The 72,089-nt window shown below is 38.5% G+C and overlaps 3 long non-coding RNA genes across 6 annotated transcripts; 1 reads left to right on the top strand and 2 right to left on the bottom strand.

The window, feature by feature from the left end:
- Positions 1–23,075: 23,075 nt before the first annotated feature.
- LOC147511815 (uncharacterized) lies at positions 23,076–25,304 on the bottom strand. The gene is made up of 2 exons (XR_015219509.1): positions 23,701–25,304; positions 23,076–23,544 (listed from the first exon to the last, which is right to left on the bottom strand). It is a non-coding gene; the product is annotated as an uncharacterized LOC147511815 (long non-coding RNA).
- Positions 25,305–29,036: 3,732 nt separating this feature from the next.
- Positions 29,037–31,410, bottom strand: LOC147511814 (uncharacterized). 2 transcript variants are annotated; one of them, XR_015219508.1, is made up of 3 exons: positions 31,157–31,410; positions 29,545–30,484; positions 29,037–29,388 (listed from the first exon to the last, which is right to left on the bottom strand). It is a non-coding gene; the product is annotated as an uncharacterized LOC147511814 (long non-coding RNA). The 2 variants fall into 2 exon arrangements; XR_015219507.1 differs by lacking the exon at positions 31,157–31,410 and having other exon boundaries at positions 29,545–31,147.
- Positions 31,411–49,591: 18,181 nt separating this feature from the next.
- LOC147511813 (uncharacterized) lies at positions 49,592–54,473 on the top strand. Of its 3 annotated transcripts, XR_015219505.1 has the most exons (4): positions 49,592–49,730; positions 49,812–49,910; positions 50,738–51,116; positions 54,139–54,473. It is a non-coding gene; the product is annotated as an uncharacterized LOC147511813 (long non-coding RNA). The 3 variants fall into 3 exon arrangements; XR_015219506.1 differs by lacking the exon at positions 49,592–49,730 and having other exon boundaries at positions 49,747–49,910; positions 53,711–54,473; XR_015219504.1 differs by lacking the exon at positions 49,592–49,730 and having other exon boundaries at positions 49,750–49,910.
- Positions 54,474–72,089: the final 17,616 nt, after the last annotated feature.

Here is a 72,089-nt window from a genome sequence, read left to right as displayed (position 1 = left end):
TGATTCAGTTTTGATTTAGTTTTAGTACTGTATTCTTTTTAGCGGTAACGGTTTATATTCGTGTTTATGGATTGAATAAAACTCTATCTCCGGAAATTTGTCCCGACCCTTGATAACAAGCGGGTAGTTAATCGATTTTAGGCCTACTGTTAATAGATGGGTAAGTCGACGGATTATTGGTAGTCGTGATTTGGTGGAAGAATATACACTGTTCTTGGCGGCTAAAGCCCAAACAAAGAAATCGTATTGATTATCTGTCTTGTTAGTTAAATTATTGTGGTTGTGACTTGGATGGGGGTGGTTAGTCTATTGGAGGGGCAGTTGAAGCTTGAAGGGGCATCAATGGAGGCGCGACTCCAAACCTCCTCCCCTGTAAAGATTTCAATCTTGCGATAATCGGTGGTTTGGTTGTTAATTTGTAATTTTCGTTGTTTGAACTTTTGTGGTGTGGGAAGGTTGTTGGGTTGATGTTTGGGTGATGTCGGGTTGTTGATTGCTTTTAATCTGCGTCAATGGTGGTGCCGTTGAAGCTTGGCGCTCATCAATGGCGGCGACTAGTAACCTTGATTTTCATTTAAAACTTTGTTGTTGGTTAGTTGGTTTTGATTGTGTTTTTGAATGGAGTTTGGTTGTTGAGGTTTGAGTGCATGAGGGCTGTCGAGTGGAGCTTGAAGCAAGCCATTAATGGAGGTTGAAATGTCTAGATCTAGTTTGGAGGAGTATAAGAATTGAATGATTTGGGGTTTTGGTTTTATTAAAGTTAGTGGGTTTTGTCGGGGATCAAAACCCATTTGGGTTGAACGGGGCGACGAAGTGGTGGTCGGAATTGGAGCCGGTGGTGGTGGAGTGGAGTGAAAGATGACACTGTTCCATCTCTTGGGCTTGGGCCTAATCGGTTGGGCCAAACACCTTATTTTATGTTGGGCCCGGTTTTGTTTTAAGTGGTTGGGCCATTTTTCTATGTGTTTTGTTTTGGGCCGGTTTCAGTTTAATTTTTGGACCGAACCACTTTTAACCTTTTTAGGGCCGGTTCTAATATTGTTTGGGGCCAGTCCATAGGACTTAATAGAGATCCAAATTGGGTCTTTCAACATTTAAACTTTTGGGGCCGGGTTTTAAGGTTTGGGCTTGGCCAGTTGGGTCCGAACCATTACCTTAGCCATGAGCCCATGAACCATGCACCTTTGACCTTTAGCCATGAACCATGGCTATAACCCTGAACCTGTTGAATTTGGAAACGACAGTTTGACTTTGACAATAATAGTTTGACTTCGACCATGATGTGTTGACTTTGACTTTGACCATTGACCATTGAATTTGACCATTGACCGTTAACTTTGACTTTGACTTTGACCGTTGACCTTTGACTGTTGACTGTGGAATGTTGACTTTTTCCAGTTTTTCTCATATTTAAGAATATGGACAAATATAGTAATAAAATATTGTCGAAAATTATATAACGTTGTTTGTCATTATCTAATTAAGATTTGACGTGAGTAGTATGTAAAACATATATATATATTGGGCTTTGATTGTGGACTGTGGACTATGTAATTGTGCTACATTTTATGTTATAAATTGTATGGACAAATCAAATGCTAAAATACTGTGGAAGATTGTATAAATTTGGTTGTCATTATCTAATTAAGATTTGACGTTGATATTGTGACCTTATATAATATGTTGGGATATATATATTAAATGCAAAGGTTTTGGAGACATAAATGTATAAACGCTCCATTATAATATATGTGAGATGTTACTATGAGGTAGTATTGTATGTGTGGATATTTTCCCACGGGATTGTGGCTTAGTGCAATAATATATTGGCACGTGACAGAATGAAAGTGGTTATGAGATATAATTAAGATATTTCTAAATATTGTGGCATAATGCAATAAGGTATTTGACCTGCACATGATATAGTGGAATTTTTATGAGTCATAAATGTATGACATTTGAATAAACTACGTAATGAAAATCCTAGAACCTAGCTACCACAACTCATGTGATTTTCCCTGTGTGGGCGTGTGCAATTTGATTGGCCCTTCTGGCGTTTCAGTGAATCTGAATGGCCCTTCTGGCATATGTGATATGATTGGCCCTTGTGTAGGGTGTATATATATGAGATGTTGATTGACCCATGTGTTGAGCAATCGTAGCCGAATAGTGCCTTGATTATTCCGTTCGCAAAATAGAACGAGACGCGCGATATTTTATGCCGAATAGTGGCAGTACTTACATAATGGCTTCCGTGTGAGGGTTACCTGGTGTGCGACATCCCGCTCAGGGTAGTTATGCATGGAGTGGTTCATTATGTAAGGGGAGGCATGTGGATGTACATATTTGGCGTTGGGAAGCGATTGTGGTAGCCAGGGAAACTAGGTAAGACATAGATACGACGTGAATTTAGGGACACGCAAAGAAAGCCTTAAATAATATAATTATGGTAATATGTTGGTTATTGGTTTAGTTAGAACCTAAGGCGCCTCGATGGAGGAACTACATGCCTTATTTATTATGCGTATAGTTTGTTGTGTGGTTAGTGGGAAGTTAAAAGCCTCGATGGAGGAACTACCGCCTTTAATTAATATACTTAAGGATGTTGTATTAGTCGCTGAAAGTTAAGGCGCCTCGGTAGAGGAACTAACTGCCGTATGGATGGTGTATATATATGTATAATTATATGTTATATTTTAGAGCTACTCACACCAACATTTTTATAATGCTGACCCGATTTGCATGTTTGCTTATCGGGTGTGTTCATTAAATGAACATAGTTGATAAGTCTTGACAGGTTTAATGTTGAAGAAGATTGGTTGCTGCTTGTGGTTTGCGTTTGCGTCGCATTTCAAGATAGGCTTTGTTTTCCTTTGAGGTGATATAGATTTTCAGTTGTTATAAGGTTATTTGCATTTTCATTTTGTAAATTTTTGTAATGAAGATGACTTTTGTTTAAGTTTAAAATTTTTATTGGTTTTTATTTATCCGCATATTTGAACTGTTTATGGGTTTTTGGAAGTTGAGAGTGCGTCACACCTCGGAGATCGAAGAGTCGGGAACAAATAATGTTGTTCTGAATTCTGTCGAAATTCGGGGTGTGACAAGGGTGCTCTTAGATATTAAGTTGTTAGGTCGTTCGTTTAGCTGCTTGTGGCTAAAATTGTGAGAGATAAGAGAGAAATGTCTGACTCAGACGATACGCGATCTAATGAAGTTCGCGAAGTTTCTCTTGGTTGGGATGACACGGAGGAAAAGAAGGAAAAGTCGGTGTGTGGGGTGAGTGAGGGTGGTGATGAAGATGATGAAGTTGAGGAGGCTAAAAGTGGGGAAGATGAGGCCCAATCTGCATCTGTGGTTGCTGAAGCTAGCACTTTAGGTCGCGGTGAGAGGTCGTCTTCTAGCGAGCTACCTCCTAGGGCTATAGACAGACATGCTTTGAGGACGTTCCCCTATTTGAGGGAAACATATGGGATAACCGTAAGCGGTCTGGAGATCCATGAGCCCGACTAGGACGCTCGGGTCTATAGTGATAGGTACACCCCACCGAACTATGGGGTTATAATCTGTGAGGGGCAGCTGAGGGCGTACATGATGATACCGTTTTCTAAGCTGGTTTGTGAGTTCTTGAACCATTGTGGCAAAGTGCCTGTTCAGTTTGTGGGTAACACATGGCGGTTGTTCAAGGTGTTTGACCTGTTGAACGCCAGCGGTGAATACCGGATAGAGGCCGCTAATATTATTAAGCATTTCTCAGTTAAGCAATCTTGGGCGCTTAACTTTAGCTTGCAAACTCGAGCTAAGTTGTTGAACATTCTGGATGGTGTGAGTAACGGGTCTTGGGATAAAAGACCGTTGTTGCTTGTTGGAAACTACTGTGCGAGGGGGTTCAGTGTGGAAAATAAAATATGCGACTTTACTGGTGGGTACTAGTACACTATCTGAGAATTCTGATCTTGCGTTGGTTGATTTTGTATTGATATTACTATTTCGTTGTTTGTGCAGATATCGATCTAGAAAAGGAGACGAGCTGAGAGGTGATTAAGAAGTTCGCTAGGTTGATGCGAGCTGAGAAACAGGCGAAGCTTTCGGAAGTTGCGCATTTTTTTAAGGAACAGGGAGGACCCGCGATTAGAGAGAAGAGGGAAGTGCAAAAGAAAAGGGCACGGGGTAAGGCGAGTGGGAAAGCATCGAGGAAACCTGTGATAGAAAAGCATAAGAGTGATTTGGTGACGAGGGAAGATAAGAACCGAGGCCGTGCTGAGGTGAAGCGACCCACTGGAGCATCTGGGTCTGGAGTTGGGAAGGGTCAAGAGGACGCTCCGTTCGACTTAGATGACGTCCTCTTTGAAATCCCTGAGCGAAGTCACTTGCCAACGAGGAAGGGTAGCGATCCGGAGTCTCGACCTGCTAAGGTCGCGAGGGTAGTTGAGATCGCACTGGGGGGTGGTGTTGGAGCTAGTGGTAAAAGGGGGGGGGTGGTGTTGGAGTTTGAGTGGTCCGATGATGCCGACTTTAAGCGTCTTTGGGTGAGGAGACCACGGAGGTCGCCCGCCAAGGTCGCTGGAAATACTTCCAGAAAGATGAAGGGGAAGGCTATTATGAAAGAGACTGGTAAAAGTCACTCCAGTGGTGGGAAAGACGAGCTGGAGCGCAATCGGATGTATGTGGATGACGTGTCTGGCAAAAAACGCTATGTGAAGAGGTCGGACTATACCTACAAATCCGCACCTATCGCTGCTTGTTTGTTGGAGGGAATGACACTGGACGGTGATAGGAAAGACTTGGATTCGAAGGAGCTGGAGTCGAATCTGAGGGGGATGGATAAGGCGTTGTGCCTGGTGAGTAGCTCTGTGATATGAATTATCTGCTTTATTGTGATTTATGTTTTTACTTAATGTTAATGTGGTGTACTGTGCAAGTTGTTGCAGTTGATTGTTGGGTACCAGAAATTGAAGATGGTTGCCCAGTTCGCCGAGCTAGAAAATACTAAGGTCGAGTCATTGAGGGACGAGCTCATGACCCTTCGAGAAGTGGAGCAGTCTGAGAAGAAAGAGCTGGATGTTTTGAGGGCGGAACTGACGACGCTGACGCTGGAGAAGACGTCAGCTGTCAATGAGTCGGTCGGGCTGAGGCATGAAGTGGACGACCTGAAAACCAAGGTAGCTACAGTGAATGCTTATGCTGAAAGGTGCAAAACTACCGCGCTGTAGGCGAAGGACGCCTATCTTGCGATCCGTGCTGAGATAGAAGAGCTGGAGAAAAAATATTATGATCTGCAAGAGGAACAGAATATATGTGGGGCTCCGGGTGATTGTGGGGGCGAGCCACTCGAAGATGCTAGTATTGTTCCCGAAGTTATGGTTCCTTCGTCTACTGGTGCGGTGGTTAAACAGCCTCCGGTTTCGAGCGACCTGGACAGGACCGTGATTGATGCAGCGGTAGCGACTTCTGGTGACCCGAGTTCTACTCAAGGTTTGGATGTTATGTTCACTGAAAGCTTTGACCATGTTGTTTAAAGATGGTCCTTTGAATTTGTGTTTGTATGTGGCTTTTGGGCTTGAAACAATAGAGCTGGTTTCCCGGGGTATCCTGGGCAGCCCGTCTTTCTTTATGTTTAAGACAATGATGAACTACTTGGCCTCTGTGAATGTATTGGCGGCTAACTGAGCTGGATTTCTTGAGTAGACTCAGCAGCTCGGTTAGTCGGTGAACTGCGACTTTATTGCAGTCGTCAGTTCGCTCATTTGCTTGTATGAGAAGTGTGCTGCTTACTTTATTCAATTAGCTTTGTATTATATGTCTGATTGCATTTTGTAAGCGTGTGATTGTTGTTGCAAGCTGTTGTGAGATTGATATAGTCTAATCGACCTGTGAAATATGTTAACCAGTCTTGCTTGTTATTCGATTTAAGCATTGTAGGTTGCACATATCTTGAGGACGCTCGGACCGTTCTATATTTCGAAGTTACTTGGGCTACAGTACATGCATGGCACGTGTAAGAATATGAGTGGTCGGGAGATATGAAATGATGGTTGCCAGGTGGCCTGCCGTTTGGCGTCTCGATGCTATTATGACTTGCCTTGGGAAAAGACATTTCTAGGGTATAGATAGAACTATTTCGAGAATCTGAGGAGTATTTGCACGTCTCTTTCTTCACTTTGCTCTGCCTTCTTAGATAGTGTTGGTCTTCATTCCTCTACTGATCATCTCAGGTACGTGTTTGTGTTGCTTGGCTCTTTGTTTGTCCTAGTAAACTTTGTTTGTGTAGCGGCATCGCTGATGATTGGCTGTGTTTGTAGATTTTAAAATGGCTAGGCATCGTGAAAAGACTGCTGGTGGTAGTAAGGGGGCGAGGGAAACTTCTCCCCTAGTGATGGAGGAGATGGAATTCCGACCCCATCCTCTAGGGAACCATGGTAAGCGTAAGGCTGATGATTCTGATGCCAAGAAAGGCAAGCGTGCGAAGGTGGAGGGAAGTAGGCGACCTGGAGGTGTTGTGTTCAGGTCTCCGAGTCGTGTGGGTGGGGGCGGGGTGATGACCTAGGTCGAGCTCGCGGTGATGCAGCTGACAGATCGTCTTCTGGTTCTGGCGATGTGGGAAGCGACTTCTACTACGTTAGGCGTACGGGAAAGAAGTGCATGGTGAAGCGTTCTGATTGCAGCTTCCACTCGGCCTCTATAGCGAGCTGCCTCCTGGAAGGGATAGTGCTCGATGGTGATAAAACCGAGCTGGAAAGTGAAAGTTTAGAGACGACCCTGAAGACCACTGACGCGGCTTGTTGTTTGGTGAGTTTTCTATTTGTGTCTTTTATTGTGACATGAATGAGGACTTTTAACTATAATGTTCTTCGTGCAGTTTTTGGCGGGGTACGATAGGTTAAAGCGAACTGTTCAACGTCCTGGTAGTAGCAATGGTAGCGTGGCTGAGCTGGCTAGGATGCGTGCTGCTTGGGAAGTCGATAAGAAGAAGTTGACATCCCTAAGGAACAAGCATCATGAGACACTGAAGGAGAAGACCGTACTGGTGAACTCAATGATGGACCTGCAGAAGCAGCTGGCGTCCGTGACTGAATATGTCAAGCAGTGTCAAGAGGTGGCTCGCAAAGCGCAAAAGGAGTATGATCGAACTTTTGAAGATCATGCTGTGCTGGCGGAATTGTACGTGGAGCTACTGGAGAAGCAGGACCAGGAAGCTAAAGAAACCGCCGCCCTTGTTGTTGCCCGTGATGCGAGTCATCTCCCCTCCACCAGTGTCGCTCCAAGGGATAAGCATGTTGTTGTTGATACAGGACGATGATTTTCTGGACTTCTCTCTGTAAGCGTTGAAAGGGTTTTTTGTTGTTTGAATGTGTTATTATTTTGCCTCTCTGTAAGAGAGTTAAATAGTAGAGCTGGTTTCTCAGGCTTGCCTGAGCAGTTCGCCTGCCTTTGGTACGATACTTTAATGAGCTTGTTTCCACGAAAGTGGCAGCTCGATGTTTTGTAACACTTGTAAGAACTACCGATATGGATTTCCTAGGTAAACCCAGCAGATCGGTGAATGCGTGAACTGGTTTCCGGGCTTTGGGCTGGTAGTTCTATTGACGAATATGTATGGAATGCATTTTTCTTCTTATGCTTGATTGCTTGTAGCTAGTGTTTTGTTTATGATGCTTGTGGTGTATAGTGACTATGGAGCTTGAGATTTAGTTTAAGAAAACGTTTTGCTCACTAAGTATTGCTTAAGAGAGCGATCTCACTGAGCTGATCCTAGAAGTATAGGTCCTCGACTTAGTGAGATTTGGAGAGGCTATGAGCCTGTAAGCTCATGAGAGCATTTTGCTCGTGGAGAACATATTTAGCCTCTGAAGGTGTACTGCTCACTGAGAGCGTTCTCACGGAGTTGATCCTAGAAGTATAGGTCCTCAACTTAGTGAGATTTGGAGAGGTTATGAGCCTGTGAGCTCATGAGAGCGTTCTGCTCGAGGAGAACGTATTTAGCCTCTGAAGGCGTACTGCTCACTGAGAGCGTTCTCACGGAGTTGATCCTAGAAGTATAGGTCCTCCACTTAGTGAGATTTGGAGAGGCTATGAGCCTATAAGCTCATGAGAGCGTTCGCCATGAGAGAACATATTTAGCCTCCTCGGCGCGCATCGCTTTCATCGAGGCGTTCTCACGGAGTTGATCCTAGAAGTATAGGTCCTCCACTTAGTGAGATTTGGAGAGGCTATGAGCCTGTAAGCTCATGAGAGCGTTTTGCTCGCGGAGAACATATTTAGCCTCTGAAGGCGTACTGCTCACTGAGAGCATTCTCACGGAGTTGATCCTAGAAGTATAGTCCTCAACTTAGTGAGATCTGGAGAGGCTATGAGCTTGTAAGCTCATGAGAGCTGCTTACGCTTTCGCTGAGAGCCGTATTTAGCCTCTCGGGCGATCGCTCATTGAGAGCGTTCTCACGGAGTTGATCCTAGAAGTATAGGTCCTCAACTTAGTGAGATCTAGAGAGGCTATGAGCCTGTAAGCTCATGAGAGCATTCTGCTCGTGGAGAGCCCTCTGAAGGCGTACTGCTCACTGAGAGCGTTCTCACGGAGTTGATCTTAGAAGTATAGGTCCTCAACTTAGTAAGATCTGGAAAGGCTATGAGCCTGTAAGCTCATGAGAGCGTTCTGCTCGCGGAGAGCATATTTAGCAAATGAAGGTGTACTGCTTACTGAGAGTGTTGGATGTTATGGGAGTGCTGGTAGTGTGCTTGTACTAGTGGTGCACTTGATGCAAGTACGGTGTTGTTGTAGATGCAATTGAATAGTGTGGTTAATCAAGACAAACATATTTAGACTACCTTAATTGATAAGAAATAAAAACATGAATTGTACAAGGCTGCTTCTTTATTGATAAAATCTTTTCAACATATAAGTGTTCCAGGGACATGGTAATGGTTTCCCTTCTTGCGTCTTGATCTAGTATGCCCCGTTGCCTACAACTCGGTCGACGATGTATGGTCCTTCCCATGTCGGTGCTAGTTTGGAGTCATCCCGAGTCTTTTTCAGAACTAGATTGCCAGGCTGAAAAGATCGAGGATGTACTCGTTTGTTGAAGGACTTCTTTAGAATCTACTGATACGACGCCACTCTAATGGCTGCCAGGTCGCGGCGTTCTTCCAGCAGATCGACCTCACGAGCTAGGACGGAGTCATTTCATCCTGATTCAACGAGTTCTGACCTAGTCGTAGTGATTGTCAGCTCGGTGGGAATGACGGCTTTTGTGCCATAGCATAGGGAGAATGGTGATTCACCAGTGCTGAAGCGAGTTGTGGTGCGATGAGCCCACAGAATGTTCTCTAGCTGGTTTGGCCATTGACTTTTGTTCTTTTCAATCTTTTTCTTCAAGTTTTCTAAGATTGCTTTGTTGCTGGCCTCTGCCTGACCATGGCTCTGAGTGTATTGGGGAGTGGAGAATGCATGAACTATCTTCCACTTGGCTAGAAAATCTTTGACTGTTTTGCCCTTGAACTGGGAACCATTGTCCATCACCAGAGTGTGTGTCAAACCAAATCTGGTGATAATGTGAGTCCAAATGAAGTTTCTGACATGTGACTCTTTGACATGTGCTAACGGAATTGCTTCCACCCACTTAGTGAAATAATCGGTTACAACTAAGATGAAGCGGAAACCGGTGCTTTTCTGTGGGATGAATGGTCCCATGATGTCCATGCCCCACATGTGAAACGGCCAAGGGATCGCAATCCTAATCAACTCGCGAGCTGGTTGGATGATATTATGGCCGAAGGTTTAGCATTTGATGCACATGAGGACATATGTTTTAGCGTCGACATGCATGCGAGGCCAGAAGTATCCTTGGGAGATTGCTTTGTGGGCTAAAGAGCGCCCTCCAGCATGGTTGCCACACTCTCCTTCATGAATTTCTGCAAAAATTAACTGACCTTATTCTGGGCTTATGCACCTCAAAAGAGGTCCGCTAGCGGATTTGCGGAATAACTTGTTGTTAACCAGGCAATAACGGCGAGCTAGATATGGGACTTGTCTGGCTTTGGCACGCTCTTCTGGGAGTGTACCGTGCTGGATGTACTCTATGATGGGATGCATCCACGTCTGACTCATCTGAGCTTCAGAGAGTGGGCATAGGTCGCTGATTTCTAAAATAGAGTCCACTTGGTAAGCAGGTCGGTCAACTACCTTAATCAGTAGTTGTCTCGGGGCGCAGTTCTGTGTTTGAGTAGCTAAGTAAGCTAAATTGTCTGCGTGGCGGTTCTCATCACGCAAAAAGTGGTGTATGGTGGCTTTCTTGAAAGACGGGAGTAACTGATTAACAACTTGAAGGTATTTAGAAAGGTTACCTTCATGGGTAGTGTACTCTTTAGCAATCTAGCGAACGACCAGTTGCAAGTCATTAAAGACCTGCAAATCTTGTACCCCGAGCTGTAGCACCATTATGAGCCCCATGATTAATGCCTTGTACTCCGCCTCATTGTTAGATGTCGCGAAGTCGATGCGAACTGATTTCTCCAACATTGCTCCATCTGGCGAGACTAAGTCAACTCCGATTCCACTCTTTCCGGGGTTGCTAGAGCTATCCACAAAGAGAGACTAGACGGTCTTGTCATTTTGCTTTGAGGGTAGGATGTTAGTTTCAGGCTCCCAATGTAGGTCGTCGACAGGGAAGTCAGGGAGAAAATTGGCGATGACTTGCCCTTTCTGCGAGGTGCGTGGGACGAACTCGATGTGGTGTTCCCCGAGTTCTTCAGCCCATATTGCCATGCGAGTTGTCTTGTTCTCTTTATGAATGATCTTCTTCAACGGGAGGTCGGTGAGTACTTTGATTGGGTGCACTTGAAAATAAGGTCTAAACTTCCGTGCAGAGTATAATAAGGTGAGTACTGCTCTTTCGATGTAAAAGTAGTTCTTTTTGGCTGGAGGTAGCATCTTACTTGTGAAGTAAATAGGCTTCTCGGAGTTTTTATCCTCTTTGAAGAGAACCGAACTGATAGCGAAGTCTGATATGGCGAGGTAAAGCCCCAACGTTTCTCCATCTGTTGGTTTAGCTAGGACAGGAGGTGTGGTGAGATACTCTTTGAGGGTGGAAAACTCTTGGTGACATTGATCGTTCCATGAGAATTGCTCGCCTTTTTTAAGAAGTTGTAGGAACGGTCGACACTTGTCTGATGCTCTGGATATGAATCGGTTGAGTGTAGTGACCATGCTTGACAGCTTCGGTATCTGCTTCTTTGTCTGCGGGTCGGGCATATCCAAGAACGCCCTGATTTGGTCTGGGTTAGCTTCGATTCCGCGCTGTGAGACTTGATAGCCCAGAAATTTCCCGGAAGACGCTCCAAAAAGGCATTTTTCTGGATTCAGCTTTATTTGAGTGCGACGTAACCTGGAGAACTCTTGTTCAAGGTGAGTGAGATGGTCACCTACTTTCTTACTCTTGATGACCATGTCATCAATATAGACTTCCATGGTATCCCCTAACATGTCCTGGAACATGTCAGTTACCAGTCGTTGATACGTCGCTCCGGCGTTCTTGAGGCCGAACGGAAGACGTTGTAGCAATAATGCCCTACTTTGTAATGAAGGACGTTTTCTCTTGATCTTCCTCAGCAACTGGTATTTGGTTGTACCCACTGTATGCATCCAAGAAGGAGAGGAGCTCGTGGCCACAGGTCTGGTCCACAAGTCGGTCGATTCTAGGTAATGGAAAGCTATCTTTGGGTGTTTCTTGGTTGACATTGGTGAAGCCAATACAAAGGCGAACCGTGCTATTCTTCTTTGGAACTGCCACTATGTTAGCGATCCAATCGGGGTAGTCGACCTTTCGGATGAAACCGACTTGCTTGAGCTTGTCGACCTCGTCATTGATTGCTTTTTGAAAATGTAGTGATAGTCTCCTAGGTCACTGTCGAATTGGTCGAGCATTAGAATTGACATTTAATCTATGGCATGCAACGCTAGGATCTATACCCGCACATCAATATACGACCAAGTGAAAACATCTTTATTTATGGATAAAAAGTTTACAAGCTGGGCTTTGAGTATGGGATCGAGGATAGCCCCTACATAGACGAACTTAGGATTATTGTATGTTCCTAAGTTCACCTTCTGCCTTTCTTCGGCTTGGATTGTGGCATGTGGTGGGTGAACGTCCTGTGGGGGACTGCTCACTGTAGTTGCTTTGTCGGTCTGAGGAGTAATGGGAGTCGCTGTAGGAACCGGAGCGTCTTCTGTGGTTACGATAACAGGGTCGGAGATGACTTATGTGGTCATAACAACAGAGGCTGGAGTAGTTGCCTGAAGCTGTATTGGTTGTATGTATTCTAGAGGGGCGACCTCTGGGGTCTGAACAGATGGATAGACCTTCTTGGTGGAGCCCCCAACGTTCTAAGTTGGTACGTTGCCTCTGACCTCAGCGACCAAGTCTTTGGCCATCGTGTAGCTGGTGGGCTCGTTTCTTATGCTGACAGGGGGCTCGGCGTTTTTATCCACTGAGAGGATTTGATTACAATGATAGGCCTCGAGTTGGTTGCTTCGAAGCTTCATCATGCCCCTAGGGCCTAGAAAATGAAGGACTTGATGTAGTGTTGACGGTACAACCTGCATTTGATGAATCCAACACCGTCCTAGGATGGCGTTGTAAGACGACTTGATATCTAAGACGCTGAAATGCGTGTTGAAGCTGACTTTGTCCTCTCGTGATCCCACTGAAACTAGGAGTATAATATCCCCAATTGGGTCGGCTCTGGAGCCATTGAACCCGTATAGAGGAGCAATCGGATCTATAAAGACTGACTTGGGGAAGTTCATCTCCTGTACTGTGTGGTAGAACAAAATGTCACATGAGCTACCAGGGTTTATCAGAACACGCTTGACTGTCCAGTCGGTGCGGGAGACAAACTTTGCTAAGGTCGGCTGCTATGAAAGTGATGTCTCCGATGCTGCTTGTGATGAGAAATGGTAAACTTTGTGGGGAGGGTGCTGCTTGTGATGAGAAATGGTAAACTTCTTAAAGGGCACCTATGTGCCTTCTTTTCTCTTTGGATGAACTAACCGAGTCGTCAGGGAAAGTGATCATATGAATAGTTCTTTCATTGTCACGATCGATGAATCTAAAGGCCGCCATGGCGGAACGGTCTCCGGACGCCCCGCTCACGAGATCGAAAGTATGATTGTTGTTGGCGCGATCAAGGCGGGAGTTCGGTTGTGCAGCCTACGAGCCATCAATTTATGGCGCAGATCGCCATCAGCTATGTTGGTGTACTGCTTGATGTGTCCAGCTTCGATGAGGTCTTGAAGGTAATGCTTTAGCCCCCAGCATGCATCGGTCTCATGACATTTTGCTCGGTGAAAGGCGCAGTAAGGCTTGTCAGGTCGATCTGCTGGTTGCCATACATCAGGTCGGTAATATGCAGCTCGCTTGATCTTTTCCAGTATGTAACTGGGAGATCGTGTGAGGATAGCGAACTCTCGATCATTTTCATCCAGTTTCCTGACTTCCGTTCTTACTGTTATAGTTGTTGCCGGGTCGTTTTGAAGCTGAGGGGTCATTAGAAATTGCTGCAACTTCTTCTTCTTTTGGTAGGCCCTGGTGCCTCAGTCCTTCTTGTAGTTTAATGTACTTGTCCACACGAGCGTATAGCTCGGATAGCGTCTCGGGGCGTTCCTTCATCAACGATCCGGGCGAAAGGCCGTATTTACATGACGCGACGAGCGCGTTGGAGAATGCCAAGGTGGCAAATGATTCTTTCAGGCCGGCTTCCATGTATAGTAGTTCTTCTTTGAATCGGCCTAGAAACTCCCGAATGGTTTCGTCTTTGCCCAATGAGAGTTGGAATAGCGAATCGAGATCAGCTTTCTTACGTCGGTTGTGGACGTACTGACTAGCGAACAAGTCGGTGAGTTGCTCGAAGGTCTTTATTGAGTCAGATTCAAGTGAAAAGAACCAATCGAGTGTGCCATCTTTGAGACTAACGAGAAATAGTCGACAGTGAAGATGGTCAAACTCAGGTGCACTATAGAGTGCCAAGCTTTGAATGTAGCGGGATACGTGCTGCCTAAGACATGCGCTGCCATCATACATCGAAAAACGTGGTTGTATGAAATCTGGAGGAGAAGCTCGCTCAGTACTTCAGCAATAAATGGAGATGTACGGTAGGTCTTCAGCATTTTTTGGATGATCTGGGTGGCGTCTTTCTTGACAGTGCTTTGATCGATCCGTTGTGACAATTCGTTAATCTGTTGATTAACCTCATTGATGCCGTCTTCTGCTAGGAGAGGAGGTGGAGTCTGAGTGTCGACTTGCGTCGCGGTAAAGCGTTCTCCGCGGGCTTTGAAAGGGTGATTTGTTCATTCATCGTTCCTAGCTGACCAACTAAACTCTGGATTTGAGCTTCGAGGCTTGCCATGCTTCGTGGGCTTGAGAATTTTGGCTTATGGTTTTTGGATTTGTTAGGTGGTTTCTCAAGAAATCGAGACCACAGACGGTGCCAATGTAGAGGTGCGTTTTGGTATTTCCTTTATATACAAAGGGAGAGATGGAGAACGGATTAGAGTATGGTTAAGACCAAGTTCGTCAAGGAGCGAACTACCTACGTATCTTCTCTTGATTCTGGGGGGAGAGAAGAATCAGGTCTGGCATAGTTCATATGGAGAGTATTTATAGGTAATCCAAGTGAATCCTCACCCCACATGTGTAAAGAACAACACAAATGTAGGGCCAAGATTGTGGAGGCATTTGAGAACTGTGTTTATATGTCTACTGTAATAATGGGGATTAGTAGCCTGGCTTAGTAGCTTGCGGTAGTGGTTAGTAGCTGGCGGCAGTGATTTGCATACGTGTAGATTCCTTCATGATTGCTTCTAGAAGATAAGGTGAGTCGCGCTATAGATCGGTCTGTATGATGATACGACCTGTTCTGGAGCGATCTCGTAGCGTGTTGATGCAAGTTGGTGACACAGGTGGGCGAGGTGTATCAGAGATCGGTGCGGTATTTCCACCATGCTGAACACGTGCCTGATATTCCTTAAGGAGAATATCACTCCCTCACAGATACTATACCCTTTTGCTACCAATCTAGCTTTCAGCTTGTCAAGAGTTCCATCTTTCTTGTATTTAACCATGAACACCCACTTTGCTCCAACAAAATGAATAGAAGGATTATAAGGAACCAACTCCCAAGTATTGTTCTGCTGTAGAGCAGTAAATTCTTTTGCCAATGCTTGCCTCCATTTGGGATCTTTTATTGTTTGTGTGTAACAAGTAGGAGTAGTAATAGAAGTGATAGAGGTGTTAGAACATAATTCTGAATAGGGTACTTTGTAGAGGGTTTGAAAATGTTGTTCTTGGCTCTTCTTTGTATTATGTGCATGCATGTAACTGATCTTGGGATTGAGTATTATTAGAAGATGAGGTTGAGTTGGGAGAAATTAAACTTCATTAGAGTTAGATCTTTGAGGTGAATGACGATCACTACACCATAATAGCATATTTGCAACACGCACCTTTTTTGATTTGCAACGCTTATTTAGCGTTAGTAAGTTTCCAACGTTAAATAAGCGTTGACAATATTGTAAAGCGTTGCTTTATTTGGGTGAATTTCCGGAATTAATTGCTAACACTTAAAAAGCGTTGGAGAAGTGTTACAAACTTAAAAATTTCGCTAAAACGAAAAAATCGAAATATAAAACACGACTTTTTTTCTCCTCTCTCTCTCTCTCACCGCCGCATTATTTTCGCACTCCTCAAAACCTAATTTTCAGATTCAAGAAACAAATCAAAGAAAGAAAAAGAAGAAGAAGAAGAAGAAGAAGAAAACAAGGAGTTTGGAAGTCCGTTTTGACACAATCCATTTCTTGCAGTTTGAGGTAATGTGTTTGTAAAATATGGCAACAAGGCTTCTTCTTCTTCTTCCTTTCTGTAGGATTTGTTGTTGGGCATTTGTTTTTTTAACTTAATTTGTCTGTTAGACTTCACTAATCAAATCAAGATGTCTTCTTTTAGTACTTGTCTTGGAATTTATTATGTCATATTGTCATTCTGTTTGATTTGATTGGTCGTTGATTTGTTGATCATTCTGTTTGATTGGTCGTTGATTTATTATGTCTTGGAATTTATTAAGAAGAAGAAGACGAAGAAGAAGCTCGGATTGATTTGTTGAAGAACACGCCATCGAATATAGCGAGATTAGAAGATGTGATTGATCAGTGTAAAGCTCGTCAAAAGTATTTAGCTCAAAATAAAAGTTCTTGTGATGGTGAAGATGTTCGTTGGTACTTTTGTAAACTTCCTCTAGCTCAAAATGGTCAGTTCTCAACACTTCACTTGAATTTGAATTTGAATTTGCATTTGTATTTATGTGTATTACTGATGTTTTGCTAATATGTGTTTATTGATGTAGAGTTAGTCGCCGATTACCTAGAAACGGATGTAGCAGGAAGGGGTGAGTACTTTCGGTTCGGTATGAGGGATTCTCTTGCATTGGAGGCCTCATTCTTGCAGGTAATCATCATAAATCAGTTTGTTGTGAATTGTGAATGATATTCTGTGTTTGTGTTTACTTATTTGTTAAAACTAGTTCATTCATATTGAGGTCGTTGCGGGGGAGAAGCCCTTAGTATTCTTAGTGGATAGAATGAAGCATTAATAATTAGTTGGAATCTTGTTCTATTTTAAGAAGGTTAATAATAGTTGACTAGATTTGCTCCATCCACTAAACCCACTGTTTTCAGTTCAAATTTCAAATTTCTTCCCCCCGTAGGTAAGAATACATTTCAGTAGGTACTTGGTAGTTGCGACATTTTAGTACTTGAACACATTTTCTACCCAACACTATCAAGTTGATAAATTCTACCCCCACACACCCCATACGACTAGAGTTCATGGTGTAGAAACAAGTCAAGAAGACATGTAAACTTTATATACATGCACAAGTAAAACAATAGGAAAGTGAAACTGAATTCATAAGCCCAGTTCCTCCAAGATGTTCAGGTGTGTCAGAAAATTTTCAGGTGTGGAATGAAAGACTTGTTAACAAGAGCTTCAGGTTGTCTTGAATGTACTCTGCAGTTGCAAAAGGAATGAGATTGTAAACGATCAATGTCACCACTGCACTTGATTACTTTAAAAGGTCTGTATTCTTAGATCCAAGGAATTTTTCTATCTTTTTGCAGGTTTGTTGCTATGAAATGATATTTTCTCTCTAGTGAAGTATACTGAGAAAACTGTTGATGGGCTAGAAGCTTGGAGTGAGTACATGACACAAAATGGTTTTCCATTTAGCATTGGTACTATATATAGCATTAGTTCTTTAGTCATGCAAATGTTAATGCAATTCTTATTAAATCATTTTGTCATTGATAGATGTGGCTCGGATGAAGAATTTTAACTTGAAAAGCATGTGGAGAAGTCAAAATTGAACAATCGGAACATTGTGAATGGTCATAACAATAAATGATGCTTTGATAGGGTGGTACGCCTGCAAAATATCTCGCTTGTGGTATGATTTATGTGTTTGATGTTCGTGAGTATCGATTTATTAACAAAAATGTTCTTACATTCGAGTAATGACAGAGGAACGCTTAACTTCTGCCTTCTTTGGACCAACCACATATGCATGCATTTGTTGATCAATACCCATATGCATGCATTTGTTGTTTGCGGTCTTTTTCTCTCTTCATGAACCTTACCAAATTGGGAAGAAAATAGACATTTTGAAGAGAATATCTTGAGACTATGTCCAAGATATTAGAGAAAACAAGACACATTTGTCTTTATTACTAAATTAATTCATTCATTAAAAACACTACAAGTATAAATAGTCTTTAACAGTTTAGAGATAAGGCTAGGTTTCAAACATGGGGAGAGCAGCAATTTTTGCTTTTCTGTTTGTTTTTGTTGTGGTTTGTGGTGTTGATCTTTGCTTTTGTCAAGTATAATACATCACCGGGACTGCATACAAGGGAAATTGAATGTGCATTTAGTTCCTCATTCACATGATGATGTTGGTTGGTTAAAAACTGTTGATCAGTATTATGTTGGATCTAATAACAATATTTAGGTTCTAATTACTTAACTCTTTTGTCACGGTTGGTAAAATAGGTACATTGTGAAGATTTGTTACATGAATTTTTTTAAATTTGGTTTTGTGTTTTTTGTGTAGGGTGCTTGTGTTAGGAATACATTGGATTCTTTGGTGGATTCGTTGGTTCGTGATCCTAATAGGAGGTTTATTTTTGTAGAATAGGTGAATTTAAGTAATGCTTTTCTTTGATTTGATTCTTGTTTATGTTACTGGTTCTTGATGCTGATAACTAGAACTTGAATTCGGTTTTTAGGCAATGGAGTATTGAAGTTAATTAACAAAAAGATGTGCCTGACACGAAATGTAGTATAGTTTGTTTCGTGTAAATTGCAAATCCATGAATGCTTCCGGGAGTTCAGTTAGCTCAAACAAAAACTTGACATACTTCTCTTTCTTATCCTTCTCGTCAATAGCAATCTCATAGAGTTGGCCACTATCAGTGCCAAGAATAAATAGAAAATAGAATTGAATATATATATATCAGCGAGGTTTATGTCTAAGAATTGGGAAACTGATTAAAAGTTGTTGTATGCATGAAATAAATTTACAAATGTTGTTGTGGGGCGTGAAAGATAAGATAACATGATTGATGGATATCTCACCTTGATTTCTTGTACTATAAGCAATGGCCATGTTTACCATGGATGTGTCCTCTGAGTGTGATTGATGGTTGGGTGTCAGAGGTGGCCAAGTTTTGTCCACAACTTAGACTACTTAGGTATATTGGCCACAAACAAATCCGGGCGTGGTTTTATGCAAAGATGTTATTTGAACATGTTAAGATACACTCCTCGACATCTCATGTAAGCATTTGATGGGAAAAATACTGATTGTCCGACTATGACTATGTTCATTGAAACTCTTAAATGTCAAATATTGATGATACTATTGTTTACCTAGACTTCTTATATACAATTTTTTTGTCTCAAGAATTCACAATCTTATCACTCATTATCTAAACTAGTGCAATTATGGGTTCGGTTTGGATGTGTTGCGTGAACAACAAACCGGCTTTGCCTTTTGATATCCTATTGACAACTTATGACATAGTTTTCTCGACGAAGCAAACGGTCTTTGCCTTATTCTCGGGAGGATCCATAACGATCTTTGAATCGTTCTCGACCATGTCTTCCTTTTTCATTTGTCCTAGCTTGTAGATTTTCTTGGCATGGGAATGAAAATTCGTGAGAACTCTTCTCGTGGTTGATTGATCACCTTGAAATGATGTAATCATTGCTTCCTCTGCAAAATTCTGTTGTCATGATTAGAAAAATTCTATTGTTTATTAGAAAAAGATTTGCTCATTGCGTCTTTGTTCTTGCAATCCTCTTCCAACCCCGACTTACCTACTTGATTAAGGGAAGGAATGGTATCACCGACATCTGAAGTTTCAGCCCGGTCTCATCTCGTTCTTCCGTAATATCCGACCGGGTTCCCATGTTCACGGGACTCGAGTATAGCAATTATTCCTCCTCAACTTATCTTCCCATTCCCTTTGAGCATTTACCTCGGATATGTCACTTATCCCATTGCTCTCCAAAATTGCCAACACCTCGCCAGTGAGCCTTCTCGGCTTTCTTTCTTTGTTGAGATACCTATGTTAGTCGTTCCACTACCCTTTTAGCTAATTCATCACTCGCCTTGCGGTTCTCGAGATGGATCTTTCTAACAAGAATCCGGGCACAAAGGAACTCTATAGTCATTGAAGTTGACTCCTCCATGACAATTTTCTGGTTATGATCAAGCTCCTATCAAACTTTTAGTCTTACCTTCTTATTGATCTTTGGTGAAATTACAAGACCTATCATAAGTTGTTTTGAATTTCACAAAACCTAGTTCTTTCGTATCAAACTTTTAGTCTTACCTTCTTATCGATCTCGACACCAAAGCATTTTCTTTCGTGATCGAGATACCTTTATGCAAACATTTAACGAAGTCGCCAGACATTGAGGACGGGGATGGCAATGATGTTTGCCATACAACCGGAAGAACAAATGAAGCTTTTGGATAGTAGGGTTGAAAATGCAGAGTGAAGTAGAACGATAATAACTTGTGAAGAAGATGAAGATGTGTGCTCTCCAAATGTAAGCTAAGCTATGATCACCTTGTTTAATTCCTTGACTTTAAAATTTAGATGATTTTCAAGACATTCTATCTTATGCATGTCTTTTTGGTTATTGACTTATAGGAGCTCAAAGCTTTATGAGTTTGAAGGAAAAGGAGATAAATGGAAGGAACTATGTCCCGTATCGTAAAGCTATTGAACCACAAAATAACCGGAAAAGTTCGATTGATTATGCAACCGTGGAATTCATAGTGAATACCTTACATTGGCTATTTCCATCGTTTGATTATAGGTACTAGCTTCTTCGTTTGCTTCAAATATGCAGTCTTAAAATGGATTTTGAGCATATGGATGACTAATAAAGACATCTATACATCATTTTTATGTTTATTTTCTATTTTTCCGGCCTCTAAATATTAGGATTTAACCGCTCTTAACTTAATATTGTAGGTGGTTGATTGAATCTAAATGCGAGAGTTTACCAAAGGCAAGTATGCCTAACGATATAAAATTTTCTATGTTATTCATCTACTTGACCATCTCAGGTTATTTGGGTTCTTGCTTTTCTGGTCTCTTTGTAATCTATGATTAGAGTGTCACAAATTAGGTGTTTTTTTATAATTATATCTATAGTTTACAAGCGGGTTTCATTTGTTGATTTATGGTGAGTGAATTGTTATATTTCCAACTAGAGAAGGAACCAAATCTCACTAAAAACTTGAAAAGTCTTTTTACTTGCGTTGTAACTTGTAAGGATCACCAAGATTAGTCATTTTCAATTGCCCGATGACCGAAGTTTGGTTAGGTGCCAGAGGTACCTTATTATATGTGTTAATCTTTTTTTTTATATATATTTTTTATATATTATATTATATTAAGGGTGTTTAATTTTGTGTATTTCACCATTTTTTCAGATGAGAGAGAGAATATTTCTGGCTTGAGGGTGATAAGTTCAAATCAAGTATCGACCAAGTCGAAAGCCTACATAGTCAAGGTACTTTTCCCCTCTTGTTTTATTATTATGTCTACATTTGGGCATGATAGCTTATCTAGTTTGATTTCAAGGTGGCTAGCTTGCAATATAAAACAAAATGTATCATTGAATTAGTTCTGATTTTGATGTACCTAGCATACTTGATTTTATTGTTACAATGCTCCCGGCACCCGCTTGTCTTGAAATTACAACGTAAGTAGGACTTTATTAAGCTTAGTAAAACACTATGATGTTTTAGCGTATGTATGACCACACTCGATATTGCTTATGAATATAATATGGAGAAAACACCGCTTTTTCTTCCACTTATATGTTCTCTCTTTGCTTTTTGGGTTCGGTTCGTAATCCTGGGAACAAGTTGCGATGCGAAGCTTTGTTAGATATTGCCAACACCATTGTAGCTTCATCAAATCACAAAACGATGATGGAATTACTCCATCCGATTTCATTACTTCATTGCTTAGTAAGTTTGCACATCAAAATGGTGAACTGAAAGAATCGAGAATCCAAGGGACTCAATGGCTTGGGGTAATTTTGGTTTTGGTTGCCTCATCACATTATAAGAAGGGCGGTGGATGCTCAACCATGTCGATTAACTTTACTTTTTTTTATTATCATTTTGAAATAGAAATAATTTTCAAGTTTTTCCCTCCTTAATTCAATAAATCTTCATTTAAATATGTGTTTCTAATGTAATTTAGGTTTGGGCCTATGGATATGGAAATAAAGCAAATGAATATGAGAAATTATATTTTTTTATTAGCAACCCATCGCCAACGGTTTATAACCGTTACAAACGAATTTTAAATTATTTTTTTTAAAATTAACTAACAACTTTGGCAACAGTTAAAACCGTTGGTAAAAATTTTAACAAATTACCAACGCTTAAAAGCGTTGCAAAAGGTTTTAAATATGTATATCGCAATGGTTATAATAAGCGTTGGAAAGTTAAGCTTTGCAACGCTTTTTGCGCTGAAAATTTCGCTTTGCAACGCTTTTAAGCATTGAAATTTCTCCAACACTTTTAAGCATTGGAAATTTCTGTTTGCAATGCTTTTAAGCGTTGCAAATATTTCCAAACTTTACCGACGCCATTTTGCAACAAAAGCTCTTTTTATTAAGCTTTTTGCCCGTTGCAAATAGCCCTGTTATGGTGTAGTGGATGTATAGGAGACTGATGTTGAATAGGAGACTGATGTTGAATGGGTAAAAAGAGTAGAAGGAGATTGAGTTTGAGGAATTTGAGAAACAGAAGAGGATGGAGTAATAGGAATAGTATATATAAAAAAAAAAAAAAAAAGGAACAGAACAAGATGGAGTGGATGATGAATGTAAGGTAGAAGTTATCGTAGTAGTGATTTGACAAGGAAATTCATGTTCATTGAACACTACATGCCTCGATACATAAACTATTCATGTTTTCAAATCAAGACATCTGTAGCCCTTGGGGTGTTGGTTGTATCCAATAAAAACACAATGAATGTTTCTATTTTGAAGTTTATTGGATGTATAGGGTTTTAGCCAAGGAAAGCATGAACATCCATATCACTTAAGAAAGGCATAGTCAGGAACTTGAGTAAAAAACTTTTGAAAAGGTGAGACATTAGATAAGACTTTTGAGGGGAGTCTATTTATAAGAAACACAGCAGTAAAGAAGAATTCAACCCAGTCTACAAAAGGTACATTACTCATAACAAATAAGGTTCTACTTAGATCAAGGATATGGCGATGTTTCCTTTCTACAATAGAGTTTTGCTCAGGTGTATGTGGGCATGAGTATTGATGAAAAATTCCTTTGGATGATTTCAGAAAGTTTCCTAAAGCATGGCTTGAGAATTCACCCCCGGCCTGCATCAGTTCTGATGATTTTGATTTTGAAATTTAGCAAGTTTTCTACCATACCAAAGTGATAAATGAGACAAAGACACTGAAAAACTCAGATTTGGTAGATAAAGGATAAATCCATGTGTATTTTGTGTAGTCATCAACAAGACTCACATAATATCTATAACCATATATAAAGTAACATGGTGCAGGACCCATAGATCAATATGAACAATTTGTAAAAAGGAGCAATGGTATAAGAAATAACACTTTTGAAAGGAAGTTTTGTGCTTTTCCCAACCTTACAAGCCTTACAGAAAAACTTACAGGCATCATATATCTTTATTCAAAACAGGTAAATAACATTTATTTATTACAAAATGCAAAGTCTGAATAGAAGGATGTCCCAATCTCTGGTGCCAAAGAGACGTTGAAATTCTTTTAGCAACAAACACAGCAGATGAAGGAAGAGTGGTAATGTAGTGTACAAAGCAGTAGGAGATGATGCAGATGCATATTTGAGATGAAAATGATAAAGTCCATTCTCAGGATGTCCTTGGAAAAGAATCTTCCCGGAGAAGTTGTCCTTTACAAAGAAGGAATTGGATGTAAATGTTAAAGAACAATTATTATCTGTAGTAAATTTATGGACTGATAATAAATTGTGTGAAATTTGAGGTACGTACATAAAGAATATTTTTCAGTTGAAAAATAGTAAATGGAGAGAGTAGGGTAGAATTACCAGTATGGGTAATTGGAAGTCCCTGACCATTACCAACAGAAATCTTTTCTCCTCCATCATAATCAAAGTAGTTGTTGAGATTAGAAAGATGTGGAGTGACATGATTAGTAGCTCCAGTACCAGCTATCCAAGGTGAGAAGGATGAAAAATCACTTCAACTATTATCATAGTTGGAAGGCACTGTGGTTTCCATTGGTAGCATATGAACTATTAAGCATTAAAGCCATTCGAAATATTAGTTTTGTTTGCAACCATTGCCTGACGCTTTGCTGGAGCGAGGATGTCTTCCCATGAAAGCATGATTCATTCTTTGATAACAATCAATTGCCAAGTGTCCAGGCCTGTCACAAATTTGGCAAATTGGTCTTCAACTGGAAGAACCTCCAGTATTGTAATTGTTCCCAGATCCTGAAGCATTGTAATTGGAGTTGAAGCAGTTGCTCCATTATAACTTCCATTATAGTTAGCTAGATCCTTTGTAAAACATTCTTCCTCGACCTCTTCCACGACTTGAACCTCTTCCTCTATTAGCTTGAAAATTGCTTGTAGCAGCAAAAGCTTGAGCAAGAGTAGATGAATCTCCTTCAGAGAAGTTTGAGACTTCCTCACTCATGGTAAGTTCTTCACTGAGAATCAAGCTATGTAACTCATCTTAAGTTACTGGAGGTTCTCGAATTCTGACTGAGGTAGCAAATGATTTGTATTCATTTGGAAGGCCTTTTAGAGTGTAATATATAATATCACCATCAGGAACAATGTTTCCAGACATCGACAGCTAAAAGATCACAAGTTTCCTCGATGATTTGTAAGTACTTAACCATAGCATGAGAGCCTTTCTTAATATTCTGTAGAGTGTTCTTGAGCTGAAGCATATGTGACCTCGTCACTGTTACAGAAAACCGACCTTTTCTCTAAAACTGACCATAGTTCGAAAGATGATGCTACACCAACAACACAAGGAAGCAGCAATTCAGAAATAGTGGCATTTAGCCATATCAATACTTGCTAATCCCTATTTTTCCAATCCAAAAACTTATCATTTAACACTCTTGTGGTAGTATTTTCTTCAGTAGTTTCAATATACTTATCAGGACAAGCATTTGAACCATCAATGAAACCAAACATATCAAAACTAGATAAAACTTGAATGAATAAAGATTTCCACAAGATGTAGTTGTCTTTTGTTAATTTGATTGAGATGAAGTTAGTTGTTTATATTGTGAAAGGTAATGGTTTGAGATGATGAATTTGACCAAGTCATGATGATGGTGTTTGTAATCGAAACGAAGTAATTGAAAAATGATCTTGAATCAAGAAAATATCACATACTTGATGAAGAACACTGTTTGTGATGAATCAAGAAAGATATTTTATGAATTGACCTAAAATCTGAATGAAAACATTCTATGAATTGAAAATTTGATGAATACTTAGCTCAAGTTGAAGTTTTGATCACAGTAATGATGAAGAAACCTTGAAAGATGCGTTAATGGTGAAGAAACCTTGAAGATGTGTTAATGGCGGTTTTGGATCAATTTTTCGTGAGACCAAAAGATGCTCTGATACCATAATAGACAAATGAGGATTGAGCAAAATAGAAATGTTTTCATTACCTTTCTCTATGTACACTACAAGCTCGTGTATTGCCACTTCCTTTTCTACCTTTTAGCTCATACGTTTATAGCATGGAAACAAGTTCTTATCTTATAATATTTTAGATTTGAAGTTACAAGTATTAATCTAGCAGAAGTACTCCACTAGTAATGTGAAATCTCAATACACTAACCGAGACTCAATCACTCAAATACATAATACTGTGAGATATCAGCATGATACTTAACAATGTCAGGCAGAATTTGTAGGCCAACATTTAGGGTCAATGGGAGTCTGCGGAAATTTACCTACAACGTTGGCATATAAATATTAACCTTGCATAAGGTAAAATCACGGGATAGCTCCACCTAGCCTCCACCCATGCCATGCCAGTTCTTTTTTAATATGGTATATTGGTGTTCCAAATTCTATCTGGTTATAGTGTGGGCTAGATATCTGGCTCAAAAGAGGCCCATTCCAGTTATGGTTTTCTTACTAATATCTGTAGAGTTTGGACTCCGCAATATGTTTTGATTGTGTTTTATTCACAAGACGGAGGACGCCCGAGTTTTGTATCTGATCGTCGTTTTGTTCAAGTAAGTTGTCATATATTTGGATTAACAATTATTATGGCATTACCGTTTTCGTGTTTACTGATCTGATTGTTTCGCCATCTTTACATGTTTTGATTCTTATAAGTCTACAGTACATTACTTCCTATACAATATCTGCTTTGTTTACTTGTTTATACAAGAAGGGTCTGTTTGGAAATTGGAACATGGAGTTGAGTTGAACGCCAATGGTGTTAACTACTTCATCTAATTAATTCCATGTACAATTTAATGGGAATCTTAAGTAAGTATTGTGACCTTACTACGTTTCATAGGCTGGGAAGAGGTGGCTTACAGAAGTCTGGGAATCATTGGAGGTAGCTTGTTTGTATTCTGTAAGAAGTTGCTGCAGCCGGTCCCAAGATTGACAATAAATACAAGTAGAACTATGAGAGATACTACTTAACTGCCTAGCAATCATTTTTAAAGCCTGTTAGGCGATTACCGTAAGTGTTTGTAAAGCCTGGGGACATACCTTTACCTGATGCAACTTTCAATTATTGTGGAAGGTGAGAAATAGGTTGTTAATATTCGTCGTGGAAATCTGTTGTCAGAATAAAAGGGGTAATCCTAGGTTTTGCAAACTGTTATGTATGTTCCAACATTAATTTTTTTTTCTTTTATCAGTAAAGTTGTTTATTTATGTACGAAGCAGTAGTTAATCACATATTATTATTTTTTTAGTTCTTTATGTTTCCTAATATAGCTAGCGTCCTTGAAAGCATTGAGATTTATGCACTACAGTCCATAGTACAAAATATCAGGATATGGGTATTTATCGATCTCTGATTTATGGATATGTATCGTAGATATCTCTCTCTCTTTGGGAATATTTGATATTGTTTCACATGCAAATATCGTGGATATATCTAAAATATCGACAATAGGTACCTTATTATATGTGTTAATCTTTTTTTTTATATATATTTTTTATATATTATATTATATTAAGGGTGTTTAATTTTGTGTATTTCACCATTTTTTCAGATGAGAGAGAGAATATTTCTGCTGAGGGTGATAAGTTCAAATCTGTTATCGACCAAGTCGAAAGCCTACATAGTCAAGGTACTTTTCCCCCTCTTGTTTTTATTATTATGTCTACATTTGGGCATGATAGCTTATCTAGTTTGATTTCAGTGGCTAGCTTGCAATATAAAACAAAAATGTATCATTGAATTAGTTACAGATTTTGATGTACCTAGCATACTTGATTTTATTGTTACAATGCTCCTGGCACCCGCTTGTCTTGAAGTACAACGTAAGTAGGACTTTATTAAGCTTAGTAAAACACTATGATGTTTTAGCGTATGTATGACCACACTCGATATTGCTTATGAATATAATATGGAGAAAACACCGCGCTTTTTCTTCCACTTATATGTTCTCTCTTTGCTTTTTTGGTTCGGTTCGGAATCCCAGGAACAAGTTGCGATGCCGAAGCTTTGTTAGATATTGCCAACACCATTGTAGCTTCGTCAAAATCACAAAACAAAGTGATGGAATTACTCCATCCGATTTCATTACTTCATTGCTTAGTAAGTTTGCACATCAAAATGGTGAACTGAAGTAATCGAGAATCCAAGGGACTCAATGGCTTGGGGTAATTTTGGTTTTGTTTTGCCGCTCGTCACATTATAAGAAGGGCCGGTGGATGCTCAACCATGTCAGTGCTTTACTTTTTTTGATTATCATTTTGAAATAGAAATAATTTTCAAGTTTTTCCCTCCTTAATTCAATAAATCTTCATTTAAATATGTGTTTCTAATGTAATTTAGGTTTGGGCCTATGGATATGGAAATAAAGCAGCGGAATATGAGAAATTATATTTTTTTTATTAGCAACCCATCAGCAACGGTTTATAACCGTTACAAACGAATTTTAAATTATTTTTTTAAAAATTAACTAACAACTTTGCAACAGTTAAAAACCGTTGGTAAAAATTTTAACAAATTACCAACGCTTAAAAAGCGTTGCAAAGGTTTTAAATATGTATACGCAATAGTTATAATAAGCGTTGGAAAGTTAAACGCTTTTAGCGTTGAAAATTTACGTTTACAACGCTTTTTAAGCATGGAAATTTCTCGCTTTGTAACGCTTTTAAGCATTGGAAAAATGTTTGCAACACTTTTAAAGCGTTGCAAATATTTCCAACACTTTACCGACGCCATATTTGCAACGCTTAAAGCGTTGCGAAAATTATTAGCAACTCTTTTTTGCCGTTGCAAATAGCCTGTTATGGTGTAGTGGATGTATAGGAGACTGATGTTGAATAGGAGACTGATGTTGAATGGGTAAAAAGAGTAGAAGGAGATTGAGTTTGAGGAATTTGAGAAACAGAAGAGGATGGAGTAATAGGAATAGTATATATATAAAAAAAAAAAAAAACAGAACAAGATGGAGTGGATGATGAATGTAAGGTAGAAGTTATCGTAGTAGTGATTTGACAAGGAAATTCATGTTCATTGAACACTACATGCCTCGATACATAAACTATTCATGTTTTCAAATCAAGACATCTGTAGCCCTTGTGGTGTTGGTTGTATCCAATAAAAACACAATGAATGTTTCTATTTTGAAGTTTATTGGATGTATAGGGTTTTAGCCAAGGAAATCATGAACATCCATATCACTTAAGAAAGGCATAGTCAGGAACTTGAGTAAAAAACTTTTGAAAAGGTGAGACATTAGATAAGACTTTTGAGGGGAGTCTATTTATAAGAAACACAGCAGTAAAGAAGAATTCAACCCATTCTACAAAAGGTACATTACTCATAACAAATAAGGTTCTACTTAGATCAAGGATATGGCGATGTTTCCTTTCTACAATAGAGTTTTGCTCAGGTGTATGTGGGCATGAGTATTGATGAAAAATTCCTTTGGATGATTTCAGAAAGTTTCCTAAAGCATGGCTTGAAAATTCACCCCCGGCCTGCATCAGTTCTGATGATTTTGATTTTGAAATTTAGCAAGTTTTCTACCATACCAAAGTGATAAATGAGACAAAGACACTGAAAAACTCAGATTTGGTAGATAAAGGATAAATCCATGTGTATTTTGTGTAGTCATCAACAAGACTCACATAATATCTATAACCATATATATGGTGCAGGACCCATAGATCAATATGAACAATTTGTAAAAAGGAGCAATGGTATAAGAAATAACACTTTTGAAAGGAAGTTTTGTGCTTTTCCCAAGCTTACAAGCCTTACAGAAAAACTTACAGGCATCATATATCTTTATTCAAAACAGGTAAATAACATTTATTTATTACAAAATGCAAAGTCTGAATAGAAGTATGTCCCAATCTCTGGTGCCAAAGAGACGTTGAAATTCTTTTAGCAACAAACACAGCAGATGAAGGAAGAGATGGTAATGTAGTGTACAAAGCAGTAGGAGATGATGCAGATGCATATTTGAGATGAAAATGATAAAGTCCATTCTCAGGATGTCCTTGGAAAAGAATCTTCCCGGAGAAGTTGTCCTTTACAAAGAAGGAATTGGATGTAAATGTTAAAGAACAATTATTATCTGTAGTAAATTTATGGACTGATAATAAATTGTGTGAAATTTGAGGTACGTACATAAAGAATATTTTTCAGTTGAAAAATAGTAAATGGAGAGAGTAGGGTAGAATTACCAGTATGGGTAATTGGAAGTCCCTGACCATTACCAACAGAAATCTTTTCTCCTCCAACATAATCAAAGTAGTTGTTGAGATTAGAAAGATGTGGAGTGACATGATTAGTAGCTCCAGTACCAGCTATCCAAGGCGAGAAGGATGAAAAATCACTTCAACTATTATCATAGTTGAAGGCACTGTGGTTTCCATTGGTAGCATATGAACTATTAAGCATTAAAGCCATTCGAAATATTAGTTTTGTTTGCAACCATTGCCTGACGCTTTGCTGGAGCGAGGATGTCTTCCCATGAAAGCATGATTCATTCTTTGATAACAATCAATTGCCAAGTGTCCAGGCCTGTTACAAATTTGGCAAATTGGTCTTCAACTGGAAGAACCTCCAGTATTGTAATTGTTCCCAGATCCTGAAGCATTGTAATTGGAGTTGAAGCAGTTGCTCCATTATAACTTCCATTATAGTTAGCTAGATCCTTTGTAAAACATTCTTCCTCGACCTCTTCCACGACTTGAACCTCTTCCTCTATTAGCTTGAAAATTGCTTGTAGCAGCAAAAGCTTGAGCAAGAGTAGATGAATCTCCTTCAGAGAAGTTTGAGACTTCCTCACTCATGGTAAGTTCTTCACTGAGAATCAAGCTATGTAACTCATCTTAAGTTACTGGAGGTTCTCGAATTCTGACTGAGGTAGCAAATGATTTGTATTCATTTGGAAGGCCTTTTAGAGTGTAATATATAATATCACCATCAGGAACAATGTTTCCAGAGATCGACAGCTAAAAGATCACAAGTTTCCTCGATGATTTGTAAGTACTTAACCATAGCATGAGAGCCTTTCTTAATATTCTGTAGAGTGTTCTTGAGCTGAAGCATATGTGACCTCGTCACTGTTACAGAAAACCGACCTTTTCTCTAAAACTGACCATAGTTCGAAAGATGATGCTACACCAACAACACAAGGAAGCAGCAATTCAGAAATAGTGGCATTTAGCCATATCAATACTTGCTAATCCCTATTTTTCCAATCCAAAAACTTATCATTTAACACTCTTGTGGTAGTATTTTCTTCAGTAGTTTCAATATACTTATCAGGACAAGCATTTGAACCATCAATGAAACCAAACATATCAAAACTAGATAAAACTTGAATGAATAAAGATTTCCACAAGATGTAGTTGTCTTTTGTTAATTTGATTGAGATGAAGTTAGTTGTTTATATTGTGAAAGGTAATGGTTTGAGATGATGAATTTGACCAAGTCATGATGATGGTGTTTGTAATCGAAACGAAGTAATTGAAAAATGATCTTGAATCAAGAAAATATCACATACTTGATGAAGAACACTGTTTGTGATGAATCAAGAAAGATATTTTATGAATTGACCTAAAATCTGAATGAAAACATTCTATGAATTGAAAATTTGATGAATACTTAGCTCAAGTTGAAGTTTTGATCACAGTAATGATGAAGAAACCTTGAAAGATGCGTTAATGGTGAAGAAACCTTGAAGATGTGTTAATGGCGGTTTTGGATCAATTTTTCGTGAGACCAAAAGATGCTCTGATACCATAATAGACAAATGAGGATTGAGCAAAATAGAAATGTTTTCATTACCTTTCTCTATGTACACTACAAGTTCGTGTATTGCCACTTCCTTCTCTACCTTTTAGCTCATACGTTTATAGCATGGAAACAAGTTCTTATCTTATAATATTTTAGATTTGAAGTTACAAGTATTAATCTAGCAGAAGTACTCCACTAGTAATGTGAAATCTCAATACACTAACCGAGACTCAATCACTCAAATACATAATACTGTGAGATATCAGCATGATACTTAACAATGTCAGGCAGAATTTGTAGGCCAACATTTAGGGTCAATGGGAGTCTGCGGAAATTTACCTACAACGTTGGCATATAAATATTAACCTTGCATAAGGTAAAATCACGGGATAGCTCCACCTAGCCTCCACCCATGCCATGCCAGTTCTTTTTTAATATGGTATATTGGTGTTCCAAATTCTATCTGGTTATAGTGTGCTAGATATCTGGCTCAAAAGAGGCCCATTCCAGTGATGGTTTTCTTACTAATATCTGTAGAGTTTGGACTCCGCAATATGTTTTGATTGTGTTTTATTCACAAGACGGAGGATGCCCGAGTTTTTTATCTGATCGTCGTTTTGTTCAAGTAAGTTGTCATATATTTGGATTAACAATTATTATGGCATTACCGTTTTCGTGTTTATTGATCTGATTGTTTCGCCATCTTTACATGTTTTGATTCTTATAAGTCTACAGTACATTACTTCCTATATAATATCTGCTTTGTTTACTTGTTTATACAAGAAGGGTCTGTTTGGAAATTGGAACATGGAGTTGAGTTGAACGCCAATGGTGTTAACTACTTCATCTAATTAATTCCATGTACAATTTAATGGGAATCTTAAGTATTGTGACCTTACTACGCTTCATAGGCTGGGAAGAGGTGGCTTACAGAAGTCTGGGAATCATTGGAGGTAGCTTGTTTGTATTCTGTAGGAAGTTGCTGCAGCCGGTCCCATGATTGACAATAAATACAAGTTGAACTATAAGAGATACTACTTAACTGCCTAACAATCATTTTTAAAGCCTGTTAGGCGATTACAGTAAGTGTCTGTAAAGCCTGGGGGCATACTTTTACCTGATGCAACTTTCAATTATTGTGGAAGGTGAGAAATAGGTTGTTAATATTCGTCGTGGAAATCTGTTGTCAGAATAAAAGGGGTAATCCTAGGTTTTGCAAACTGTTATGTATGTTCCAACATTAATTTTTTTTCTTTTATCAGTAAAGTTGTTTATTTATGTACGAAGTAGTAGTTAATCACATATTATTTTTAGTTCTTTATGTTTCCTAATATAGCTAGCGTCCTTGAAAGCATTGAGATTTATGCACTACAGTCCATAGTACAAAATATCAGGATATGGGTATTTATCGATCTCTGATTTATGGATATGTATCGTAGATATCTCTCTCTCTCTTTGGGGATATTTGATATTGTTTCACATGCAAATATCGTGGATATATCTAAAATATCGACAAATATCGTGGATATTGTAGATATTTCTTAATATATCATGATACATTATTTATATTTATTTGAAATATAATGGTAAATATTAAATAAAATTGTTACATATACAAAATATCGCCAAATATCTCCAAATATCCCCAAATATCACAAATATAAAAAATATGGTTGAAATATCACCGATATTTGCAGTCGTATATATCTCTAAACATATCGGGATATTTATATATCTTTCTCTGAAATCTGGATAGATATCGACAAATATCGCAATATATCGGGATATTTTGTACTATGCTAAAGTCTATTATTTTCTTTTGCGCTATTGAATGAATATTTTCTTTTTATTTCTTGCTATTTTTTTGCCACTTCATATTGACGATATATCGACTAATTCTATTGAATTTTGCTCTTGATACTAATTAACTACTACTTGTTGATCGCAGTTAATAAGGATATACTCCCCTGCCTGTCGTGGTTTCCGTTTCTTTGCGCTCAGGTTCATGAACTCTTTACTCCACTTAAGAACAGTTGGTAGAGAGTTGCCGTATGAGATAATAGCAGATATCCTTAGCAGACTACCTGCGGATTGTGTATTTCTTTGTGGACGCTCGTGTAAAGCACTTTGAGCCTTAACGAGGACAACATTTTTTGTTGGCATGCATCTCAATCGAGCTACTCCATTGATTACTTTTCAATTTATTCACGATGCGGTGATAATAATAAAAGTATTAAGTTCACTGATGAAGTGACTAAGAAAATAGTAAATAAAAGCCTGAAGATTGACTTAACCATTGTGCCTTACATGAAGGATCGTGTGCCTGTACTCTATGGTTCTTACAATGGGTTTCTTCTGTTTAGGATTTTGCGTTTTGAATCTGTTTATTTCTTTGGAATCCAGTGACACAAGAACAAGTATCTGTGGTTGCGCAACATGAAGCTACAGTGTTCGTGGTTTTTTCTTTAACTCATTAGCTAAGGATTACAGAGTTCTCTTTATATCTATGGAAGGTAAGCAGTTTGAATTCGTAATAAATCTCGAGGATTTGGTCTTCAAATCCTCGAGATTTATTACAAGATTCAGTAATCCTCCTACTAGTCTAAGAACCCCTATAATCGTATATGGAATTTTGCATTGGATGATTAGTGATAGGTCTTATAAGAAAGCGAATGGTTTATATCCTGTTAGGTTTGTGGAACCGTCGAGCTTTGCTCTGGTGTCCGTATGCCGTGGTCACGAGTTTTCAGCTTGGAGAAGGGGCGACCGCCCGATTAGCTCGGCCGGCCCACCCCTCATACCGTGAGAAAGTTATCGAGTTAGCGCGACCACCGCTACCGGATTAGCCTTGGCCGAGGCGCGACCCACGCTCATGTTGTGAGAAAGTTACTAGAGTTGGGTGTGACCCGTGCTCGGATTAGCCTTGGCCGAGGCCCGACCCGTGCTCATGCCTTCCGAAATTTTCACTGATTTATGATGTTTAGGCCCAAAGCCCATTTTCTCACATTTTTTCTATGTGTACCTATATAAAGTAAATAGAATAGGATTTTGAGACAATTTTTGAGAGATTCAATTTTTGGGCATTGTGGGAGCTCTATTAAGCTAGGGTTTGAGTGAGGCCTCTTGTTCTTGATTATTGATATCTCTTGTAAACTCTCCAATCTTTGCTATAAAGGAAACTCGGCTCTTATGTGGATATATGTAACATTTACTGAACCACCTAAATCTTTGTGTCTCTTTGCATATTTACTTCATTATTTATTGTTTGCTTGTTATGGGTTATGATAAATTAGTGGTTTTGTTGTTTGAGTTTGTTGTGATAACTACCAAAGTCTTGGGTGGGTGATTTCCTTGGTGTGAGCTCCAAATTGAAATCATTTTGGATAGAAAGTAGCTAGATTGAGGTGTGACCTTCTAGTGCAATCTCTCAACAAGTGGTATCGGAGCCACAGTTTTGAATCATTGGAATAAGGTGTGTGAGGAAAGACTCCGCCTTTAGCAAGGAGAGCTAGGTGTTTGAAGAAATTCCTCTGAGAGGTTCTCCACCGTTGTTTTGGTTCAGTGGAAGTCATGATGACCGAAAAAGAAAGCTACAAGATAGAGAAGTTTGACGGAACAAACTTCGGCTATTGGAAGATGCAAATTGAAGACGTACTCTATCAAAAAGATTTGATGGAAACATTGATAAGTGAGAAGCCTGATGAGATTCCGCAAGGCATATAGGATATGCAAGATAGAAAGGCCTTGGCCACAATCCGATTGAGTCTTTCAAAATTGGTAGCCTTCAACATTAAGACTGAGAAGACGGCGAAGTCTCTCATGGAGGCACTTACTATGATGTATGAACAACCTTCGGCCGCAAACAAAGTCTATTTGATCAGCAAGCTATTTAGTTTAAGAATGTCGGAGGGGACCTCCTTTAAGGATCACCTAAATGAATTCAACCAAACTAAGGACCAATTGGAGTCGGTTAAGATTACATTTAGTGATGAGGTGTTAGCTTTGGCAATACTTGGACAATTTCCTCCAAGTTGGAAGGCGACGATGGCGGCTATTAGTGGCTCTGCGGGAATGACCAAATTGAAGTTTGAGCACGTTGTTAGTATGATACTAACCGAGGAAATCCGGATACAGGATTGTCCTTCATGTTCGGGGTCAACTTCGGGGTCGGCATTGAGCACTGAAAGTAGGGGAAGGAATTCAAACAGGAGTCGTGGTAAGAAAAAGTGGAGGGGGAGATCGAAATCTCAAGCCCCCCGATTGCAAAGCGTTAAACACAAACCTCGAGACATAAGTGAAGTTGTATGCTACAACTATGGTAGGCCTGACCACTATAGTCCCAATTTCCCGGTACCAAGAAATAACAACAACATTAATAAGAACAAGAAAAAGAATCAAGAAGCTAATGTTGTTGAGATGGTAGATGATGCCTTAATATGTTCGATGGAGCAAAAGAAAGAGTCTTGGGTACTTTATTCCGGCACATCTTTCCATGCTACCTCACATCGAGAGTTCTTTAAGAAGTACACCGAAGGTGACCTTGGAATTGTCTTTCTCGGTGATGATCAACCTTGTGACATTGTCGGCAAGGGTGACGTGCATGTCAAGTTGAATGGCTCATCATGGTTATTGAGGGACGTCAGGCACGTTCCGGATTTAAGAAAGAATTTGATTTCTGAGGGGCAATTGGCAAGTGAAGGATTTGTTACAGTCTTCACCGGTGATACTTGGAAGATCTCAAAGGGTTCAATGGTTGTTGCAAATGGCAAGAAAGATGGTACTCTCTACATAACTGCACATGGTTGTGAGTCGACTGCTGTGGCACATGACAAAGAGGATCCGAATGTTTGGCATCGCAGACTTGGTCACATGAGTGAGAAATGAATGAAAATCCTTCACTCTTCTGGTAAACTCCCAAAGTTATAGTCGACTGAAATTGACTTCTGTGAGAACTGCATATTTGGAAAGCAGAAGTGGGTGAGTTTTCAGAGAATGGGTCAGACTCCGAAAGCTAGAAGGCTTGAGTTAATCCATACAGATGTTTGGGGGCCAGCTAATGTCTCTTCACTTGGCGGAAAGTTATATTTTGTGACTTTCATTGATGACCATACTAGGAAGGTGTGGTTCATTTCTTGAGACACAAGTCAGAAGTATTTGAAGTGTTCAAGACTTGGAAGGCCATGGTTGATAATGAGACAAGCTTGAAAGTAAAGAAGCTGAGATCCAACAACGGTGGAGAGTATGAGGATTCAGGTTTTAAGAAGTATTGTGCTGACAATGGCATCAAGAGGGAAAAGACTTTGCTAGAGACACCTCAGCAGAATGGGGTTGCATAGCGGATGAATAGAACACTGACAGAGAGAGCTAGGTGTATGCATACACTAGCAGGCTTGCCCAAGCAGTTCTGGGCAGAAAGTGTTAGCACAACAACATACCTGATCAATAGAGGACCATCAGTACCTTTGGATTTTAAGATTCCAGAGGAAGTGTGGAGTGGGAAGGATGTGAACCTTTCCCATTTGAAGGTGTTTGGTTGTGTGTCCTATGTCCACATTAATGACCAAGCTAGAAGCAAGCTTGATGCTAAGTCACTAAAGTGCACCTTCATCGGCTATGGTGGTGATGATTTTGGGTATCGCTTTTGAGATGATCAAAATCGGAAAATCATTCGTAGTAGAGATGTTGTGTTTAATGAGAAGGTGATGTACAAGGACAGAGATGAAGCACAAACCAAAGAATCAGGTATAGAGAGCGGCACAGAGTATGTTGAGTTGGAAGACTTCGATGTAAGTCATGGTATAGTGGGAGCCCCATAGTCAGAGGATAACAGTAGTAATGACTCAGAGAATAATGAGGATACTACACCACCGAGTCTATCTCCACCTCGTGCCCCAAGAAAGACATCCAGGCCACATGTACCGAGTACGAGATATCCACCCTCCACCTATGTGAATTATTTGCTACTTATTGATGGTGGCGATCCTCAATGCTATGATGAAGCATTGGAGGCGAGTGATGCAAGCAAGTGGGAGCTTGCTATGCAAGATTAGGTGAAGTCCCTCATCTCTAATGGAACATGGGAGTTAGCCAAACTACCTATGGGCAAGAAGACTCTACAGAACAAATGGGTGTTTAGAGTCAAAGAGGAACATGATGGTTCCCAGAGATATAAAGCGAGGCTAGTAGTCAAGGGTTTTCAGTAGAAAGCAGGCATTGACTTCACAGAGATATTCTCCCCAGTGGTGAAACTGAATACTATTCGGTCAGTGTTGAGTATTGTTGTAGCGGAAGATTTGTATCTTGAGTAGTTGGATGTTAAAACTGCCTTCCTCCATGGTGACCTAGTTGAGGAAATTTACATGCAGCAACCGGAGGGTTTCATCAAGAAGGGTAAAGAGAATATGGTATGCAGTTCGAAAAGAGTTTGTGTGGTTTGAAACAAGCCCCTAGGCAGTGGTACAGGAAGTTTGATAACTTAATGTAAGGAAATGGCTACTATAAGTGCTACACTGACCATCGTTGCTACTTCAAGAGGTTTGACTCCAGCTACATCATCCTATTATAATATGTTGATGATATGTTAGTAGCGAGTTCTGATATGTCAGAAATTGGGAGATTGAAAGAGAAGTTGGCAAGTGAGTTCTCTATGAAGGACTTGGGTGTAGCGAAACAGATTCTAGGGATGAAGATCAGAAGAGATAGGTAGAAAGGTATTCTAGAGTTGTCTCAGGTTGAGTATGTTGAGAAGGTATTGAAGAGGTTCAACATGGGTGGTGCGAAACCAGTTTGCACACCTTTGGCATTCCACTTCAAGTTGTCCATGGAACAGTCTCCCAAGACTGTTGAGGAAAGAAACTTCATGGCTAAGGTACCATATGCCTCTGCCATTGGAAGTCTTATGTATGCCATGGTTTGCATGCGTCCGGATATAGCCCAAGCAGTGGGAGCTGTCAGTCGATTTATATCTAATCCTGGCAAGCAACATTGGGAAGCCGTGAAGTGGATATTGAGATATTTGAGAGGTACTACTGAGAAATGCCTATGTTATGGAAGGGGTGTTGTGAACTTGCAAGGGTATGTGGATGCTGATAAGAGCCCAAAACTGTAGTTTTAACCCCTTAACAATATTGCTGTTAGACCAATTATGTGATTAATAATATAGGTTTATTACTAATTACGTGCTTTTGAGTATTTCAGGCTTTGGAGTTGAATAAATATAAATTTGTTACTAATTAGGTGCTAAAAAGAGATAAAGGGATTGATATGAAAGTTCTATGAAGAAAGCCCCAGTTTCATGGAGAAAAAGCCCTTAAAAAGCCCAAGTCAAAGCTATTAAGTGAAAGTCAAACCGGATTAGAAAGCTGAAGAAAAGTTAACAGAACTTCAAAATGCCATATCTTTGGACTTAGATCTCGGATTTGGGCCCATTTTATATCAAAATGACCGGCTCAGAAAGCTCTTTCCAATGGTTTAGATCTTGACTCGATCAAAGTAGTATAAGTTAGTAAAAACTTGCGCTACAATAACACAACCAGAATGGAAAGTCTTGGATTCAACAAATTAGGTTTTGGGCTCGATTTTTCTGCCCAAAACATTGCTCCTCACCATGCACGAATTTGGGGATCTAACTCTTCTATATCAAAAGACAAAAGCTTAGGTCTTAAACTATCTAGATCTAAACCTAGTTCTAGTTCATAAAAATTTAGTTTTATAATATAGAATTAGTTTTAATTCATTAAATTAGTTTTTATAGATTAATCTAGTTAGTTGTCAATTTTATTAGTTGTTAAAACAAAAATGAATATTATTTATTAGCTAGACCTAGATTAGAAAATAAATTAGCTTAGACTCCATTAATTAGTTTTATTACCTTGTTTTTAATTTAGTTATTGAATCATTGATAATTCTTCATTAGATTAATAAAAGCCAAGTTATTGTTCTTCATTATGTTTTCTTATTATTCATATGTTAATGATAGTCTAATGAATTCTAGCTAAACCTCCATTAGAGGGGTTTGAAGCTTGGATGAAAGCTTGATGTGTTAGTTAGAATTATTGCATTTAAGAGTTCACTCTAGTAGGTTAGTTGATTCGCCATGAGAATGGATTGAACTTCCACACATGCTAATTATTAGTTGGCAGAGATCGCCATGAATAATTAGGGATCACAATTAATCTTAATTGGTTATGATTGCAATAATCTACACTAGCATATTAGGAATTTATTTAAGTGAAATCAAATCCCCCTAACCTCTTCTCCATATTCTTCTCTATATTTTATTCAATTCATATTCAATTGCTTAGTTAAATTATTATAAGTAAATTCATATAATTAGTTTCATAGTGTAAATTCATCTCTATAAATATTGCTCTCACCATTGTTCTCTTGTGTTGATTAATTGATTTCTTTATGTCTTGGTAGTTTAGGAGTGAAACAATTCCGTACTCTATATATTACATAAATCTATATGTGAGAGTAGGAAATAAATAATTGATACCGTAAGAATAAGGTTAGATTAATCTAGTTGAGTTTTTACGGGTTATCAAATGACGCCACTGCCATCTTAAACTCTTTCAGGACAAGAATTCAATTGCTTGAATCCAAGAGGAAATCTCCCATTCTCTACCAACCCACCCTTTTAATTTTTCTTTCTTGTTTCTCATATTTTCGTTACTGTTCATGCTTGAAATTCACTATTTTAATCCGGCCTCCCATTTGCCTTGCCAAGACCAACTCCCCTTTAAGATCATGGAATCACAAAGGATCGAATACTGCGGTAAAGGTATTTCTAAATTTTCAAAAATTCTAAACAATTTTAGGCATAATATCTAAGATGTTATTGATTTACTGGAATATTTTCAGAATTTTCCTAATTGCTTTACCTTGTGAACAAATACGATCTTTACAGTGCTGCATTTCAGTTTTCAAACCATAAATTCTTGAAAAACAGACGAGTAAGGTTACTTAGGCAGTTCCAAAAATTCTAAACATTTTACAGGAGTATCTATCCTAAGTTAGTAGTTTGCAGTAAAACTTTTATGAGTTTTTTATTTGTTTTGACCTTGTAACTAGTGAAGTGTTTCCAGTGTGTTTCTGCAGTTTTGCAACACTTAATTTCTGGAACAATAGCCAATAAGGAGGATTTTTAGAACTCCAATTTCTCTAAAATTTCTACAAAACACGCATGATCTGTCAGAAGTCTCCAGTAAAATTTTGGAGATTTTTGGATCTGTTTTGATTGGTTAACCATTCAGTTGTTTGTATTGTGTCCGAAAATTGTTTCACAAACTTTGAAGGGCAGTATAAGGATTTTCATAGCTTTAATTGATCTGAAATTTTACAAACTACTTGACAGACATCTTAGCAAACTACTATAAAATTTTCAAATTTTTTGGAGGACGTTAAACTTAGTAGACATTGCCAAAGGCAAGAGCGCGACTTGCGCCTGTGTCAGGCAAATTATGAGGGCCCCCCACGCTCAACTCACTGGAAGTCAACTTAGGCATGAGCGTGACCTGTGCCCTTCACAGGCAAATTTTGAGCGCCCCCCGCGCTCAACTCACTAAAAATTGCCTCAGGCACGAGCGCAACCTGCGCCCTTCACAGGCAAATTCTGAGCACACCCCTAAAGTGTTCAACTTCGGTGGGTCTTCTTGCTTGAAGACCATGATGGATAAGACGAGTGTTACATTAGCAAATTGGATTTGGATTGAGTTGTTACAATTGAGATGTGATGTGCATGTAGAATCTCGAAGGTTCCAAGTGGGAGATTGTTAGGTTTGTGGAACCGTCAAGCTTTGCTCCGGTGTCCGTATGCCGCGGTCATGAATTTTCAGCTTGGAGAAGGGGGCGCGACCTGTGCTCGGATTAGCCTTGGCCTAGGCGACCACGCGCACTTTGGGAGAAAGTTATCGAGTTAGGAGCGACCAGCCGGATTAGCCTTTGGCCGAGGCGACCGCTCATCGCGTGAGAAAGTTACTGGAGTTAGGCGAGACCCGCGCTCGGATTAGCCTTGGCCGAGGCACGACCCCGCTCATGCCTTATGAAATTTTCACTGATTTCCGATATTTCGGTCCAAAGCCTATTTTCTCATATTTTTCTATGTGTACCTATATAAAGAAAATAGAATAGGGTTTTGAGACAACTTTTGAGAGATTCAATTTTTGGGTATTATGGGAGCTCTATTGAGCTAGGGTTTGAGTGAGGCCTCTTGTTCTTGATTTTTGATATCTCTCTTAAACTCTTCAATCTTTGCTATAAAGGAAACTCGGCTCTTATATGGATGTAGGTAACATTTACCGAACCACGTAAATCTTTGTGTCTCTTTGCATATTTACTTCCTTATTTATTGTTTGCTTGTTATGGGTGATGATAAATTAGTGGCTTTGCTTGTTTGAGTTTGTTGTGATAACTACCAAAGTCTTGGGTGGGTGATTTCCTTGGTATGAGCTCCAAATTGAAATCATTTGGGATAGAAAGTAGCTAGATTGAGGTGTGACTTTCTAGTGAAATCTCCCAACATATCCATCCTGTGAAAATTCGATAGTGACATTTGATATAAATACCGAAGAGTTGTCTACCATGCCACACCCTGGAGGCCAATGTGGTTCGCGAAAAGATCACAATCTGATGAAACTCATGGAGAAGGATGGACATTTGTGTTTCTGTGATGATTTATTATGTTGTGGGAAATTAGTCATATGGATGCTGGAGGACTATAAAAACAAAGTTTGGGTGACAATGCATGTTGCCACCTTCGGGCCTTCGAGTATGCTTTCATGTGGCCGATCGAATTGTTAGACACATGTGCGCGTGGAAGGTTTGCTTATCTACAAAGATGACTTCGTTGTTAGTGAGAGTAGGTTGTGAGGATTTATACCTTCACAATATTCAGGCTGGAGGTACTATGAGAAGTTTTGTTGATTATGGAAACGGTTTGGATGTCGCTGCAGTTTATCACATTAATAAACTTGTCTCATTGGGTACTGCTAGAACGATATTTTTGTTTAACAAAGTGAAGAGTAAATAAGTTGTAGAGGATTTCTTCCCTCTTTTATTCAAAATTATTTTGCTAAAAATGTAAAATTTCCTGGTAGTAAGGCATTGCAAATTGATTATTGGATGTATGTGTTAATAAATATTTGTATCTATTATCCAAAGAAATAGTTGAAGAAAATGAATCAGGGTTTTTTTTTTTACTTTCTTGATGGTGTTTAGACTTAATTAATACTGTAATTATTGTTATTTAATTGTTTAGGTAGTCACTACTAGAAGAGTAAGACCAGGAAAACTTATAGGGTTTACGAGTATTACACCTCACTAGATGAGCCAATTAGAATCCCCCACCAGTATTGGGTTGACCGTGTGTTTTTTTTAATTTCGTTCCGTCTAGTGGGGTGAAATCCTAATTGGCTCTGGGTGGCTCTGGGGTGTAATATTAGTAAACCCAAACTTAAATGTTTCGTTAATAGAGAAGATGAGAGTATGAGTATCAACATAAAAAAACTTACACACTGTTTTAACTCGGGATCAAACACTCACTGACAATCAGTAAAATTTGGGTGAATAAAACGTCACGCAGCAACTATTGTTATCTTTCCATTGCCCACATATAAGCAATAAAGGTAACATATAAGCAGTATAAAATCCTGGTAACGGGGCATTTTAATTGGTTTGAGCTTGCAGAGTGACATAGATACTTGTGAGTATTTGTTGCACAACGTTCTATATTCATCTTTATGAAATTCATCTGAACGAGAAAGTATTGCAAACACTAAACTTTGTACGTGAGTTCCCAGATAATTTGGGAACAAATATTATGTACCAAGTACCTGTTGGGATATTTGGCCTTTACAAAGCCAATGAACATTTACTGTTTATACATGATGATGTTTAATTAAATACACGAATCTTATTATTATCATATGGGTGAACTAATATCATATGATGAAACCATAAGTTCCATAGGTAATAGAATTAGAACAATCAAGCATATGAAGAGTCATGTGCAGGAGATTTGATTGTATCTATTTACCTAGAATGCTCACAGTTAGGGGTGAAGTCGGACGCTTCATTTATAAGACTGTAATATACATAATTGCTATATGATAGGATGATGATATCTCAATCATTTGAGTATGACTCTAAGTTTGTATATTGGTGTAGCCGGATGACCCATTAATCGAGGGGATCAAAGTGAGAACAAACTATAAATTCGCTGTTAAGGTTAGTGTGCAAATCTCACTCTACCAATTAATCCTTAGACTTGAGGAATTGTGAAAATTCATTGTGTCTCAAAATTATTACTTTGAGATGTTAAAAAGTAATGTCTATTCATAGACTAGACTTGACATTTTGGGTAATGAATGTTGGACGTCTTGAATCACGAATTCTAATAAATGATCCACCATTCTACGGAGTTATGTATTAGGAAATTATGACATAACTAATTGAGCTCAAACCTGGCCGGTATAAGAAATAGTTTCTTAATGCTCAATTGATGTTAAATGTCAAATTGGGTCAATTAGACATGGGTGTGATAGTGAAGAACAAATTCCCAATGGTCTAATTGTGAATACAAGTAAGGTGGAGGGACTTAGATATAATTAATGGTAGGAAAGGATTTTCTTGAAAGTTCCAAGGGCCTTATTGTAAATATGGATTTGTTAATGGGCACTTTCCATATTAAAGAGATAAATATTAAAAGGGTTTTAATATATCAAGATAAAGATTGTGTTGTATGACAGGACTTGTCTTCTTAAGATAAGACTTGGAATCCTAAGTGGATCCCACTACACACACACTTACATATTCTCAAAGTTTTTACATATAAAGAATAACTTTTTCGAGAAAATGACCATTAGTCTTTCTAAAAAAGTACAACTAAAAGTAGGAGAAAAGCAAAAGTGTTTTTTGTGGTGTGTTGTGTGGTGAATACTACTTAGAAGGTTTGAGACTACGTGATTTGGATTCACTTTGGAAAGTTTCTATTTATTGTCAATCTCCAATTTCGGGCTTTTGAAGATATTTTTCTTTTAATTATTTTTTTTGATCAATACTCAGAGATTAAGCATGTTAAAGATGTAGGATTAAAGTAATCCAACAATTGGTATCGGAAATGGGTCATGCTATTATCTATTTTTTGATTTGTTTTAAAAGAATAATCATATCCTAAAAATTTTATATGAGACATATGGTAATTTCAGGATCTACATGTTCTTAGTAATAAAAAGGTGCAATTTTTTTTAGTATTGGGACGTACTATTTAAAATTGTATAAAAGAAAAAATATATTAACGTTGTTAACATGAGATGTTAGTTTATTAATATGGTTTTTTGTTGCATGAGTATATTAATAGTCTGTACAATTTTTGTTTTACTGCTTGCATATTAATTTGTTTAATTAGTGGCTCTCATGTATCCTGTTTAATTAAACATAATCTTTTTACATAAGATAAATAGACGTTGGACTAATTTTTTAGCCATGTTAGTAGCTGCTAACAAAATAAGTTAAGTTTTCTTTTCTTGACATGTGCTCTTCTTTGCATGATATGTATGGACCACATGCTAAGTAAAGGACGTTTTTTTAGAAGTATATAGCTGCTGGAACTTTGTCTACTGTGACACATGAGATGCTTACAAAGCTTTTGAAGCTTGTACAATAGACATGGTTATAAGTGGTACACATGTGCAGTTCTATTTTTTGGAAGTTTGCTATTACAGCTTAGTTTATTGGACAAGTACAGTATTTATTCAATGCATGGGATGCACAAAAACATAGAACATGGAGTCATGCACTATATACTAATTAAAGATGCATATATAATGATGCAAACACATAGGACGTACGTGCATGAGTCAGATATGCTTGTCTAGATGCTAAATTATTATATGATATATTAGATACACACATTACATGCTAGATTAGATATTTTTTTTCTTATTTGCATGCATGATATTTATGAGATAACTATTTGCATATGATGCCAACTATTTTTTTTTCGTAGTACACTAATATATTAATGATAGATCTTTAATTTTGGCAAGAGATGCATAGTCTCTTAATTAGAAAATTAGAAAGATGTCATTGTCTTAACATTGTTTTTTTATTGATTAATACCCCTGGTACTATATAAAGCAAGTGGTAAAAAAAGCATTTAATTTACTTAATTAAATCCTTTGCTACACCGTTATCAATTCAATAATACTTAATTATTATATTTTAGATGTGATTAATATGATCCCTACGGATAAATTAATTGCATGTTAAAATATTTTTGCCTATTGTCTATTCTTGAGAAGAAAAATTCATGTATGGCTAGTGGGAGTGTTTTCCCTTACGGATTCATTATCTCGCAGTTATATTAATGAATTATGATGATGGTACACTTGGCTAAAACATAGTTGACAGCCCTACGGTTTGTGCAATTATGTTTTAGTAGCAAAATGAATAATAATGGAAATCATATTACATGTATGTAAAATTGATGGGTCTAGTAGAACTCGCCTGATTAAGTTGAATAATTTTAATGCTCTACGAATAAGAGATTATTCATAAGTATTAGGTTTCCATTGCTTATATTTGTCTTATTGATACAATATGGAGGGTGTTGTATTTTTATTATATAAGCGGGAAATTGGTTTATTAAATTCCCAAAACCAATATTAAATGCATTATAATAATTTTTGTGTAAATGTAAATGTTCCGGATATGTCTCAATCAAATTTCAAATCCCTTAGCATCTATCTTGAAAGAGAACAAGTTAACTGGTCCTAATTATGTGGACCTGAAGCGTAACATTAACATTATCTTGATCACGAAAGTTACAAATTCGTTCTCACTACCCCTTGCCCCCGAACCAGCAGACAATGCTAGTGCAAGGTCGAAAGATGAGTACAAAATGGCAAAAGGCCAATAAGATGTCCAAGTGTTATCTCCTCGGCATCCATGTCAAACGTATTCAAAGACTAACACCAAAATTTTGGTACGCATTCGAGATCATGACCAATTTGCAAGAGATGTTTGGCGAACAAAATCGCGACTAAACGCCGATTGCAATGACAAATCGATGAATACAAAATGGATGATGGGACTCGGTTAGGGAGCATATCCTTAAGATGATTGGCTATGTCAATGAGTTGGAGATCCTAGGCTGAATAGACGCCAATTCTCGTGTTGATGCTATTCTTCGGCCTTTGCCGGTTTCATTAATCGAGTTCAAGTTGAACTACAACATGAATAATATGGATCTGACACTGCCAGAGTTAATGAACTATTTGCAGCAGGCTGAAGACTTAGTTAAGGTTAAGCCAAGTATACTGGTCTCAGAAAATGTTGGTGTTTCCAAGCCTAAGCCGAAAGGCAAAGGCAAGTGGAAAAAGGGTAAAAAGTTTGCCCTTGGGGAAAAAGGGGGAGTGGAGAAGAATTCAGGGGCTAAAGCAAAAGGTAATTGTTACCATTGTGAAAAGCCTGGTCATTGGAAGCGGAACTGTAGAGAGTATCTGGCTATGAAACAAAAACAAAAAGAAGGTATGCAATCCTTTATTCTTGAAACCAAAGAGTTGGTATTTCCTTCTAACACCTGTTATGTGGAATAAGAGGCCACTAACTACTTTTGTAAAATGTTACAAGAGTTTCAGAGGAAAAGAAGGATGAATGAAGAAAAGGTGTACCAAGCACTAGGGATGACAGAGGCAAATGTTGCTACAGTATCAATAGGAGTTTATTGTTTAGCATTAGAAAAGAAAATGTTGGTTTTAGAAGACTATTTTTATGTTCCAGGGATAAGGAGAAATTTGGTTTCTATTTCTGCACTTTATTATAAGTCAGAATATAATATTCTATTTCATTTGATTCAAAAGTTGTAATCAGATTAAATAAAAAGATTATTGCCTCTGGTTTTTTGGAAAATGGTCTCTATTTACTTTCTTCTATGCTAGAAATAAATGATTTTGATATTAGTAATTCATCATATGTTATTACCTCAAAAGAGGGTATTTTCTTCAGTTAATCTAACAAACTTGTGGCACTTAAACTTAGTCATATCAATCTGAATAAGATTGATAGCTTGGGTGAAAGATGGGATTTTAAGTTCACTCCCTTTATAATCTTCCTCAACCTGTAATCTTACTTAGAAGGAGAGATGACTAAAAGATCTTTTAAAGTAAAGGGTCAAGAGCCACATAGTTAATGGAGTTAGTACATACAAATGTACATGGGCCTATAAATGTGAAAACAAAAGGTAACTTAATGCAAAATATGATTTTGTTTCAAGTAAGTGCACCAAGAACTCCACAACAAAAAAGAGATTGCAGAAGAAGGAACATAACCTTATGGGGTATGGTTTGGACTATGGTGAGTTATTCAAACTCTCTATATCTTTTGAGATAAGCCTTAGAAATGTCGTGAGATATTCCTATTTATGTTCAATTTAGATTAATTTATAATTTAGATAAAACTTCCATGTAAAGTTCGAGTTTATCTAAACCTACTCCAAGATTTAAATTCAGAATGGGAGGGCAATTAGACCTCCAGAAAAGTTAACCCCATTATTAAGGGACACTTTCTATGTTATATCATATGACTAGGATAAAGATCCTATACACTACGAAGAAGAAATTTCTGATATTGATTCGAGAAAATGGCTTGAAGCAATGAGATCGGAAATGGAGTCCATATATTCCAACAAAGTCTGGGAACTTGTTGATCCATTGCCAAATATTAAGTCTATTAAGAATAAGTAGTTATTCAAAAGTTAAAGGGGAGCTAATAGAAAGGTGGAGACTTTTAAAGCGAGATTGGTGGAGAAAATGTTTACTAAAAAAGAGGTTATCAAATATGAGAAAACTTTTTCGCCAGTAGCCATGAAAAGTCCATTAGAATCCTTCTAGTGATTGCTACTTATTATGACTATACAATTTGGCAAATGGATGTAAAGACCGCGTTTTAGAACCTAGAGGCTTTACAGTTCCTACAAGCTTTAAGGAGTTGGAATATAAACTTTGATCAAACAATCAAATCGTTTGGTTTTGATCAATGTAAGGAAGGACCTTGTGTTTTACAAGAAGGTTGAAGGTACAATGGCTATGTTAATGGTCTCATATGTATATGATACACTAGTCATTATGAATGATATAGTCTATGAGGACCAAATACTATATATTGGTATATATGTATGTGCAGACCCTTATATTAATATTATGGGTTTTAGAATGGTTGCTATATGGCTTTGAAGGCCGATTAGGAGATTGTTGGGATATTTGGCCTTTACAAAGCCAATGAACATTTATTGTTTATACAGGATGATGTTTAATTAAATACACGAATCTTATTATTATGTATATGGGTGAACTAATATCATATGATAAAACCATAAGTTTCATAGGTAATAGAATTAGAACAATCAAACATATGAAGAGTCATGTGTGGGAGATTTGATTGTATCTATTTATCTAGAATGCTCACAGTTAGGGGTGAAGTTGGACGCTTTATTTATAAGATTGTAATATACATAATTGCTATATGATAGGATGATGATATCTCAATCATTTGAGTATGACTCTAAGTTTGTATATTGGTGTAGTCACATGACTAACACTGAGGGGATCAAAGTGAGAACACACTATAAATTCGCTGTTAAGGTTAGTGTGCAAATCTCACTCTACCAATTAATCCTTAGACTTGAGGAATTGTGAAAATTCATTGTGTCTCAAATTTATTATTTTGAAATGTTAAAAAGTAATGTCTATTCATAGACTAGACTTGACATTTTGGGTAATGAATGTAGGACGTCTTGAATCACGAATTCTAATAAATGATCCACCACTCTACGGAGTTATGTATTAGGAAATTATGACATAACTAATTGAGCTCAAATTTGGCCGGTATAAGAAATAGTTTCTTAATGCTCAATTGATGTTAAATGTCAAATTGGGTCAATTAGACATGGGTGTGACAGTGAAGAACAAATTTCCAATGGTCTAATTGTGAATACAAGTAAGGTGGAGGGACTTAGATATAATTAATGGTAGGAAAGGACTTTCTTGAAAGTTCCAAGGGCCTTATTGTAAATATGGATTTGTTAATGGACACTTTCCATATTAAAGAGATATATATTAAAATGGTTTTAATATATCAAGTCAAAATCTTGTATGACAGAGACTTGTCTTAAGATAAGATTTGGAATCTTAAGTGGATCCCACTACACACTTACGTATTTTCAAAGTTTCTCTAAGAAAATAACTTTTTGGAAAAAGGGACCATTAGTCTTTCCAGAAAAAGTACAACTAAAAGTAGGAGAAAAACAAAAGTGTTTTGTGGTGTGTTGTGTGGTGCTAGAAGGTTGAAGACTACGTGATTTGGATTCAGCTTTGGAAAGTTTCCATTTACTGTCAATCTCCAATTTCAGCGGCTTTGAAGGTATTTTTCTTTTAATTATTTTTTTGATCAATACTAGGTTACCATGTTAAAAATGTAGGATTAAAGTAATCCAACAGTATCAACTACTAAGCGTAAATTTCAAATGCGTTGCATTTAACAATTTCACTTGCTAAGTTTATACATGAGTAGCAGAGTGGGGGTTTGAAAGGTGTCGCTGTTAAGATAGTTGAATTTATGAATTTATCTGGTGGGTTATTATCGATTTTTTGTTTTTATGGATTTCTGGCCCCGGTTGGTTTTGGGCTAAAAGTTGTGAATTTGTGATTAGATTTGGGAATATTTACTTTGGCCGGGTTGGGCGCGCTGGCGATGTTACTAGCTGCCAGATCGTCGTTCTGTTCAAGTGTTCAACAGCCTTTATAAAAGGGCATTTATTCATTTCTCTCTGTATACAATAATACGATGCATTCTGCCTCAAATTTGGTTACCAAGCTTATTTTCTATATGAAGCTATATATGTTTGCTAGGTACAACTGTACAAGTATGAAAACAGTTAAGGTGATAACAAAAAGTGGAGTAGTGTGGTGGAGCTGTTCTTGTTTGATTTGTGTGTATAGAGTTTTTTTTCTTTAATTTGTCAGTGCCAATTTGTTTTGTGTAGCTTATACAAGACAGTTTTTGTGGAAGATGGAGTTAAAGGCCAGTGGTGCTAACAGTTAACTCTAATTAATTTAACATACATGTAGCTTGTAACATATGATCAAGAACAGCTGAGGGGTAAAGTACAAAACACCAAAAACAGAGGTCATCTAAAGTTTTTGCAACACTTCGACTTTGACAAATAATATGCAGCCTGTTCCCTTATCTGAATGTAACTCTATATGCATGAAGATTAGGCTATCAAATTCTCTTAGCATAACAATGGCCGCCAAACTATCATAAAATACGAGGGGCTTTTTCCTTCCCAATTAAGAATGTTTTTAAGTTTTCTCGTGGAGTCTGATATAACTACCAATCTTCTAATTCCTAGTCTCCCACAAGTCCCAGTTAGTTCCACTGCATTAACTTCCTTGAGTATTACTAATTAACCTTTGAACTGCCTAAACATACAAGCTTACTTTACCATCTGCAGTCCAGAGTAGTCCACCAACTCCACTTGAATTTTTTGAACCGAACCATCTGTATTCAGCAGTACTGTCACCTGGAAATGTCTTTGTCTGCTCGCACCAATGAACTGTTTTTTTTTCTTTATAGGTCAGGTTGATGCCCGGCCTGCTTCCCAGCAATTGTTGCAGTTGTTATATATATATATCAATGTTGCAGTATTTCTTCTCCTTGGACTTTTATTTTCTGGTTTGATTGCTTCTATAACACCTCTATTTTTATTCTCATTTTTAATTAAATATATATAAAGTTAAATAATAATAATAATAGATAAAAATAAAAAGGATAAAGATTAGAAAGAGATATGATAAAGAGGATAAACTCCATTCCCTATTTTTAAGGAGTTTTTGAAAAAAAATGGTGTTTACACGGAGAGTTTTAAACAATGGAGAGAGAGAGAAAGTTTTACAAAAAGAAGAAAAAGGAGGTTTCTTGCTGGGGATTTGCTGGCAACAGGAGCGTATCACAAGTGAGTGGATTTTTTTTTTTTATTTTTCTTTGATATATATATTCGCTTCTACGATCTATTATCATAATTATTAATGTCTTGTGGTTTGACAAAAGATCGGTTAGAATGGATGATGCAAGTGTTGTTTGATATGGTGTCAAGGTTAACAATTAAAATATAATGGGTAATTTCCACGTTGGTTTCATGTTGGATAATTTTGTATGTATTAATACACTTATCTTGTGCGTGCTGGATTTCTCCTCTTAAATTTTGTTAAGGTTTGGTTACTTATATTAACTAGGAATATTTGAGAAGAAAATGAACTGAAAAAGGGTGACCTGAAAAACTACATTGCGCAGTTAGAAGTTTCTTACTAGATGGAGGTCAAATTATTATTGGATTGACTTCATATTTAATCTGTAGTTTTATAAGACATTGTAGTTTGACATATTAAAACTTTAGACAGATCCAACGGTTGGATTTCTGTCGAGGCGCGCATAAGCGTGACAGGTCATAGTATTTCTACACCAGAAAAACTGCAGTGTGCAGTCTTTTGTTTCTACTTAGATGGTGACCTTTTCCATATTCGGATTTGTATGAAATTTAATCCATAGTTTCCTGACACATTGTAGTCTTCCATATTAGATTTTTACATTTATCCAACGGCTTGATATCTGTCGAGGCTTCCATTAGTGGGACTGGTCGTAGTAGAAACTACACCAGAAAACTGATGGGCGCAGTCCTTTGTTTCTGCTTAGATGGAGGTCAACATATTATCGGATTGACCTCAAATTTAAATCCGTAGATTCTTGATATCCAGTTAAATGACATATACAAATTTTAGGTAGATCCAATGGTGGATTGTCTGTCAAGGCATGGATTAACAAGGTTGTTAGAATTAGCTAAACTTTAAAATGGATATAGTTGGGTGGTTACATGATGACATTAGATGGTCAGTGGTTATTATACTTTCGATATATTCTTACTATTGTAGAAATATTGGTGTGGAATGAAAAGATATCTATATGTTTTCTTTTATCGTGATTATTAAAATATTTGGAGAATTGGTTAAGAACTACGAAGGCTTGATTACAATCCTGAAAGATTTGGATACGTAGGTAGTTTTGAACAAAAGTGCAGCCACTATATCTATAATATATATATTAGTTTGTGTGATAACTATGTGATTGTGTTAGAAATTACTGTTGTTTTGAGACTATATAAATATATGTGTGTGAGATAGAAGTTGTATATGAATATAGACTTTAGTATATGTGGATCTGTTTTAGACATTAGTGTGTGTGGACTTGAATTTGGGCTAATGAACTATTTGTTTACGATATTGTATATATGAGTGTGGTTATGTAAATTGTATTTATTTGATTATAAGTCTGTTTACATTCAATGATATTTAAGTGCTTAATTTGCCTTGATGTGCGAAAATGACTCTCTGCATGTGTGGTCTGTTTTAACATGAGTAATGCTAGTATAATTATAAGTGATAATAATGTTTTAATGTGTCGCCCACTTCTTTAGAACTCTCCACGCCTCAGGATTTGGTAATGAGATATTATGACTTGTGATGTCATGTGATAGATGGGTATTCATTGAATGTGTATTCAATGAATGTGTATTCATTGAATGTGTCATGAATGACCCAATAGTTTGGACTGCCCTAGAGAGAGAACTAAGGTATTCGCCTTGCGGGTTGGCCGTATTCCTTGAATGTACGGGAATGTAGGTTTGGGTATTCCTTGAATGTGGCGGGAATGACTCAAGGCATTCATTGAATGTGCCATGAATGGCCCGTTAGTGTTATGATGGGTATTCCTTGAATGTGGCGGGAATGACCCAAGGTATATATTCATTGAATGTGCCATGAATGACCTGAGATTTGATGGCCAAAGAGGTTGTGATTATGTGTATGAAAAGCCCAGAGATGGATGTGATATAGTGATACTCGGTGGGAGAGAGGCACACGTGTATGTGTGATTTGGCAAATGTGTGGAGTGCAAATCGTGGAGTAGGAACTAAAGGTTGGGTTGAGTCTGTTTATAAATGAGTCAACAAGATAATTAATAAGCAAAGTGAAATATTAATTTTACGTGTGATGGAGTTATTGTATGTGATGTATATGATTTCTTATGAGAAATATATACGTGGTTTGTATGAGTTGATACTCATAAGGGATGAATGTACTCCTTGGTTGTGATATTTTCCCGTTCTCATAAGTAGACAAGTGGTTTTTAAGTAAAAGTATATGAATTGTGTGATGTTATGGATGTGAAGTGTAGCTGTGAATAATATTAGTAAATGATTGTGATTTCTATATGACTGCGAAATGACTATAACTTGATATGTTATTACGAAAATATTAATGACTTATGATAGTCTGAGATCTATGGTTATGCACGCAGAAACTTTATGACGTAATGATGTCATATGAATGACTACCCTTGATATAGGTATTATGATAAATGGTATTCCCCGAATATACGGGACGAACCAGGTCATATCAATTAGACTTAAATGTCTTAAATGAGGTTTGGTTATAAATGGAAATTTGACTGGCTGAGATAAATCATTTTATTGTGATGTCTAACTCTATTTTGCAGGAGGGTAGGATCTATTAATCTTTTCTGCAGGGACGTAAATATCCTACCTTAAGACGACTTGTTGGCTTAAAGGTAAGGTATACCAAACTCATATTTAGTTAGGTTATCATATGTACATTTAAATAAATAGAATGTAAGTGGTATTTATGTTGTGAGTTATTTTGGAAAGTGGGAATGATGAGTACTATTATATAAGATTCTTGGAATTTGTATATTGGGGCTGAAATCTTACTTGGGAAGAAACTACACGCCGTTTTGGAAAACGGAACTATATTGTCTTCCAAGTTGAAATGGTTAGTAATATTATATTTATTAATTTGAAAGATTATTATATATATTTTGTTGTTAGTCTACTCATACTAGCAAATTCAATTTGTTGACCCATGTTTGCTTTGTTTTGCAATGTGAGTGTGTTATTGGGAACATAGATGGTGGAGTGCACTGGATAAGGACATGTGATTTGGAGTTGCTCTTGGAGTCTTCTGGTTTAAGATTTTCTGAAGGGTACGGTTTTGTTTTGAGACATATGTAATAGAGTTGGTTAGTTTCTTTGTAGTTTAATAATGTGATTTAAGGATTGTTCCTTTTAGTTTTCTTTGATTCAGTTTTGTATATATCGTGTTTGATAACAGGGTTTTGGGTTCTGTTTCACCCCGGGTTTCCGGATAATTGAATATAATTGTTTTAAATATTGTCTGGAAATTTGGGGTGTGACAGCTTCACATTATACTTTTGGTGAGCTATTACTCATCTCTTCCTTTCAGCTTCTTCGTTCATCCACAGCGCGTTGTGATACAGTAGTTAGAGTCATATTTTTGCATGCATATAACAAAATCTTGATTGTTTCGATCAAATACCAAAACCCTGAAAAATCAATATTTAGAAAATAGCGACACATTAAGATCTTGAATTCCTAGATGTTATATCAAACAGGTTGTTGGAGTTATCCCTCACATGAGGAGAAGGAGAGAAATCAGTTCAGCTTGTGTGGAGAAGACAGAGCGTGCCCCGCGCCCTCCACAAGCCATTCTGAAGCGCTCCCCGCGCTAAAGTGCCTAGACATCGTCCAACGCAAGAGCGCGCCCCGCGCCCTCCACAAGCCAATATGAAGCGCGTCATGCACTCAAGTGCCTGGACATCGTCCAAGGCAAGAGCGCACCCCATGCCATCGATAGCAAAATTTCGAGCGCGCCCCGCGCCCATGCCTATTTTGGCAGGATTCTATTTTTGCTGAACCGCAAGTTCTGCACTATATGTTTGGGTTTTTGGCAAAACCAAACACACGAGAGGCAGCACAAAAGTCAGAGAAAGCCCAATCTTGATTGCTTGAAAGCAATCAAGATTGAGAGATAACATTTACAGAAAGACAACCCTGTAAAGAGATAAGAGTGATCTAGTAAGGTGAGAGACTGAAAAGAGAGATTGTAATCTTCCTTCCCACTTTATAAAAGGACTAGCTCTTGTGAAAGTAGGCACCATTGGCCGAACCACGGTATATCTTTGTGTTGTGGTTTGCTTTTACTGTTTTACATTATTATCTGTTGTTAATAATTGTTTAGCGAGTTGGGCATGTTAGTTTGGTTGTAGGAATATTTAGATTGTTGATTGGAGTTGAATTGTTTAAATACAAGTTATCTGTGTAGTGGGGAATCGATTGGTATTGGTATTTAACCCCAACAAGTGGTATCAAAGCCTTAGTTAGATTAGCTTAGGGTGTTATCCAAATCTTGGTCGGAAAGTGTTTGACAAAACTCTTGAGAGAAGATTTTAGTTTAAATAACTTGTAGAGATGGATCATTCCATGAACAATCGCATGACGAGTCTGAATAGGAAGAACTACACCATTTGGAAGGCCAAGATGGAATACTTGCTTTATTGCAAGGACTTGGCACAACCCATTGAGAATGGAGGAGAAAAACCGGAAGCGGTTGCTGCGACTGAGTGGAACAAGCTTGACAAAAAAACAATTGGCTACATTCGACAGTGGATTGACGACAGTGTCTTTCACCATGTATCCCAAGACACAACAACTTTTGGTTTGTGAAAGAAACTCGAAAACCTTTATGAGAGGAAGTCGGGCGGAAACAAAGTGCTTGTTGTTAAGAAGTTTGCCGACACGAAGTACCAAGAAGGTTCTTCAATGTCTGAGCGTTTTAACAAAGTACAGAATACCATCAATCAGATGCATTTGATGAAAATTAATTTGGGAGACGAAGTTGAGGCTTTGTTTCTATTAGGCTCTCTACCCGAAAGTTGGGAGACATTAGCAATCTCTCTACACGGAGCAGCCAAGGATGGAATCGTTACTATGGAGATGGCTACCGCGTCTTTGTTGAATGAAGAGACTAGAAGGAGTTCAAAAGGCAGCTCCTCTCGCTCAGAGATCCTTGTCACAGAGAAACTGGGGAGAGGTAGATACAGAAAACCATCTCATTCTAGAGGTGATGACAGAAGTAAATCTAGGGGTGAAGCTAGAACTCCTAAGGCAGAGAAGTAATGTTACTATTGTGCCACCAAGGGCTACTTCAGATTTGAGTGCAGAACACTGAAGAGGGATGAAAGAATAACTGCGTACATGAAGACATGGTGCAGAGGAATGGAAACACAGGCAGAGATACTACCGCACTAGTCGACGACCTAGCAGGAATTGTGTCAGATTGTGGTGTGTGATGTCATAGTACCTCATGTCAGGATACAGAGTGGGTGATAGATACAAGAGCATCCTATCACATCACACCGCACAGGGATTTCTTCACTACTTACAGCTGTGGTGAATATGGTGAAGTGAAGATGGATAACAGTGGCGTCTCGAAGATTATAGGCATTGGTGATGTTTATGTAAAAACCAATATCGGCTACACCTTGACACTCAAGGATGTAAGACATGTCCCTGACATTTGGCTAAGCCTAGTTTCGGCTGGAAAGTTAGATGACGATGGCTTTGTAAACTCGTTTGGTAAAGGGGTATGGAAACTGAGGAGAGGTTCCATTGTAGCAGCTAAAGGGAAGAAAACTTGCTCTTTTTACAAAACACAGGCTAGTTTGTGTAAAATAGAAGTGAATGCGAGGAATAAAGTAGCTTCCTCCGAACTGTGGCACAAGAGATTGTGTCATATGGGCATAAAAGGGATAGAAGTTCTTGCTAAGCAAAAGGCCTTGCCAGACATCAAAGGTACACATTTAAATACATGTACTCACTGTTTGGTAGGAAAGCAACACAGGGTGTCTTTCCAAAGATTCCCTTCTCACAGAAAGGACAATGTCCTTGAACTAGTGCACACAGACTTATGTGGTTCTATAAAAGCGAAGTCCCATGGAGGAGCTTCATACTTCGTGACCTTTATTGATGATGCATCAAGAAAGATATGGGCCTATAGTCTGAAGACCAAGGATGAAGTACTTGGCGTGTTTGAGAAATTCCATAGCATGGTGGAAAGAGAGACTGGGAAGTTGTTGAAGTGTATTCGCTCAGATAATAGGGGTGAGTACGTTGGGTCATTTGAAGAGTATTGCCAGAGTCATGGGATTCGTCATGAGCATACCGTTCTCAAGACACCGCAACAGAATGGAATATCAGAGAGAATGAACCGTACCATTGTAAAGATGATGAGATGCATATTATCTCACTTTAAGCTACCTAGAACCTACTGGGTAGAAGCAATGCGTCTGGTACGTGCATGTGATCAATCTATCGCCACCAAAGCCTCTGAATAGTGATTATCCAGAGAGAGTATGGTCAGGTAGAAATGTTGATTATGGATATTTGAGGGTATTTGGGTGCAGGGCGTTTGTTCATATTCCAAAGGATGAGAGATCCAAGCTTGATGACAAAGCCAAGCAGTGCATTTTCTGGGTTATAGAGATGAAAAGTTTGGTTACAAACTCTATGATCCGATTAACAAGTAGGTAATCCGAAGTCGAGATGTTGTGTTCCTAGAAGACCAAACCATAGTAGACTTTTAAGAGGGTGAGAAGCTACAGGCTTTCACCAATGATCTTGTTGATTCAGAACCAGAAGTTCCTACTGTGGAACGTGCATAAGATATTGAGAATGCAGATAACCATGGGATTGAAGCTCATGATGAGAATCCTATTGCTCATGATGGAATAGAACCTATTGGTATAGAAGATGCAGATGAGATATATGAACCACCACCAGAGCAAGCAGAAGTGCATCCTCTTGAGGCACAGCAGATGGGGCAAGGAGGTCAAACAGAGAGAGACTAGCTTTAACCAGGTATCCACCACATATATACGTTCTACTATCGGATGGTGGAGAACCTATATACTATCAAAAGGCACTTGAAGGTACATACAAAAAAAAGTGGTTGAAGGCCATGCATGACGAGATAGATTCTTTGTATAAGAATCACACTTATAAATTAGTTGAGAAATCGCAAGGACGAAAAATTCTCAAGAATAAGTGGATATACAAAGTCAAGCATGAGGAGAACAATCCTCACCCAAGGCACAAAGCTCGCCTTGTTTGTGAAGGGATTCGGTCAAAGGAAAGGGATTGACTTTGATGAGATTTTCTCTCCTATAGTGAAGATGACTTCTATCCGGGTGGTATTGGGTATGACCGCAAGTATGAACCTAGAGGTTGAGCAGCTAGATGTTAAGACATCTTTTCTTCATGGAGACCTTGAATAAGATGTCTACATGGACCAGCCAGAGGGATTTGATATCAAAGGCAAGGAGCACCTAATATGTAAGCTGATAAAGAGCTTATATGGGTTGAAGCAAACACCGAGATATTGGTACATAAAGTTTGATTCCTTTATGGCGAAGCAAGGATACAAGAAGTCTGCTTCCAATCATTGTGTGTTTGTTCAGAAATTTCCAGACGGGGATTTTATAGTACTATTGTTGTATGTGGATGATATGTTGATAGTTGGCCCAAACATCAACAAGATATCAAAGCTGAAGAAAGACTTGAGTAAGTCTTTTGAGATGAAAGATTTAGGTCAAGCAAAGCAGATACTTGGGATGCGGATCACTCGTGACAGAAAGAGTGGGAAGTTGTAGCTTTCTCGAAAGCTACATTGAAAGCGTTGAAGAGATTCAACATGGATCAAGCGAAGCCAGTCAATTGTTCTCTTGGTGGCCAGTTCCACATGACCAAAGAGATGTGTCCAAAGCATGAGCATGAGCAGAGTCAGATGGAAAAGATTCCTTATGCATCCACAGTTGGTAGCTTGATGTATGCAATGGTGTGTACAAGACCGGATATTGCTTTCGTCGTTGGTGTTGTAAGCCCTTTTCTGTCAAATCCGGGGAAGGAGCATTAGGAAAGTTTTAAGTGGATATTGAGATATCTTAAGGGCACTTCCAAATCATGTTTGAGCTTTGGTGGAAGTAACCCCTTACTTGAAGGCTATACTGATGCAGACATGGCAGATGATGTTGACTCGATGAAGTCCACCTCCGATTATCTGGTTACTTGCAGGGGGAGCAGTTTCTTGGGAATCAAAGTTGCAAAACTGTGTTGCCCTCTCCACTACAGAAGCCGAGTATATTGCAGCCACTGAGTGTTGCAAAAAGATGCTATGGATGAAGAGGTTCTTCGACAAACTAGGGCTAAAGCAAAAATAGTTTGTAATTTTATGTGACAGTCAGAGCGCCATCCATTTGAGCAAGAATCCGAGTTTTCATTCTAGATCCAAGCACATACATGTGCGTTATCATTGGATTAGAGAAGTACTCGAAGACAAGCATTTGTGTATCGAGAAGATCCATACCGATAAGAATAGGTCGGATATGATGACCAAAGTCTTACCGAAAGGTAAGTTTGATGTTTGTTGTGCTACTACCGGAATGGTAGCACACTCTTCTTGTTGATTTGGAAATTGCAAAGAGGTAACCCCCTTCACTGTTCGGGAGGGAGAGATTGTTGGAGTTATCCCTCACATGAGGAGAAGGAGAGAAATTAGTTCAGCTTATGTAGAAGACGAGCCCTCCCCTCCATTAAAGGCATTACATTCCGCTAAAAGTAAAGTGCCCGACATCGCCCAAGACAAAGAAGCGCGCCCCGCGCCCTCCACAAGCCAATATGAAGCACGCCACGCCAAAGAAGCCGCCAGACATCGTCCAAGGCAAGAATAGCGCCACCCCTCGATAATACACGAATTCGCCCCACGCCCATGCCTATTTTGGTAGGATTCTATTTTTGCAGAACCACGAGTTTTGCACTATATGTTTGGTTTTTTGGCAAAACCAAACACACGAGAGGCAGCACAAAAGTCAGAGAAAACCCAATCTTGAAAGCTATCAAGATTGAGAGATAACATTTACAGAAAGACAACCCTGTAAAGAGATAAGAGTGATCTAGTAAGGTGAGAGACTGAAAGAAGAGATTATAATTTTCCTTCCCACTTTATAAAATGAATAGCTCTTGTGGAAGTAGGCACTATTGGCCGAACCACGGTATATCTTTGTGTTGTGGTTTGCTTTTACTGCTTTATATTATTATCTGTTGTTAATAGTTGTTTAGCGAGTTAGGCATGTTAGTTTGGTTGTAGGAATATTTAGATTGTTGATTGGAGTTGAATTGTTCAAATACTAGTTATCTGTGTAGTGGGGAATCGATTGGTATTGGTATTTAACCCCAACACAATTACTGGTTCTGTACCCTGAAAAACTAATAGAGTTGGTAATGTTTTTGCGATTGCAACACGTTGTTACGTGTTTACATGCAATCGCGTGGTTATGTGTTTACATGCAATCGTGTGGGGGTACGATTTAATAATATGTACTTTCTGCATACTTCTCCTGAAGCTTTAGGCCTATGGTGGAAGTCCTTTTTCTGAGGTTAGCATGAGTATATGTGGATATGAGTATGACCATCATGGTTTGCTGGTTAGAATGAGTAGACCCGGAAATGAGCTGCGGGTTTCTTAAGGGTCTGTCAGAAAGCTTCTGGTAACAGTATACACGCAGAGTACCCGTTTTGCCACTGTCGATGACTGATTGTTAAAGAGTGAAGAAACGCCGAGGAGAAAATGGCTTCGATCAACTTATCCACTGGGGTTAATGCCAATATGTTTCGTGCATTTATGACCGGATTGCAAGTGACTATTACAGTGCACTGATTGTCACTGTACATCTTGTTAGTCACAGGAACATATATGTGACCAATTTGGCAATTTCTTGACTTCCCCACAAAAACTTAGAAGCATTACGAGCTGTAGCGCTTTATTCAGCTTGAGACTGGATTAGGCAACACTTCACCAGGTTACTGGATTTATGCAAAAAAATGTATAATAACCACAAGTAGACCTATGATCTCTACTACTAACTGCCTAACCAGCATGGCTAAAGCATTAGGCCGTTATTATAAGCGCCTCTGAATGACGGTTTCAATAAGCCTTTGCCTGATGCACATTCCAATGTCAGAAGTAGCCTGTTAATGGGGTTTGTATATTGTAATGGGTGGTTTGACTTGGTCTTTGAATGTTGTTTTCAGACTAAAGGATGACAATTATAGGCTTTGCAGACCGTTATATACTTTCTGCAATAATCAGCACCTGTTGTATACTATTTAATGTTTTTTTTTGACAGTATACATCATATATGGTGATGATATATATACCTATTTATACTATTGAGCTCTGTTCTTGATTTTCATTACCTCTTGTTGATCGCGGATATTATGAATACACTCCCCTATTCCATTTCTTTGCGCTCAGGTTCATGAACTCTGTTTAGTGACATTTCATTTGATATGAGTAGTGAGGACTGAGTTTTGTACCAAGCCAACACCCTGTATGCCAATGTGGTTAGAGAGAAGAAAACCCGAGATTTGAACATATAGAATTAAACACCTAATTAAAGAGACAAAACACAATGATTTATAGTGGTTCAGTGCTAATGTGGCAACCTACATCCATGGGAGAAGAAAGGTTTTATATTGCTTGATTGATATAGTTTTTGTGTTACAAAGGTGTTTATATAGCACAACATAAGTGCATATTCGTGTCTATAGTTTCCAAAAGGATTTGAGACTTTCCTTTATAGAAAACATACGAATTTGACAAATCTTTGTCAAAATCGACTAGGACGCGCCCCGCGCTCCAATTAGTCTTGCGGAAGGTGCAACCCGCGCTCTTGCCTTGGTCGATCTCCAGTACCTTTAGCGCGACCCACGCTCGACTTGGCCTTACCCAAGGCGCGACCCGCACCTTCCTTTTCTTCTCCCACACTCCCCCTCAAGTTGGTGTGAAGATATCCATCGAACCCAACTTGGAGAGAATATCATGGAACTTGGAAGCTGGAAGTCCCTTGGTAAAAATGTCTGCAAGCTGTTGGTCACTTCGAACAAAGGAGGTAGTGACAATGTTAGACTATTCTTTTTCACACATAAAGTGACAGTCAATTTTGATATGCTTAGTTCTCTCATGAAACATCGGATTTGCAGCAATGTGCATATCAGCTTGATTATCACAGTAAAGTGTAGTTGGCAGATGCAACCCAAAACACAAATCCTTCAGAAAAGCGCGAAGCCATATGATTTCACTGGTGGTGGAAGTCATAGCCCTGTACTCACCTTCTGCACTAGAACGAGCCACTACATTCTGTTTTTTGCTCTTCCAAGTTACTAAATTACCTCCCACAAAGGTACAATAACCGGAAGTAGACCTCCGATCAACTGGACATCCTACCCAATCAGCATCTGTATAAGCAGTAATAGATGTATGCCCATTTTATGCATCCAAATACCTCTGCCTGGTGACCCTTTCAAATACTGCAATATTCTAGAAACTGCATTCATATGTGGAGTCCTTGGAGCATGCATAAAACGACTAACCAAGCTCACTACATAAGAAATATCCGGTTGGGTAATAGTTAAATATATTAGTTTACCAACTAATCGCTAATACAGACCAATGTCAGTAAGAAGATCACCAGTGTTGTCCAACTTGGCTCCACTGTCAGTTGAAGAATCAGATGGTTTTACCTCCAGCTTTCCTGCTTCACTTAAAATATCCAACACATACTTTCTTTGATTTAGAAATGTACCCTTTTTTTAATAAGCAATTTCGATCCCAAGAAAGTACTTCATAATACCCAGATCCTTGATGGCAAACTTCTTGTGCAGTAACTCCTTGAGCTTAGAAATCTCGATAAGATCATCACCTGTGATAACTATGTCATCAACATAAATAAGAACAATAACCAAGCCTGACCTACTAGATTTAACAAATAAGGAAGGATCAACATCACTTCGCTTAAGGCCGGTCATAGCTAGAACATAACTGAGCTTGGCATACCACGCTCGTGGAGATTGTTTAAGTCCAAAGATAGCCTTTTTTAACTTGCATACTAATCCGACCTTAGTCTCCTTCGGATGTCTAGGTGGGATGCTTATATACACTTCTTCTTTAAGATCTCCGTGATAAGAATGCATTTTTTACATCCATCTGAAATAATTTCTAGTCTTGATTCACAGCTAGAGATACAAGAACTCTAAACGTATTCATCTTTGCAACTGGTGCAAAAGTCTCCTTGTAGTCCTGACCATAAGTTTGGGTGAATCCCCTTGCAACAAGTCGAGCTTCGGACCTTTCTAAAGAACCATCACTATTGAACTTGTTTCTGAACACCCACCGACAATCAACAGTTTTCTTTCCATACGGTAGCATAACAATATCCCAAGTGTTATTTTCGTCTAGAGCACGAAGTTCTTCTTGCATCGCCTTTCTCCATACTGGACGAGAGTTAGCTTCTCTAAAGTTCTTGGGTTCTTGCACGTCATCGACTGTACATAAGAAAGCATGATGAGATGAAGTGATATTTGCATACGTTATATACTCCTGTAGAGGAAATGTAACATCATGCAAAGAATAAAAATTCCTGTGAGTCACTGGAGGATGTTGTTCTCTATCAGATTTGTAGTAATCCTTGAGAGTTACTGGAGGTCGCCTCTCTCGTTTAGATTGTCTAGAAATTGGAGGAGCTGGAGGAGCTAGAGAAGCACCAGAGCATGCCCCACCCTCAGTTTGCTCATCACGAACGCAGCGCCCATCCCCATCTACCGGATGTCGGGATCACCGAGCGTCCCCGCCCTCAATATACTCAGTTTGTGAGCTCGCCCACGCCCTTGCTTCGATAGAGCACAATTCTTCAGTGGCAGGAACTATACCTTCACCAACCATTTGGACAGGCACAATGCCTTCACCAACTGCTGAGAGAGGAGCCAAATCAGCCGTAATAATCGATGGGAGAGGTGCCAAATCTGCCAAGCACTCCCCCTGGGACCGATTCCCAGGCATAGCAGAATCGTGAAAGAAAGCTTCAGATAACACAAATCGGACATCACGAGAGACAACCAGTTTTCTTGTCGCAGGATTGTAACATATGTAGCCTTTCTATGTGGTAGAATAACCAACAAACTCACATCGAGTAGCCCGAGCATCAAATTTATCTCGATGAATAGCTTTTTTTTTTTTTTGAAGATTAGCGGATTTTGGCTAACCCTAACATGTATTCATTTAACTCTGGTATAATAACATTTGTTAGCATCTTCAGCTACTATTCTAGATAGCTTTTCCTGTAGTGGACCTATACTACACATTACATTTTCATTTCCTTCATTACAATATTTAGCTACACAATCTGCTGCTCGATTTCCTTCCTTAAAGATATGCTCCACCTTTAGCGCATTAAAGTGTTGCTTGTGGTTCCTGATAGCCTGCATAATATTTAGACAGTACCAGGGAGTAGCTTCTGTCTCATTCACTATGTTAACTGCTCTCTCAGAATCTGAATTAATCACCAGCTGGTGATAATCCATAGTTGCTGCAATTCTCATTCCAGTTTCAATGCCTAACAATTCTAGAAAAAGGATCGACTTACTCCTAGAACCCCCAGTGAACAGAAGTAAAACTCTTCCTTCTGCATCGCTAAACACTCCCCCATGTCCAGCCTTGTGAGCTTGTAGCATGCCATCAGTATTAAGCATAATATAACCTGCTAGAGGCTTCTTCCATTGCACTTGCTGAAAGTCCTTATTTTGTAAAGGCAATACAAAACCCAAGCTGTCCATAATAAACTTCATTGCTACTGTATTCTCTACACCTTTAATGGCCTGTTGTATGTACACTTTCATCTTCCTTACCGTATCAGTCACAACTTGGGAACTGAATGGTATCTGTGCTTGAACCTTCTGCTATTTCGTTCATTCCACAATGCATATATCACAGCACATGTCATAGCCTTAATAATCTCTAAATCTATAGTCTTCTTCCTGGTTCTTCTGAAGACTGTGTACCATTCATGATTAGACTCAAGAACAGTTGGTGACATGCCCATGCTTCCCTTGACTCTCGACCACACCTCTTTCGAGTATGGACAATCAAAAAAGAGATGTCGAGAGTTTTCACTTAATTGCACTTCTACAGAAGATACACTCTGAGTGATGCAGGATTTTCTTTTTAATGAGCCTATCCTGAGTTGATAAGCTTCCACTAAAAAGTTGCTAGGAGATAAAAGAGTGTTTAGGCACACATAGCTTCCCCCAAACTAACCTATACCATTTCACCTTTTCTCTGATATTCTTCAAGCCCATATATACAGATCTTGTACTAAACTGCCCAAATGGAGTAGCATTCCATACAATCTTATCTGCCTCCATATTGCTTTGAATTTCTACACTTATAATCCTATTCTTTAGCACCCCTTCTGTTAGACTAGCTACTGTTGCCTCCTCAAGTAATTGGATTAATTGTCTTGCTTCCGCATTAAGGTGAAGACATTCATTTGAACACCAAGGTTCGTGCCACACATTGAGGCTCTCCATTTGCTATCAAGAGTGTTATAAACTTGACTGCCTTCTTCTTATATTTTAAGATGGCCCTCCAAACCCATGAGCGATTAGAAGGTACCTTAAGATTCCATAAATGCTTCCATTTTAGTTGATATTCCCATATCCACTTAGTTCACAAGGAGTCTTCTCTGCTAGCTATTTTAAAAATAAGCCCACAGTATGCTGCCACATTCCATGTCTTTGCATCTATGATATTTAAGCCACCCTCCTCTTTACTAAGTATGATAGTGTTGTGACTGGCTTTATGTAATCTCCGTTCCATCGAAGGACTTGACCACAAAAACCTGTTAGTTAACTTTGAAATCACATTTAAGACAACATTAGGCAACATAAATGTATTTGCCCAATAACCTAGGAAGGATTGTAATACATATTGAATCAGTTAAGTTGTACTCTTCCTGCAAAAGACAACATTCTATTCTTCCAGTTGGATATTCGTGAAGAAAACATCTCAACTAAAGGAAGGCAATCTTTCCTCCCCAATCTTGATGCTGTGAGCGGGAGCCCAAGATATTTGACTGGCGGGATGACTAGAGACACCTCCATAATTCCTGCCAAGTCCTTGCTTCCATTCTCAGAGATACTTCCAGTAAGCAATGTGGTCTTATTAGTATCGAGTTTCAGACTAGTCATACTTGTGAAGCAAGCTAACACCTCCTTTACCCCTTCCATTGAAGCTGCATCACCTTTACAAAATAACAAAACATCATCGGCAAAGCATAGATGTGTAATATAAAGCCTCTTACACTTAGAATGATAAGCAATCACATTTCTGTGCATAGCCTGTTTCATAAAACCACCTAACACCTCCATGACCAGAGCAAATAAATAAGGAGATAAGGGGTCACCTTGCCGAAGACCCTTCCTTACCTTCGAAATAGCCTTGGGGAGAGCCATTAATAAGAATGGAATAGGACAGAGATGTAAAACACATAGTGATCCATTTTATAAAGGGGGTAGGAAATCTGAACCTTCTCAAAATCTTCTCCATAGAGTCCCAACTAACATAGTCATAGGCTTTTTGCACATCAATCTTCATAGAGCATCTATGGGGACCATGGCTTCTATTATATCTTCTTATGAGTTCATGAGCTAATAACAAATTATCTTGTATGCTTCTGCTAGGCACAAAAGCTGATTGATTAAGATCAATCACATGAGACATGATAGGCTTCATCCTGTTACTAATCATTTTTTATATGCATTTATATACAACATTACAACATGATATAGGTCTAAATTCATCTAACCTTAATGGCTTATGTTTTTTTGGAATAAGACACAAGAAGGTTGAGTTGATACCTCTATGCATATAGTTATGACTAAACACATACTTGACAGCTTTTATGAGCTCATCTCCAATGATAGACCAAGCTTTCTTGTAAAAAACCACATTTAACCCATCTGGACCTGGCAATTTGTTATCCTGCATATCAAATAAGGCCATTTGTATTTCCTCTAAGGTAACACTCTCCATGAGCTTATCTGATTCCCCTTGACTCACTTCTCTTCTGATTTCCAGCTCTTCTAATGCATTGACATTGCATTGTATGCCATCTTCTACTCCCAAAATACCTTCATAGTATTGTAGAAAGGCTTTAGAGACCTCATTTTGGCCTTGAAACCTGCTACCATTGGAGTCCTCCACTGACCATATTAGATTTCTGGTCCTTTTCTCTTTTATTACAGCAAAAAATAAAGTGTTGCACTTGTCACCATAGCTCATCCAATCACATTCTGACCTCTATTTCAAATCTTCCTGCTCCATCTCAAGAAGCTTAATAAGCTTTCTTCTACTCTCTTTTTCCTTGCAGTTAAGAAAATAATCCAGTGGCCTTATTTGTTGTTCTCTTTGAACTTGTTTCAACTCCTCCCTAGCTGCTTCCACTCTCTTCTGTAAATCTGATAGGTGAATACGAGCCCAGCTTTTAAGTCTAGCCTTAACTATCTTTAACTTCTGACAAAAGACATATAGCCCACTACCATACACCTCTATGTCCCAACATGCTTGAACTGTTGGCAAGAAGTCATCATGCATTGCCCAATAATTGCAAAATCTAAAAGGTATCTACCTCTTTTCCTTATTAAAGATGCTTATAACCATAGGAGAGTGATCCGAAGTGCCTTGAGGTTGAAACTCCACTATAGAATTACTAAACTGATATAACCAGAGAGAATTAACTAGTACTCTGTCTATCTTAGACCATTTTCTTACAACTTCACCACAATTCGTTTAAGTAAAGAAACTACTTGACGACTTAAGATCAGTTAATCCTGTGTGAACCACTAGATTCATAAAAGGAATAGTTTCCCTCGACTGAACAATCTCACCCCCTGTTCTCTCATGGGAGAATAATACATTGTTAAAGTCACCCACTACATTCCATGCCCTTTGAATGGAAGAATGTAAATTTCTTATATCTTGCCATAAGAGTAATCTTTCCCTCCTACTGTTTGAAACATATACCACTGTAAGCAAAAAACTAGACCCATCATGTAAGAAAGTAACCTTACAGTGAATAAATTGGCTAGACTCTAACTTTAGCACCTCCACTATCCTTATATCCCACACCACCCATATTCTACCTGATTCATCACTTGCATAATTATGCAAAAGCTCCCAAGTTGGACAACATATTCTCCTTATCATCTCACTATTGACTTCCCTTACTTTTGTTTCTAATAGGCCCATTAAGCATACTTTGTTTTTGGTTCTAAAGTTGCCTATTTCCTTTGCCTTATTCACATTATTCATCCCCCTTACATTCCATACACTACAATTCATTTCCATTGAGTGTTCTTCTTGCCACTAGAGTCGTTGGTCTTGTTTCTACCCTTCTTATCAGTGATAGGTGAATTGATTTCTGCTGAAGTTCTCCTCTGAGCTCTCGTTCTAGCTTTCCCAGGAGCACTCTGCTATGAGCTCATACTGTTAGAGTTGGTTCTTGTTTTGCCACTCCTAAGTTTTAGAATCTCATCATGTACCATCTCTACCTCGTGGTTAGAAAATAGCTCAACCTCTTTGTCAGAGATGTCATCCTCAAGCTCCTCTTCAGAACCAGCCAGAGCTTCAAATTGATTTCTCTCCTCAAGGCATTCCCCTTCCTTATTCCTGTTCTAATTCATATTACCTGCTGTTGGTCTAGCTGCTGAGCTTGAACCTCTACTCTCATTAGTGGAAAGTGTTCTTTGTTGCCTACCTTCTTGAATAGGTGGTAACATAATGCAAATATTAGTAACTGGAGTCATTGCAGTCTGTTGTGCCTCATTGATAGTTACAACCATCTGACACTCGTTTGAAGAGAGTTGTACACCAATAACATGAGTGTCTTGTTGTACATTAACATTATGCTCAACTACCTTCCTTCCTCTTCTCTATAAGGTATGATTGCATTGGTACCTACTGGATGGATTCCAGTTGTTTCATCAACCACTGTAGTCAGTATATCATTCCTCTCGGCTACTAGAATAGCTGAATTCTCTTGTGCTTGGTTTTCACCCTCCCTTGATACCATTCTATTAATATTTATCCCTTCATTTTGCTCATTCTCATTTATGGTCGGATCAGGTCCTCCTCCTGGATTAGTGTTCCCCTCTGATCGATTGGGACATTTTGCAATCTTGTGTCCAAGTTTGTTACAGTGGTTGCATATTGTTGGTAGCTGATAAAAGCCCAAAAATGTAGTTTTAACCCTGTAACAGTCATACTTTTAGACCAATTATGTGAGTAATAATTAAGAGTTAATACTGATTATGTGTTTTTATGCATTTCAGGCTTCAAAGTCCATTATGTGCAGAAATGTTCCACTTTAGCGAGATAAAGGAGCAAATGTCGGTTGCTAAGGAGTTCCGTGATTAAAGGCCAAGATTCAAGAAGACAAAGCCTTTGTAAAGCCCGGTCAAAAGCTGAAAAGTCGACGCGGGCAGAAACAGCACACAAAGTCAGCAGAACTTCCGAAGGCCGTATCTTTGGACTCAGACCTCGGAATTAGGCCTACCTTATGTCAAAACAACCGGCTCAGAAAGAGATTTCCAATGGTCTAAGACTTGACACAATCAGAGGAGCAGAAGTGGACGAAAAGTCTGTTGAAGCCAACTGCAGCTGAAGAGGCCTTTTTGGACTGAAAGAATTAGGTTATGGGCCTGATTCTCTGGCCCAAAACATGGCTCCAAACCCATGCACGATTTTTGGATCTGAAAGTATAAAAACAAGAGCTTGACTCTTTGTTAATGGTAGATAGTTAGGTTAGAAAATAAATTAGGTTAGGATAAGAAAAGTAGCCATTAAACCTTAGTTCTAGATCTAGTTTTAGATTAATTAATTAGTTTTTATTCTTGCCTTAAATTCAGTATTAAATTATTATTATTGCTATTCTATTAGATTTATAAAGTTAATTACTTATTCCATAATTACATATTCTTATTATTGTTCTTGTGTTGGGAATGGTAGTATAGAAATTTCACATCAAATCATTACTCTCACCATTGTTCCTTTTGGGTTTGATTAGTTGAATTCAATTTAAGTCTAGACAGTTAAGAGTGGAACGAATCCTTACTCATTATATTGCATGATTATGTTTTGAGAGTAAGAAGAATTGATTTAAACGTAAGAACGATAGGATTACGTATTAGTGTTGTTAACATTAATATTTAGGATTTCTACTCTTTTTACGGTTATCAAATGGCGCCGCTGCCATCTTAATCTCGTTCAAGATAAGAATTCAATTGCTTGAATCCAAGGGGCAATCCCCCATTCTCTACCCACCCACCCTTTTAATTTTTCATTCTTATTTCTTGAATTTTCGGAACTGTTCACTGTTTTAGGCATAGGGGCTGTGGATTCACAGAGAAAAACACTGCGGTAAAGGTATTTCTAAATTTTAGAAAATTCTGAAAATTTTCAGACATAATATTTAATGTGTTGTTGATTTACTGTAATATTTTCATATTTTTCAAAGTTGGTTTACCTTGTGAAAAAAATATGATCTTTACAGTGCTGCATTTCAGTTTTCACACCATATGTTCTTGAAAAACAGATCAGTAAGGTTACTTAGGGAGTTCTAAAAATTCTATAATTTTTACAAGAGTATCTATCCTAAGTCAGGAGTTTGTAGTAAAAATTGGACGAGTTTTTTATTTGTTTTGACCTCCTAAATAGTAGAGTATTTCCAGTGTGTTTCTGCAGTGTTGCAAACACTTAATATCTGGAACACCAGCAGATAAGGAGAGGTTGTAGAACTCCAATTTCTCTAAAGTTTTTACAGGAATAAGTAGGATCTGTCAGGATTCTCCAGTAAAAATTTGGAAATTTTTGGCTTTGTTTTGATGGGTTAACCATTCAGTTGTTTGTATTGTGTCCGAAAACTGTTTTGCAAACTTTGCAGGGCAGTAGAGGGACTTTCATAGCTCCAATTGATCTGAAATTTTGCAGGCTACTTGATAGACGTCTTAGCAAATTACTGTAAAATTTTCAAATTTTTTGAAGTACGATAAAATGCCTAAAATTTGAAAACCCTGAAGCGCGACTCGCGCTCAAACACTGGACATTCGAGAACCCTAAAGCGCGACCCGCGCCCAAACCGAGCGCGACCCGCGCTCAAACACTGGACATTCGAGAACCCTGAAGCGCAACCCGTGCCCATACCGAGCGCGACCCACGCTCAAAACACTGGAACTCGAATTTGCCTTTGGCGCGACTCGCTCTCACCGATTTTGCCGGATTTCCGCAGGTTTGATTCAAATTTTCAATTTTCAAGTTTTTCAGTGTTCTAACTTATTATATACACTGAACATGCGTGAACAAGACGCTATTTATAAGCAAAACAAGGACGCAATTAGGTATTCCCTTCTTCCACTCCTCGTTTCTTTTGTCAGAGGAGTTTTAATTCTAGTATAATCAGGCTTGTTTTTCGTAGACATAAATACCACACGCCTATCTAAGAATTTCACACACACCACCTAATATAATGGCTAAAGAAATAAAGACTCCTTTCTCTGACTTCTACAAAGCCTTGAGCGATAGCCCCAAATTTTGCATCATTCTAGCAGACCCAGTGGGGGATTTCCGGATCCCCCCAAATATTTTTAATTTGTTACCCGTTTTTCATGGTTTAGCACATGAAAAACCTTATCAGCACATGCGTAGGATTGAACAAGTCCTAACAACATTCTACCATCCCACGGTTGGTGCGGAACAAATTAAACTGAGGGTATTCCTTTTCACCTTAGCTGATAAGGCGACGTCTTGGTTAACTGGCCAAACGCCAAACTCTGTGGACTCATGGGATCAACTTGTTCAATTGTTCATGGAACAGTTTTACCCACTACTGAAGATAGATGAAATGCTTCACAAGATTCATTTCTTCAGCTAGAATCCTCATGAATCCTTTTCAGAGGCCCGGAATCGTTTCAATCGATCTTCTCATTGAATGCCCAAGATCATAATCTTGCGAAAGACACGCTTTGTTCGTGCTTTCTTCAAGGGCTTTCACATTATCATAAGGAGGTTCTAGATATCATGACTGGGGGTAGTTTTCTTAGTAAAGGAGCCCTGGA

The sequence above is a fragment of the Coptis chinensis genome, chromosome 3 (genome assembly GCF_015680905.1).
Source record: "Coptis chinensis isolate HL-2020 chromosome 3, ASM1568090v1, whole genome shotgun sequence".
Lineage (NCBI taxonomy): Eukaryota > Viridiplantae > Streptophyta > Magnoliopsida > Ranunculales > Ranunculaceae > Coptis > Coptis chinensis.
Note: the sequence above shows the minus strand (reverse complement) of the source record. Positions and strands in the feature narration are given on the sequence as shown.